This window comes from Phaseolus vulgaris, chromosome 1, assembly GCF_000499845.2.
Source record: "Phaseolus vulgaris cultivar G19833 chromosome 1, P. vulgaris v2.0, whole genome shotgun sequence".
Lineage (NCBI taxonomy): Eukaryota > Viridiplantae > Streptophyta > Magnoliopsida > Fabales > Fabaceae > Phaseolus > Phaseolus vulgaris.
In genome coordinates this window covers 18,547,226-18,599,461 of record NC_023759.2, presented here as the reverse complement: position 1 = coordinate 18,599,461, position 52,236 = coordinate 18,547,226, and the positions used below count along the sequence as shown (strand labels likewise).

The 52,236-nt window shown below is 34.6% G+C and overlaps 2 protein-coding genes and 1 pseudogene across 2 annotated transcripts; 1 reads left to right on the top strand and 2 right to left on the bottom strand.

Annotated features, from left to right (window-relative positions):
* The first annotated feature begins 13,117 nt into the window (after nt 1-13,117).
* LOC137813728 (protein VERNALIZATION 3-like) lies at nt 13,118-14,546 on the top strand. The gene is made up of 4 exons (XM_068616136.1): nt 13,118-13,453; nt 13,558-13,619; nt 13,810-13,850; nt 14,035-14,546. Exons 1-4 carry the CDS (start codon nt 13,259-13,261, stop codon nt 14,253-14,255), a joined length of 519 nt encoding a protein of 172 aa, XP_068472237.1. The 5' UTR covers nt 13,118-13,258; the 3' UTR covers nt 14,256-14,546.
* A 16,015-nt stretch (nt 14,547-30,561) lies between these two features.
* On the bottom strand, nt 30,562-33,453 carry LOC137813727 (uncharacterized). The gene is made up of 2 exons (XM_068616135.1): nt 33,312-33,453; nt 30,562-31,463 (listed from the first exon to the last, which is right to left on the bottom strand). The coding sequence occupies exon 2, from the start codon at nt 31,381-31,383 to the stop codon at nt 30,814-30,816; it is 570 nt and encodes a 189-aa protein (XP_068472236.1). The 5' UTR covers nt 31,384-31,463; nt 33,312-33,453; the 3' UTR covers nt 30,562-30,813.
* A 15,864-nt stretch (nt 33,454-49,317) lies between these two features.
* On the bottom strand, nt 49,318-49,423 carry LOC137816795 (small nucleolar RNA R71; annotated as a pseudogene).
* Nucleotides 49,424-52,236: the final 2,813 nt, after the last annotated feature.

Genomic DNA, 52,236 nt, shown 5'->3' with positions numbered 1-52,236 from the left:
ATTGCTTTCAAAGACTGGTCAAAGCATATAAAACTGGAGCGTAATCAGTTATAAAATCATTTAATGCTCAGTCAAAGCACAAAACAGTTTTCTGTTATGGTCCCAAAACAAACAATCGGTTGAATGTTCGAATCAATCGGTTGTTTTGGTTTGACAGCAAGTCAACCATCAAAAACAGTTTTCAATCTTTCTCAAAACAACTAAGTATAAAACAATCAGTTGTTTCGACAGAACAACAGGTTGTTTTTCACTTAGTTTGAAAAACACTTTCAATTAAAAGGTTTAAGAATGCTTAAGCTTTGGATTCAATCAAGAGTGGATTTACACAGATAATCTACCCTAGATCCTATTCTAAAACATCTCAGCAACAACAAGCACATCCAGCCTTCCATCAAACTTCAAAGGATTTGGATTCTTCAAAGCTTGAACACACTTGATTCAACAATCTCCCCATATTTGATGAAGACAAATCCCTGGTTGCTTGTGTTGGATTTGATTGAATCTGAAGCAGTTCCTGCAAGACAAAGTTTAAGCAAAGCACAATATCTCTAATAGAAGGTTAGAGCAAATCAGAAACAGTATATCAGCAACATTAAAACCAGTAGAAATAAGGCTTACTTAAACACTCATACACAACATAGAGTTTGCAGAAATATTAAACAATAATGAAAGACAACACAGCATAAAATCTCCCCCTATTTGTCTTCACAAATAGACAAAAAGAAGAGATAAAAAGATAATTGTTCCAGATAATGCAGAAATTTAAAACAAAAGCACTTAAATTGATACAAGACCAAAAACAATTGGTTGTTTCGTGAATTCAACCGGGTGTTTTTCCTTTAACCATCCTTGCCATACTGGAGTTCAAAAATCTGATTCTGAACAACTTCTATCTGTTCATCCAAGGTCATAAACCGTGTATCCATTCTGTTGAATCTGTTGTTTATACTCTGGAAGTTGCTTACACACAAATCATGAAGATTCCTTTGATCCTCGACAAAACCATCAAGCCTATTTACCATGTATCTCTCATAAGAAGACATGGATGGCATTTCATCTCCTTGATTCCCTGCATTGATTCCAACACCTAGATTGGTTTCAGGTTGTTCTTCATGGTGAAAATCCATGTCAGCAGCTTGATCTTCTTCATCAAAATCAGCAGCTGCAGCACTTGATGAAGCACCATGATCACCATCTTTGCTCACCCATTTCCCATTTATTTTGGTGAATCCCATCTTGCTAAGAGAGCCATTGTTCATCTCTTGTGTTGACTTAACCAACTCAGATGACTCATCCTCAAGATTCACTTCAAAATAGATCAAGAATTTAGAGATTAAAACAGCATAGGGATAGTGATAATCACTTAACCTCATGGCTTTTTGCATGTGTTCTTTAATGATGTGGATCCAGTTGATTTTGATCTTCTTCATGATGCAGTAGATGTATACAAGATCTTCTTCTGTTAGGACAGAATGGTTGCTCCCCCTTGGAGTAAGGATCCAAGTTACAATAAGAGCAAGCACCCTTTCATCTAGCTTTAAGCCTCCAACCGAACAAGTTCTCACTTGGGCATTTTGATTCTTCAAGCAACTCTTGTAGTATTGGACTTTGTTAAAATCCTCCACTACTCCAAGATTTCCCTTGTTGATTCTTAGACCAGCATATTTCACACCAGCAACAGCAGTCCACACATCATGAGTGATCTCCATGCCAATTCCCTTCACATGAGAAACAAGATTTTTTCCCTCAAACTTGAGATTGGTGTAGAATACCTGAATCAAATCAGGGTATATGTTTCCCTTCATCTAAAAGAACCTTATTAGCGATTGGTCCTTGAGCAGCTTCCTCACATTGTCTAGCTTTTGGCTTTTCAGCCAATCAAAGGAAACAACTTTGGGGTTGTTGATCACCTTTGTGCTAGTTTCAAAGTGATACCTTTCAATGAGCTCATTGTCTCCAGAAAACCAGCCCTCTAATCTCCCTCCAGACCTCACAGCTCTTGTTTTGACCCTCTTTAATGTAGGAGGAGTTGATTCCCTGACAGCAGAAAAAGAGGCAAAGAAGACTCACACAAGGGGAGCAAGAGATGTTACAAGAGATGACTCAATTGATTGTTCTTGTGAGAGACAACAGCTGCAAAAAAATTTAAAGAAACATAGAACCAAACTGCATTCAATGATGTGAGTGGGTTTCAATCTTCAGAGAGAAAAGACTTGACCAAGACCTACACAGAAAACGTCAGGGAAAGCAGAAAATCACATGGTCATCACATGTGATCTTTGACTAGTCATAAAGGCTCTTAAATTTTCAAGATTTTGGAATATATTCCTTTATGACATGTTGTAAGTTCCTCCAAAACGTGATCAGCTTTCAACACTACTTTATTGACTAAGGATTCTTTCAAAATTGAGATATGCAACAGACAAAATTCAAAAAAGAATTAAATCCATTCTTTCACAATACTGTCAGAGAGGAAACAATCGGTTGTTTCGAGAAAACAATCGGGTTTTTTTCTGTAGCGGCAAAACAAATTTTGATTTTTTAAGAATGAGCAGATAAGATTCAATGTAGATAAAATTGAGCATTTAACCAGAGATATTAAGCATGAATATGAATTTAAAAAGAATTAAAGATAGAGAAAAGGAAGGTCTTATCCTTTATGATGTTCCTTCAATGAGTCATATGTCTTTGATCAAGAAGCCTCTTTTGACTATTGCGAACCTTGGACTGATACATATCATTGATTCAGCTTCAATGTTAATCTTTTCCTTCCAAGAACCTGATCAGATGACTCAATTCCTCATATTCTTCTAGATTCCCTGCATGAACATGAATTCAAGCAACAAGATTTGGTCCCCTTACAAATGTGGGTCCATTTGGTTTATTTTTATCATTTGAAACCTCACAACCTTTGGGAATCCATTTCATAAAGCCTCTAGGAACAAAAAATTTTCTTATTTTGCAGAATCTAACAGAAGGCCTTTCTTCATGCAATAAAAGCATGTAACAACCAATTGTTTCGACTTAACAATCGGTTGTTTTACTGACTGTTTTAAAAAATTCTTTGAAAACTTATCTTGTTTGTTTTGTGGATTAAACCCTAATCCAGCTCTTCCAAAAACACAGTTTTGAGATTCCAAGACATTCTCAAAGTTGGATTTTCCTTTTGAAAGCTTATCCACAGTACTCACAAGATAATGCATTTTCCTTTCAAGATTTTCACAATTTTCACAAATGAGAGTGTCACACTTGCAAGAAGAGTTTTTGCAATGAGTTTCCAAATTTTCAAAATTAATTTTTGATTTTTCCAGCTCTTCTTTAAGTGCCTTAACTCTCTTTTCAAGCCAGTTATTAAGCTTTTTCAATTGGTTGTTTGAAAGAACCAATCTATTAGCTTCATCTTGTGTTTCTTGAAAAGCTTCAAGCAATTCACTATAATTTTCAACATTTAGAGAAGCACATGAACTTACATCACTTGAGCTGCATGACTCATCATCCCCTTCTGCAATCAAGCATATGTTTGCCTTTTCTTCTTCACTTGATGATGAGCTTGATGAGGAGACTTCATTCTCATCCCAAGCTATATAGGCCCTTTTTTACTTTCCCTTCTTTTCTTTGTAGCTTGACTTCTTCTCCTTGCTTTCTTTATTTGGGCAATCTGCCTTTATGTGCCCTTGCTCACCACAACCAAAACAAGTATAGTTATTGGAATTAAAATCATTGGATTTTTTGTTTCCATACCTTTCTTTGTTGGTGTCTTTGTTGCGGTTCCTTTTCAAGAATTTGCTAAACTTTCTAGATAGCTAACTAAGGTTCTCTTCATCACTTTCATCGCTGGATTCTTGTTTGTTTTTGTGCTTGACAGCTTTTAAGGCAATACTCCTTACATGTTTGTCTTCACTTTCTTAAACATTGAGTCTATTCATCTCCAACTCATGTTCCCTAAGCTTGCCAAACAAAGAAGCCATACTCAATGATGTTAGATCTTTTGATTCAGATATAGCAGTTACCTTAGGTTGCCAAGACCTATCAAGACATTTGAGGATCTTGATGTTTAGCTCTTCTTTTTCAAAGGTTTTCTCAAGGCTCATGAGGTGATTGATGATGTGAGTGAACCTCTTCTGAACTTCAGCAATAATCTCACCCTTGAGCATTTTGAACATTTCATACTCTTGGATTAGAGTATGCTTTCTGACTTTTTTCACCTCATTAGTACCTTCATGAGTTACCTCCAAGGTGTCCCACATTTCCTTTGCTGATTTGCATTGAGAGACCCTGAAATATTCATCTGAATTCAAGGCAGAAGTTATTATGTTTTTAGAAATGCAATCAAATTTGGCCTTCTTGCTTTCAGAATCAGTCCATTGAGACCAAGGTTTTTCACCATCTTTTTCAAATTTTGGAACAAAGGGGTCATTTTCAATTGCATCCCAAATACCTTTGTCAAGTGATTCCACAAAGATTTTCATTCTGACTTTCCAAAATTGATAGTTCAAACCACAAAACAGAGGTGGTCTGTTGATTGAAGCACCTTCCCCAAAAGGTAATCTATCAGCCATATAAAAACAGTTTTAGGATCACACTTGAATATATTTCAAGAACCAAGCTCTTGACGCCAATTGTTACAATGTATGGCTTTAAACTAGAGGGGGGTGAATGGTTTAAAGAGGGTTTTCGCAAACTTTTTAGTCTAGAATGAAATTCCTTTAAGAAAAATTGATTCAGAATTCAGTTTGCCAAAAACACAAAGCAATTTAGCATAGCACCAGAAAAACAATCGGTTGTTTCGCAGAAACAATCGGTTGTTTATACCAGTTCACAAATATAAACTGAAATTAAAGAGTTCAAGGGATAGAGAGATTGCACACACAGGTTTATACTGGTTCACTCTTAAACTAAGAGCTACATCCAATCTTCCCAAAAACCACTAGGGAATCCACTAAGCAATCAACCCTAGATTACTTACAACACCACCAAAGTAGTGACCTTGATCCCCTCAAGACACACACTTCCTTTGCCTCAACACACACACCACTAAGAATGTTGATCTTGACAACCTCAAGAGCTCACAACCCTTCTCAGCCTCACACACAGAGTTTTCTCAAAGTACAAAAGGATTACACTTGTTACCGAAATATCTGAAATCAATACAAGATGAAAATCATATTCCACACTCTCTTGATCAAAGCAATCTCAAAGCAAACTTCAATTCTTCAAAAGCAAAATCAGTGAAAAACTCAAATTTATTTTTCTTTGATTAAATCCCAGTTCTTGTTTGTTACATAATCTGAACAAACTATTTATTGCTTTCAAAGACTGGTCAAAGCATTTAAAACTGAAGCGTATTCAGTTATAAAATCATTTAAAGCTCAGTCAAAGCACAAAACAGTTTTCTGTTATGGTTCCAAAACAAACAATCGGTTGAATGTTCGAATCAATTGGTTGTTTTGGTTTGACAGCAAGTCAACCATCAAAAACAGTTTTCAACCTTTCTCAAAACACCTAAGTATAAAACAATTGGTTGTTTCGACAAAACAACAGGTTGTTTTTCACTTAGTTTGAAAAACACTTTCAATTAAAAGGTTTAAGAATGCTTAAGCTTTGGATTCAATCAAGAGTGGATTTACACAGATAATCTACCCTATATCCTATTCTAAAACACCTCAGCAACAACAAGCACATTCAGCCTTCCATCAAACTTCAAAGGGTTTGGATTCTTCAAAGCTTGAACACACTTGATTCAACAAGATGAAGCGTATAAGGCGACGAGAATAACTCTTAGCAACAAGCTAGGTCAATTCTGGGCTGCCCCATTCTGGGTCAACTGATTCGCTCGTTGCATCGGCATTACTTAACTTGTACCATTGGTTAGCTTGACATGTATTTGATTCTGTTGAGACGATATGTTGATGTCGATACCATCGGGATAGTCCAAACTCATGTTCGGCTAATCGGGGTAACTGTAACTGTTTCGAGTTAGGCTGACCTTAGGGTGCGGCTAATCGGGGTAACTTTAATTCTTCCAAGTTAGGCTGACCTTAGGGTGCGACTAATCAGTGTACCTGTAACTGTTTTGAGTTAGGTCGACCTTAGGTTGTGGCTAATCGGTGTAACTGTAACTGTTACGAGTTAGGCCGACTTATGGGTGTGGCTAGTCGGAGTAACCGTATCTGTTCCGAGTTAGGTCGACTTATGGGTGCGGCTAATCGGAGTAACTGTAACTGTTCCGAGTTAGGCCGTCTTATGGGTTCAACTAATTGAAGTAACCGTCTCTGTTCCGAGTTAGGCCGACTTATGGGTGTGGTTAATCGGAGTAACTGTAACTGTTCCGAGTTAGGTCGTCTTATGGGTGCGACTAATCGGAATAACTGTATATGTTAAGAGTTAGGCCTTCTTATGGGTGCGACTAATTGGAGTAACTATATCTGTTTCGAGTTAGGTCGTCTTATGGGAATGGCTAATCGGAGTAACTGTAACCATTCCGAGGTAGGCTGTTTTATGGGTGCGGCTAATCAAAGTAACGATATTTGTTCCAAGTTAAGTCGTCTTGTGGGTGTAGCTAATCGGAGTAATTGTTTTTGTTCCGAGTTAGGCTGTCTTATGGGTGAGACTAATCGAAATAATTGTATCTGTTCCAAGTTAGACCGTCTTATTGGTGTGGCTAATCAAAATAATTGTATATGTTCCGAGTTAGGTCATCTTATGGGTGCGACTAATCGGAGTAACTATAATTGTTTCGAGTTACGTTGTCTTTTGGGTGCGGCTAATCGGAGTAATTGTAACTCTTCCAAGTTATGTCATCTTATGGGTACGACTAATCAGAGTAATTTTATATGTTCTGAGTTAGACCGTCTTATGGGTGCGACTAATCGAAGTAACTGTAATTGTTACGATTTAGGTCGCGTCTTATGGGTGCGGCTAATCGGAGTAAATGTAACTATTCCGAGTTAGACCATCTTATGGGTGCGGCTAATCAGTGTATATGTATCTGATCCGATTTAGGCGATCTTATGGTTGCAACTAATCGAAGTAACTGTAATTGTTCCAAGTTAGGTTTTCTTATGGGTGCAGCTAATCAGAGTAATTGTATTTGTTCTGAGATAGGTCGTCTTATGGGTGCGGCTAATCGGAGTACTTGTACCTGTTCCGAGTTAGCCTCATTCCATGTTTGCAGGATGGTTCCCATGTCTGGAGTTTCCAGCCGATAAGCTTCATCGCCCAACACTTTTATGATCCTACACAGTATAAAAGTTTGGTGTTGTACTGCCTTTTATTGGCGAGGTATGATAAGATATCAACATAATCATTCATCATTCTTGACGCATGAGTTATGGTAAATTTGTCAAAGTGTTTGATCTTTGTTGTATATATCTCCTTTTTTCTCTTTTGCCATAGAGTTAAAATCGAATTATACACTATGAATTATAGACTTTATTGGAACAATGATTATATACTGTGAACTAGTACACCAAGTAAGTTCCCAGGAAAGAGAGGTGGGTCACCAATGGACATGCTTAAATACCAAGTCTTTTCTTGCTAGAACTTTCCTAAACGTGTACTTTTACACTACTACAATATGAAAAGCAATGATGACTAGGAAAGGATGCACATGTGGTGCCAACTAAGGAGTTCCAATAGTCATAAATGTGAATAGTCAAATGAAAGACTCCAACTATCTCATGTGCTCATGTGAGTATCATGTGATAGTTTGGAAGCTCAAAAAGACACTTTTAACTTTGTTACAATTGGACAATGGTTCCTCAAGTTTTAACCATCAAGTTCTAAAACCACTCAAGTTCCCCTAAAAACCAAGAACTACTTAAGAGCAATCATCTAATCTCATCTTTTAAGGCCTCAAGTCTTCCTTTAATCTCCTTTGAAATCTTTCTTATTTTTTCTTATTTATCTTCCTTTTCCATGCTTCTTGTTTAAACTCTTTTAAGCCCTTCTTTTGTTTCCTCAACTTCAACCTCATTAATATCAATACCGCAACCCCTAAAGAAAGAACTCTCCAAGGACCCAATAATTAGAATGAACATAATTCAAAGTTTCATCTATGTTATTCACAACTTTTGAAAATGACTTTCTATATTGTTTCTTGTAGACAAAGTGTTCACAAAATTGTAGAGTCTCCATCTGATTATTGTCTAATAATCAACTCTTGCACAATACTTCCATTCCTACCTAACTAATGTATTCTCAAAACTAGTGGCACACAAATGCAAAATTGATAATAGAAATAAGATAACCATTCACAATAGCAAAATGCAAAACCAAAATCACAAGAAGAGGTGAAGTTATCAAAGAGGAACAAGGAGACTACCTTTAGAAAACAACTTCTCTCAAGCTTCCAATTCTAACTTTTATTTGCTTTCCACGACAACAAATGGCATTCGCGTAGTCTCGTGTATTTCTGATGATGATTTTTCTGAGAATGAATCGACAAGACTCTCATCTAAATTGCTCTAAAATCAATTTTTCATTAATTCAACAGTGATTTCAGTTGTTTTCGTGATTAATGTACCACATATGTGTCCAAAAACTATAATTCACCATTTTATGAATGCACCAAAAAAATTTCAAGCAAAAACAAAGCAAACAAACAACAAAAACAACATCCGAGTAGTGTAAACAAAAAAAAAACACTAGTTTTCTAATTGCACTACCACAAAATTTTTAAAAATGTTACGAAATTTTTTGAACTAGTTACAAAAACATCGGGTGTAAGCTCTGATTACCAAATGATAGAAAATTAAACTCATGTAGCATTGTTCTTGACAATTTCCACTAAACAATTGACAAAATAGAAACACGAAAGGGATCAAAGATGAAGAAACTTCAATCAACTTTGACTGAATCCACAATCAAGAGAAATTGATGAGTATAGGAAGATCCACCAATTTGAATTGGAAAAACTCAAAGATAAAGACCAAAAATTCTAATGATGAACTAAGTGATAATTCTCACTTCTAGAAAATGATTCAGAATTCAAAAATGAACATTTTTAAGTACAATACTCTAGAAAAAAGACTTAAATACTAGTAAAATTGTATTCATGGGTCAAAACACTATTAAGGCTCATCCAACAAGCCTTTAAAAACTTTTAAAAAACTAGAGTGTAAAAAATCTCTAATTACAAAAAAAAAACATACACAAGGCCCAATAAAAACTCATTACAAACGGACTGCTTCTTCCTGCACCTGCATAGGTTCTTCTGCCGCCCCCATACAAAACTTGAAAAGACTTTTTTATCCTTCTTGTGTCACCTCCATTTCCGGATTACATAATCCGGAAGTAATTCTTGGATTTGAAAATAGCTTATGGATTATGTAATCCGGAATATATTTTTAAAAAATTGTATTCCGGATTATATAATTCGGAAGTCTGAATTTGAAAGTAGCTTCAAGATTATGTAATCCGGAGACGCATTTGAAAAAAGACTTCCAGATTACAAAATTCGGAAGCTAATTTAGACTTCCGAATTATATAATCCAGAAAATAATCATACACCTGAAAAAAGACTTCTGGATTACATAATCCAAAAGTTAATTACGAATTTGTAAAATGACTTATAGATTACGTAATCCAAAATATTACAGAAGGACATTTTCATAATATCAAAAGTTTATGGAGGTAGGAGAAGAAGATATGGAGGTGCAGGAAGAAAAGTCTTACAAACGAATAGAAAAAAAAAACATATATAAGACCCAATGAAAGCTCAAAGCCAAAAAAATACAAAAAAAACTAAAATACAAATATTTTATTCTAGCTCCAAGGTGACTCCTCAATTCTTAAAAAGGTCTCATCATGATGTTATCACACCTTGACGTGCCAAAGGTTAAAATCGTTATTTTTTTTTTGTTAACTTATCAATCTTGATTATGTCAGCCATATATTCTTGAAAACTTTCTTCATGATAAAAAGAACAAATAAGGGGATTGATCTTGATCAGATATAAACTACCTATGGATGCAGAAGTAATCGGATTGAATCTCTGGTACTAGTTTGTTGATATCAAAACCAATAAATTAACGCACAAAATCTAACGAAAAAAAAAAAAACACTAACGCGTAATGAAAAACACTAAAGCACAGAATGTAATTTAAGACAATGATATATGTATTAATAAGTTCTTTATGAACACATACAATAACTAGATGCAATAGCTTACAAAGATATAGAAATCACTCGCTAAAAAAGAAAGAGCGAATTACAAATATCATAATATAAAAATTAATTTCTCCAAAATCTTGAACTTGTAAGCCCACATTATATAGAAGCTAATTACTACATAATTAACGTTGTAATAAATAATAGAAAAATCTTAACTAACTAACTATAACTAACAAAATAATCATCTATTAGCAACCAGATGCTTGATCTTTAAAGAATCTACTACTTGTTTTATAATGATTCATCGCATCACTCTTCATGAGAGTTACCTTCCTAATCACCTTCTATCGATTTGTAGAAAAAAGTGACAACAACTGAATTTCTTTACTAATTCTTCAATTGAAACTAAATTATAATTATATAAGATACAAATTAAAAATTAAAAAAATGTATTTATAAATTGATAGCTTCTCTCTCTCATATATGTATATATAGATATGTATATACATATATATGAGATATATGAGATATATACCCATCGCGATCAAAATTGCGACATATAACAAGAGAATAGAAACAAATTGGTCATCTTGAGCGTTTAAGCTATAGGAGTCTTCCTTGACATAAAATCATACATATATTCTAGTATATAATAAAGCTAGGGCATTATATATGAGTGGGCATATTACAAATATTCATTTTCATGAAGTCCCACCTTTCTTCCACTTTACATAATTCTTCATTAACTTCAGATTCATATCAATTGTAGGGGCCACATTTTGAAGGATATTAATGTATATACCAAGAAATAGAACTTACATATTAGGATTAGAAGGTTTGCTTAAGGATAAAGAGGAGAATAAGATTCTATCAAATAACTCTCAAAAATTCACATTTGAAAAGGTATTCTAAAGGAGGCAGAGACGTGCGAAATTCATAAATTCTTTCTTTTCCGAGGAATATATGACTCAGCCAATGTTTAAGGAGAACATGTTGCTATTTTTTATTTTATTTATTTAAAAAGAATATTATATAATTTGTACTTTTTTTTATCAGTAAATAACAATAAAATTAAATAGGTTCATTTTAGGAGAGATTCAACCCTTACACAGCACAATAATGTTCAAAGAGTACCTTTCCATCTACATATCAACCAAAAAGATATCCTACTATTTATCTCATCTCTATCAATAATAAAAAAGAAATAACAAGAATCAACTCTTATAAAAATATTAAATTGAATGCATAAATATCAAGGATTCTAGACACAATCAGAAAATGAAAAATTAGTTGACCGTATATTTAATGAGATTCAAGACCAAACCTTAACTTGTAACAGAGATATATGAGTTTTGAAAGTCACCATTAATTAAATATTGTAATTCCATTACTATAATAAACAGAATTTTTAACCTGTGAAGTATTTTAAGGGAAGGTCCCAAAAATGATGATAGAGAATTAATAATAAACTAGTAATACCAATATTGTGAAATGCACTTAGGCGCCACAGAGAGAACTATTAGCCACATATTTCTTCTCCTTCTTTATACTCTTTATTATATATATTTTTTTTCATTTGCATCATTTCTTGCTTAATACTTTGTGCCCTAGTTGTGAAAAAGTGAGATCCCTAAAACATTGAAAATGAATAAGACTTGTGCTATTAGCATAAAGGTGATAGGTAAGTATAAAAGGTTATCAAATGGAAATGACAATATTTGATTGTTCGTTGTAAAATGACCACACAAAAATATTTAGTAGAAGCAGTTTTTTTTATTTCTGAATAAAGAAACACTTTTCGAACAATCCAATGAAGACCACAATAAATTTTAATTAAAAATAAGGTATATATATATATCGCTAGAATTTTACATACCTTAGTATATGAGCCAGGTCGAAAATAAAGTGTTTTTCTTCCATGACCTTTAAACTTTAACTTGAAAACATATTTGTTTCTAAGTTACAATAGTGCAATTTGAAATCAACTGATGGAAAATATAAATTATGTGATTCAATTCAAGTTTAAATCTTTTCAACTGAAAAACAAAGACAAAAAATATGTTAACAAGACATTAACCGTCTTTTTTAATCAGTCAAAACATTACAAGAAGTATTAAATATCAATTAATTTAGATAGACAAAAGATAATTAGTTTTAACTAAATCCTATCTTATTAACTAAATAATTATTGGTATTTAAATTAGTTTTTATTAATAATAAAAGTTTATCAAATAATTTATAAATTAATATTCGTTATTAATTATCAATATTTTAGTAATAAATATTTTATACTTATATTATGAATTATTTATTTATCTCATTCTAGACAAATTTAAAATCTAAATATTTTAATAACCAAAATCTTAGTAGTTAAAATTTGGAAGCTAAAACTTATCCAATACTATATATTAATTTAAAAATTATTTTATATTTTTTTTATTAATAATAGAAGTAATTTTAGATATAATAATTTTTTAGTTTATAAAAAATATTAAATTAAACAATATAATGATTAATTATTTTTTATTTTTAAATTAATTGTTATTTAAAAATATTTTTTTAGTGAAAATTTTAAAATCATAAATTCTTTTAAAAATAAATACATACATACTGTGGTCCATATAGTTTCATAATTAAAATAAATTGCATCTGACAATAAACAATATATTTCAAAATGTTAGAAACTATACTAATACCGTATTTGAAATATTTTTCAATTCTCTCTCTTAAACTTCAATTAACTAAAGAAAAATGATGCTTTTGATAATTTTTAGAGTTTTATATAATTCCTGATAAGATGGATTTAAAAATAAATATATATAATAAAAATAGATTAATAATTATATTATATGAAAAAAATATTAAAAAAAGTTGTAATGTAATTATATAAAAATAATGAATTTTGAATGTATCATTGTCTTTAGCTAAAAACTGGAAAGAAAAAGTGGAAGAGCACCTGTTGAGTTTCTGAGAGGAAACATTATCGTACAAGCTAGAGAATCCATGGGGAGAAGTGATGAAAAAAATGAAGAATCTATTGATGGGAACAGCACCAAAAGCAGATGCCAAGAGGGAAATATATATAGGGTATGATCATGTATGCATTATTAAGCACAACACCAAACAAGCATATATCTTCTAAATCATGGCACGAGAGGATCCTCTTGCTATTGGGGGTGTGATAGGGGATGTTCTGAACCCTTTTACAAGCTCAGTTTCTCTCACAGTTTCCATCAACAACAGAGCCATTAGCAATGGCTATGAACTCAGGCCCTCTCTAGTTGTTAACCGCCCTAGAGTTACTGTAGGTGGTGATGACCTAAGGATCTTCTACACTCTGGTAAGAACTGCTAATTAACTACCTAAACACCACAAACCCTTAATTAATTATGTTATTAACAACTATAGCTGCATGTTTTCTGCATAAATTTATCGTTGAATCAGGTTATGGTAGATGCAGATGCACCTAGCCCTAGTAACCCCGTCTTGAGGGAATACATGCACTGGTTAGTTAGTTATCTGTGCTTCTTTATCCCGATTTCTATCAGGTTTTACTGTCAGAACCGGTGAAATGCAGAAAAATTTGGTGACATATTGATGTAATAAAGTCTATGCTCAACTGATTTATAAAAACAATTATGACATATATAATATATTGTACTTTTGTTTGTAATATTCTCTGTTGAACAATGGCAGGATGGTGACAGATATTCCAGCAACCACAAATGCAAGCTTTGGTAAGTCCAAATTCTATGAGTTGTTCATGGCACAATAACCGTTGGATGAATTTGAATTTATTTGAATTTCATCAATCGAGGAAGAAGCTAGGGTTGTTAGTTAAAGTTATTGATTATTATGCATTCTTTATTAAGCAAATATTGCATGTTGGTGGTTTAGACATTATTTGTATGCATTATGCAGGTAAGGAGGTTGTGGTTTATGAGAGTCCACAACCTTCAGCAGGAATTCATCGACTTGTGTTTGTATTGTTCCAGCAATTGGGCAGAGACACTGTCATCACCCCAGATTTGCGTCATAATTTCAATTCCAGAGACTTTGCTGAAAATAATAACCTCACACCTGTTGCAGCAGCTTACGTCAACTGCCAAAGAGAGCGTGGTTGCGGTGGAAGGAGATATTAACGATAAAGACAAAATAATATATATCTATATATATATATATATATATAATGTGAAATAAAGAAAAAATAATAGGTGTTTTGAGTCACCACTATAATGAGAGAAAAATAATAAGTTATAAGAGTTAGAATTAAATAAATAAAATCTCTCTTTTTTTTTATATAATTACAGAATGCTACCATATCAACAGATTATGGCTGCAACGGAAAAAACCAAAAAGAGTTTATGCATGGCTCATACCTACTCAGACCTGATCCAGTAATATTATAATGTATGAACAATATTCGTTTTGAATGAGGCTTGCTACACATTATTACTACCATTTTACCTTTCAATTTTATGATATATTTTCGTTTCTAGTTATCCTTGTTTTATGCATGAAAAAATATTAATTATTTTCTAAAATATATAACAAAAACATTTCGCTTTATTTTGTACAATTTTCAGGTGAGGTGTTTCACATTTGGATGTTTGCTTATTTAAACAAAATAATAATAATAATAATAAAAAAAAAAAAATATATATATATATATATATATATATATATATATATTTAACAATTGTATACGCAATTTTCAGTTGGGTAGTTTATGAGGTAAAACTTCTCTTCAAAATTTTAAGAATTCAATTAACTTCTATTAACGTAATAAAATAGGGACATATGTGGGTTTAATTTCCATTAATAAAATGGGGCATAGAAGTAAATCAAAGTAAAACTGAGTAAGCTACTTTTTAACCATAAAAGATTAGTTGTTAAGACTGCAAACAAAAGTTAAATAAGTTTCTCAACACTTGAATAAAATAATTAAAATCGTATTAGTTAATTTTAGACACTTGAAAATAATTAAATTTTTTAATATTTATTAAAATTTTATCTAGTTTCAAGGGCTACTGCTATGTACTTATAGGATCAATTTTTTTTTTTGAAGTACAATAATAGTAAGTTATCTTATAGGACTTCAAAAATAAATTTTTCTTATGAAAATACAATTTGATTATTATAAGAGTTAAAAGTTACGAGTGAAGATTTATTGACAGGAGATCTATTAATATTTTAAAATAGATATTTGTAATTATTTTGAAAAGAAGAAAAAATGTAAGACTTTTATTGAAATATGACACTCTTTCAGCCTTAAATCAAATCACCTTAGATTAGGTACCGTAGGAGTACTTGATTATTCTTTTTTGAATTGGAAATGTAAACTTAACACGCGCTACATCCCTTCTGAACAAATTCTGAAGACATTGGAATTAAACTGTATTAAACACGCGCTGCAGCTATCCTGAAAAAATTCTGAAAATTCCAACTGCAGTTGCAGTATTAATTCAGGAACAATGTATTTGATTTTGAATTTTTTATTTTTATTTAATTTATATTTTTAATTTTAATTTAATATAATTTATTATTTAATTATATAGTACTTTTTATTTTTATATAATTTAAATATTATATTCTTATTTTATTTTATTTTTTAATTACAAACATAAAATAATGTTTTTATTATTTAAATCTATTTTAAATAGTAAATCAAAGTTTTATTAAAGATTCATATTTTAAAAAGATAAACTAAAATTTTACTTAAGAAAAAAATTAAATATTAAAAATAATTTTTTTTTATAATAGTCATACTTTAAAAATATAAAATAACCTTAAATAAATAACATAATAATTGAATATTATTTTAAAAATATATAATATATTATAATTATTTTTAATTTATTATATGTTTTATTTTTTTATATTTATAAATTAGTTTCTATTAAATGAATTTCTTTAACTTTTATATTTAAGTTAACTTTTTATATTTATTTTTTTATTAAAAAATTAAAATAATACCTAATCAAATTATCATAATCTTTTTTATAATAATCATATTGAAATTAAAAGTATATTTATTGTTCTCATCAGTTGACCTCGGGTTGACTGGATGGACAATCTCCGCTTGTAGTCTGTCTCCTCTTAGTGCACTGGAACAAGGCTCCGTTGAGACAGATAAAGTTATACCTATTTATCACATTCTGACGATCAAGTCAGTGAGAGCATACAAAATAATAATCAGTTTTAGTCTCTAGTATTCAGAAACAGCGTACCTTTACCGGGTGTCTCAAATCCCTTTTATAGTTATCCCTTTAACAACTTTCACCCACAAGAATATAATCTTAACTGAAAGCATTTAATCATAACAAAAAAACCACATATTTACGTGCACCTCATATCTTCGAGTGCTAACAACAGGAAAATATTTTGTTTTATTTGTGCACCATCACTCTCGGGTGCTAACTATTTTATTTCCAACAACTTTGACTTATATTTAATTAAAAAATTATATATTCGTTAATATATATTCAAACAACTTTTATATTAATGTATGACCAAACTTAATATTTTCTCTACTTTAATTACTCTTCACCGTGCTTCCCATTAAAACTGGGTTGAGCTCATGACCCGCCTTTTGGGCCCAAATGCTTGGACTGAGACCCCAAGCACTTCTGTGCAATACATAAGCCCCACAGGCTCAAGCTGAGCTTTGACTTGGCGAAGAGACTTCCTAGCGTTTTGGCGGCTGACTTATATTTAATTAAAAAATTATATATTCGTTAATATATATTCAAACAACTTTTATATTAATGTATGACCAAACTTAATATTTTCTCTACTTTAATTACTCTTCACCGTGTTTCCCATTAAAACTGGGTTGAGCTCATGACCCGCCTTTTGGGCCCAAATGCTTGGACTGAGACCCCAAGCACTTCTGTGCAATACATAAGCCCCACAGGCTCAAGCTGAGCTTTGACTTGGCGAAGAGACTTCCTAGCGTTTTGGCGGCTGATGCGACATTTTCCTTAGCGGGTAGGTGAGGCGCAGCTACTGAATCGTCCCTAATGAGACATCTCACCACACTGAATCTGAGACGTCCACGTGGCACACGCATCTATGACCAGGAAGAGTTGCCGCTTCATTTTCCCTTTCAAATGTTAAAAATCCACTTCTCTTCTTACTCTTCACGCAACCTTCATTCTCAGTACTTGTGCATTTTTTAAACCTCCCCTTCACCAAAAAGCTCTCTCTTCGCACCTCTTCTTTCCAATCATCCATCACACCAGGTATTTTCCTTCCACCAATCTTTATCGTCGAATACTTACTCATCTTACCGATTGCATCGTCTGAACTAGAATTTTCTTTTGAACCATTTTCTTTTCCTTGAATTGTGCTCGTATTTGGTTTGTGTTTGTGTTGTGTTCTAGATATAACTGCAATGAATTACAATGCCATGTACCTTTGGGCCAAAAAAGACTTTTTAAATGAAACCTCTTTCTAAAATACCCGTGAACGTATTAGGAATTTAAGACAGAGTGGTTGCTCCTTTGGTAAAAGGCACGATAGGTTCGTAAGAATAGCAAAGTGTAGGGAAGATGAGCTTGTATGTTGTGATGAATCCTTGGACCCCAAAGGTCCATTCTGTTTCTTTTATGCAACCCTTTTTAAGAAATTCCTTTTGCATCTTCCTTTGTCGATTTTTGAAAAGGAATTGTTAACCGAGCTCAATGTAGCTCTTGCCCAGCTACACCCGAATAACTGGGCATTCATTCGTGCCTTTACTATTTTGTGCTCATAGCTCGACATTTCGCCGACTGTGGAAGTTTTCCTTTACTTCTTTGAGGCAAAGCATTCGGGCCACCAATTATGAGTATCCTTAAATAGTGCCCATGGAAGAGCTTTACTCACACTCTTCCAGTCTTCTTACAAAAATTTCAAGGACAAGCTCCTAAAATTCGAGTTAACAAAGGAGATCCAACCCTTCTGGACGGGCTTCCTTTATACTGGACCCCTGAACCAAGATTCCAGAGTGCTCGACGCCTAGATAACTTGTCCCCACAAAACCAGGGAGTATGCGAATTCTTAAGGAATCTGAAAGTTATTTTTGACACTTCTTTCCTCCTAAACAAATAGTAACTTCCTGGTGTTTTGAAAGCCTATACTGGTACTCCTCGTTTCCTACCTTTGGTAACATAAACTCCAGTACTTTGCTTTTTTTAATATAATTTAAATATTATATTCTTATTTTATTTTATTTTTAAATTACAAACATAAAATAATATTTTTATTATTTAAATCTATTTTAAATAGTAAATCAAATTTTTATTAAATATTCATATTTTAAAAAGATAAAATAAAATTTTACTTAAGAAAAAATTAAATATTAAAAATAATATTTTTATAATAGTCATACTAAAAATAATATAAAATGACCTTAAATAAATAACATAATAATTGAATATTATTTTAAAAATATATAATATATTATAACTATTTTTAATTTATTATATGTTTTATTTTTTATATTTATAAATTAGTTTCTATTAAATGAATTTCTTTATTTTTATATTTAAGTTAATTTTTTATATTTAATTTTTTTATCAAAAAAAATAAAATAATACCTAATCAAATTATCATAATATTTTTTATAATAATCATATTAAAATTAAAAATATAAAATAGCCTTAAATAACATAATAGCATAATAGTTAACAACAGAAAACATTATGTTTTACATGTGCACCATCACTCTCAGGTGTTAACTATTTTATTTCCAACAACTTTGACTTATTTAATTAACAAGTTATATATTCATTAATATATATTAACGTATGACCAAACTTAATATTTTCTCTACTTTAATTACCTTTCACAGTGCTTCCCATTAAAATTGGGCTGAGCTCATGAGCCGTCTTTTGGACCTAAAGTCAAGCCGACCATACCCAAATGCTTGGACCGAGGTCCCGAGCACTCCTGTCCAGTACATAAGCCCCCTAGGCTCAAGCTGAGCTTTGACTTGTCGAAAAGGCTTCATAGCATTTTGGTGGCTGACGCTACGTTTTCCCTAGCGAGTAGGTGAGGCACAACTACCGAAGCGTCCCTGACAAGACATCTCACAACAATGAATCTGATATGTCCACGTGGCACGCACATCTATGACCAGGAAGAGTTCCCGCTTCATTTCCCCTTTTAAACGTTAAAAATCCATTTCTCTTCTTACTCTTAACGCAACCTTCATTTCTCAATACTTGTGCATTTTTCAAACCTCCCCTTCTTCAAAAAGCTCTCTCTTCGCACGTCTTCTTTCCAATCAGTCATTACACCAGGTAATTTCCTTCCACCAATCTTTATCGTCGAATACTTACTCCTTTTACCGATTGCATCGTCTGAACTAGAATTTTCTTATGATCCATTTTCTTTTCCCTAAACTGTGCTCGTATCTTGTTTGTGTTTGTGTTGTGTTCTAGATATAACTGCAATGAATTACAATGCCATGTACCCTTGGGCCAAAACTGACCTTTTAAACGAAACCTCTTTTTATACTACTCGTGAACGTATTAGGAATTTAAGACAGAGTGGTTGCTTCTTTGGTAAGAGGCACGATAGGTTCGTAAGAATAGCAGAGTGTAGGGAAGATAGCTTGTATTTTGTGATGAATCCTCGGACCTCGAAGGTCCATTATGTTTCTTTTATGCCACCCTTTTCAAAAAGTTCCTTTTGCGTCATCCTTTGTGGATATTTGAAAAGGATTTATTAACCATGCTCAATGTAGCTCCTGCCCAGCTACACCCGAATAACTGGGCATTCATTCGTGCCTTTACTATTTTGTGTTCACAGCTCGACATTTCGCCGACTGTGAAAGTTTTCCTTTACTTCTTTGAGGCCAAGCATTCGGGCCGCCAATTGTGGGTATCCTTAAATAGTGTCCCTGGAAGAGCTTTACTCACACTCTTCTAGTCTTCTTACAAAAATTTCAAGGGAAAGTTCCTAAAAATCCAAGTTAACAAAAGAGATCCGACCCTTATGGACGAGTTTCCTTTATACTGGACCCCTGAACCAAGATTCCAAAGTGCTCGACGCCTAGACGACTTGTCCCCACAAGACCAGGGAGTATGTGAATTCTTGGCGAATCTGAAAGGTTTTTTTGACACTTCCTTCCTCCTAAATAAATAGTACCTTCCTGGTGTTTTCAAAGCCTATACTGATACTCCTCGTTTCCTACCTTTGGTAACATAAACTCCAGTATTGTGCTTAACCACTTCTTGTTTTCATTTCCATAAAGGATGTTGTCCAGCATCGACAAATCGGAAATGGCTGAACGTATCAGAAAGATGAGAGTTGCTACCAGCCTAATCAAGGATTCTCCAGCTCCAAAAAGGAAGGCCCCGATCGAGGTCGCTCCCACTCCATCTGATGAGGACGAGCACACCAATTCGAGCCTTGGTTTTAAGAGAAAAAGAAGAGAAGTCGCTCCCCCCACTGAACACTCCCACTCGGATGGTCGAACTCCACATCAGGAGGTAATCACCATCCAAGATGCTAAAGGCTTCCACAAGAAGAGCTTATCGGATGTTGGTTTCGACGCTTTCGCTCACAGCAAGGCCTCCTTTCTTACTCCCGAAGACAAAGCCAGACTATCTGTTCAAGGTGAAGACCTTCTTCGTCGCGACTCTTTGAAGTTGTTCAGTCAAGCATTTGCCTTGGTTGATGGCAAAGCGCAAGATTGCTAAGCGTTTGAATCACAAAAGTCCAAGGAGATGTTGGAACTCCGCGTAGGGATGGACAACTTCAAAATAGAGAATAGCCAACTCAAAGACTTGTGTCAGAAAACTTAACACCTCTACACCGAGAAGACCCAAGAAGCCCTGGCTCTGACTGAGGAGAGGAAGAAACTCTTGGCCGAGATAGAGAACTTGAAGAAGGAGATGGCACACAAGGAAGAAAATGCCACCAAGACAATCAAAACGCTCAAAGATGATGCTACTCGATCCTTCTTGGCAGGCTTTGAAACAACCTTGGAATAAGTAGATGTAGTACACCCAACCCTTGACTTCTCCACCTTAGACTCGGGTAACCGTGGTCGATGGCCAATTAAGGGAGGAGTAATTTGAACATTTTAATGGTCTGTAATATGCTAGCTTTCCTTGTCATTTAAACAATTTGAACACTTTATAATTTTATCAGTACCTTACTTATTGCCTCTGCATCGCTTTAATATGTACAACTATTTTAAAACCTTTTACTAATGCATGCCACGATACTTAACTTATCATATAGCAAACTTTGACTAGCTTAAGTATAACAACTACTATCAACACACATGCAGATACTTTATTACTTATACTAATCCATCTCTACCTCTTGAGCATGAAGTAATAAAGATAACTAGAATCCAACATAGGTGAATCTAAGCATGAAAAATCGTGGAGTTCTCACTCAACAAAGAATTAACCTTTTGATGAACTATAAACCCATAACTAAGACAAACATATACTCAATCTCAAATTGCACAGGTGTATTTCACAAACTTGGCCAAGGGCCATATACCTTGATCTCACCAAGCTTTGCCTCGTAAAGCACCTACTTGGATAATCATATCTTCCCGAGCTTGGTTGCCTTATTCCGCGCTAAGAATGATTCATTCATCACTCAGGGTAACTGAACTCGGATAACCACTCGTACCCCGAGCTAACCCTTATTGTATAAGCGAATGATTCTATATCATATCATTTAATCATTTGAACTAGGGTGACCGTTCACACACCGTGTTAGCCTAACTTACCATGTACCAAAACAATTTATCTATAACATCTATTTGTAGAGCGCCTATACTCGGGTAGTCGTTCTTATGCCGAGTTAGGTCGTCTTACCTTGCGTCAAGTCAAACAAATTATTTTGCGGAGCGCCTGTACTCGGGTAGTCATTCTTACGCCGAGCGAGGTCATCTTACCTTGCCTAAATACTTCATTTACATCAATTTTACGCACAGGGCACCTATACTCGAGTAGTCGTACTGATACCGAGCTAAGTCGTCTTACCTGACACTAAATAACCGATTTACACACAGGGCGCCTGTACTCGGGTAGTCGTACTGACACCAAGTTAGTTCTTCTTACCTGACACTAAATAACCAATTTATACACAAGGCGCCTGTACTTGGGTAGTTGTACTGACACTGAGCCAGGTCGTCTTACCTGGCACTAGATAACCATTTCACACACAGGGCATCTATACTCGGATGGTCATACGGACATCGAACTAGGTCGACTCATCGTGTGCTAACTCAAATAAATCAGTTGAACTAATGCACCATCATTCAAGAACAAATTTATCACAAGATGACCTCATTAAAAAAAATCCTTCAAGGGAAAAAGAGCATCACCTTAATCAACACATTGTTAAAAAAGAAAGCATTAAAACAAAATATCTTAACTGAAATAAAACCTAAGATTTGCCACGTTCCACGTTTGAGGAATGGCTCCCCCCTCCAGGGTTTCCAGCCTATACGCTCCATTTCCGAGCACCTCGATTACGCGAAACGGGTCAATCCACTTTGGAGATAATTTGTTTTATAACTAGTAGGGATGTGCTTTCCGCATCACCAAGTCGGAAACCTTGAATGGCTAAGGTCTCGTCTTGGTCTTTTGCCTCAGCTCCACCCTTCTATTCAAAGCCTCCGAGTTAATATGGGCATGTTCATGCACCTCATCCAACAAGTCCAGGTTCACCTTCCTTCCTTCGTTGGATTCCAACAACGAAGCTTTGGAATCGCAGAGAGCTCTCTTGTATCTTTACTGGTATCATGACATCTAACCCACACACCAAACTGAAGGGCATCTTTTTAGTTGTTGACTGAGGGGTGGTGTGATAGGCCCACAAGAATTTTTGGAACTTCCTCTTACCAAGTTCCCTTTGCCTTCTCCAACCTCATTTTCAACCTTCTCAACAGGACTCTATTAGCTTATTCAAATTGATCATTCGTCTGAGGATGTTTTACGAGGCAAATATGTGCTTTATCCTGAGCAATGAACATTGCTTACCCAACTATTGACTAGCAAATTGGGTTCCATTGTCGGAAACTAGGTGCCTCGAAATCCCAAATAACACACAATGTTCTTCCACACAAAATGTTGCACCTCGTGAGTGGTTATCTGTGCAACTGGCACTTCTTCAACCCATGTAGTGAAGTATTCAATGGCCACAATGAGATATTTCATCTAACGTATCGCCAAAGGGAAAAGACCTAGAATGTTTATTCCCCATGTATGGAAGGGCCACAGGCTATAAATGGACCTCAGCTCTTCGGTTGGTGTGTGGCCCCAATCAGTGTGCTTTTGACATTGCTCGCAGCGCTAGGCATACTTCACACAATCATCCTCCATGGTCGACCAGTAATACCCCACTCAGATGACCTTCAACAAGAGAGCTTGTCCTCTGATATGGCTACCGCAAATGTTTTTGTGGAGCTAGACCATGATGCGGGTACACTGATCTCCATTTACACAAGTGATAATTGGATGGGTATAGCCGTGACGAAAAGTTTGCCATCTATCAGGGTATACCTCTCCGCATTCTCTTAACTATCTTAGCCTCCGTAGGCTCGGTAGGAAGTACCTTATCAGCTAGGTAACACTGTTAAGGTGTTATCCAAGTCTCTATGGTGTCGACTTGCAAAACCTCAAGAAACTCATCTCCCAACAACCCGTAGGTAGTTATCCTCTAGACTTTAAGGGTCTCCAGAGTCATCGACCGATGCCTTCTCTTTTTTCTTGAGTTGATCCCCAAGACCTCCACGTGGATGACCTTGGTTGGTCCTCCTTCAGTTGTCCTATGCGACTTCAATGTCTCCTGAATTACTAACATTTTTCGACCTCCCTTCCCTGAACAAGCCAACTTAGACAGCACGTATGCTCGAGAGTTTTGCTCTTTGGGAACGTGAACGAGGTCGAACGTAGATAAGGTTCTTTCAAGATCGTTACATACTTGAGATATGAGGCTAGTTGCAGATCCTTGGCTTGATACTCACCCGTGACTTGCCCAGTGACAAGCAACGAGTCACTCTTCACCAAAAAACATTGAGCTCTCAACGCCTTGGCTAGCAACATCCCCACTATCAATGCCTCATACTCAACTTGATTGTTACTCACCTTGAACACGAACCTCAGGGCTTGCTCGATCAACAACTCGCTTGGTCCCTCTAAAATGACCTCGACCCCACTTCCCTGCTGATTGGAGGATCCATCTACCGAAAGGACGTACTGGAAATCATTGGGATCAAGTTGGTGTCATCAGATGAAAGTTCTACCATGAAGTCAGCGTATACCTGACCCTTGATTGGCCCTCTAGGTTCATACTATATGTCAAACTCAGATAACTCCACCGCCCAACGCACCATCTGACCTGCTATATCGGGCTTTTGAAGGACGTTGCGAATGGGCAGATCGGTCATCACAATCACGATGAAGCTCTGAAAGTAGTGGTGAAGTCGTCGAGCTGTAAACACCACGGCTAAGGCGGCTTTCTCAATAGGCTGATACTAGGTTTCCAGTCCCTGCACTACCTTACTCACAAAGTAAACTGGCATTTGGACCATGTCTTCATCTTGCAAAATGACCGAGCTAATCGCCCGATCTGTAATCACAAAATAAAGACGAATAAGGGTACCTGGGACTGGCTTACCAAGAACAGGGGGACTTGCCAAGTACTCTTTCAACTTTGTGAAGGCTTCCTCGCATTCTTTGGTCCATACAAAACGGTTGTTCTTCTTGAGGCATTGGAAATAAGGATACCCCTTTTCGTCACTGCCTAACAAGAAGCGAGACAGGGCGGCCATGCGCCTAGTTAACTGCTGGACCTCTTTCACATTGGTCGGGCTCCTCATTCCTATGATTGCATCACATTTGTCGGGGTTCACCTCTATGCCCATTTCAGTTAGCAAAAAGCCAAGGAACTTCCTAGCTTCCACCCCAAATACGCACTTATCTGGATTAAGCTTCAAATTGTACATTGCTATTATTCTAAATAGCTTTTCTAGGTCGGCAATATGCCGGTCGTTCTCTTCTGACGTGACGACCGCATCATCTACATATGCCTATACATTTCACCCGAGCATTAGGGAGAGGATCTGATCCATCATCCTTTGATAGGTATCAACGTTTTTAAGACAAAAGGGCATGACCTTGTAACAGTAGCTGGCAAACACAACCATAAAGGTTGTCTTACTCTTGTCCTTCGGGTGCATACGAATCTGGTTGTATCCCGAGAACGCATCCAGTAAGCTTAACAATCGACAACCCGAGGCGTTGTCCACCAAGAATTCTATGCTTGGTAGGGGGTACGAATCCTTGGGACAAGCCTTGTTCAGGTCGGTGAAGTCGACACACATTCTCCACTTCCCATTGACCTTCTTTACCAACACAACATTTGTCAGCCACTCAAGATATTGAATCTTCCTTACGTGGCCAGCAACCAACAACTTCCGAGTCTCTTCTCAGATGACGAGGCACTTATCCTCGTTGAACTTCCTTCTCCTCTAGACCACGAACTTAACTCTCTTATCCATGGTAAGCTGATGACATAGGAAGTCTAGGTCTATCCCGGGCATGTCTGTGGATGACCATGCGAAAGCACTCATGTTCTCCGACATCACATCAACTATCTTATGTTCGAGCTCTTTTCCCAACGAGGGGCCGACCTTAAAGTTCTTCCCTTTTATCTCCCTTTCCTGAACCTCTTCAGCAGGTCCAGGTCATCTCTCATTGACGACTTCGACCTCCGTAATCCACTTTGACTCCCCTACCTGAACAAGGATTGCGTAAGTTCCTTTTCTATTCTTCAGGCTACTCTCATAGCATTCTCGCGTCATCTTCTGGTTGGACTTTATGGTAATCACTCCTCCCTCTGAAAAAGTCAGCTTCATCTTCATATGGGTCTTTGAGGCTACTGCACCCAATCTGTTCAGGGAAGGTCGCCCTAAAAGAAAATTGTAAGCAGAGGACGCGTTAACAGTGATGCACCTAATGGTAATAGTCCTGGTTGCGATGTTATCAGAGAAGGTCGTCTTTAGCTCAACGTACCCTCATATTTCCACCTGATCTCCCACGAAGCCGACCAAGCACCCATTGTATGGCCTCAGCTGGTCGGGGGACAACTGCAAACTAGTGAATGTTCCCCAGAACATCACATCAGCTGAGCTCCCTTGATCAATCAAGACTTTGTGCACTTTCCTTCCTACGGTGAGGATAGATATCTCCACCGGATCATCCTCGTGAGGAGCCATGTCTTCCAGGTCAGAGCTCATGAAGCAGAAAGTGGGCTTCGGTGGATGATCAGGTCTCCTTGCCTCCAGGAACATCACTCCTCACGCATAATGCTTTCATTTGGAAGCTGAGTTTCCTCCTACTGAAAATCCTTTCGAGATGGTGTTCAGCTCTCCATGGACCGGTGTCTCATGTGCTTGGTCCCTAAGAGAGACCTCTCCTTTTGGCTTTTCCTGGTCAGCCTCAAGATACTCCTTCAGGAACCCTTCCTTCACCAAGCTAGCCAGTTGGTGGCCCAAAGCTATGTGTTGCTCGACATTATGCCCAAATGCATTTGTGGAACTCACACCAGGCATCTCTTCTGTCTTCTGTCTTCTGGGGAAATTTCAGCTTGTCTGTTACCCCTGGCATGCTCAATAATTCTTTGTAGGACACTTAGAATTTGGGTTGAGTTGCTGACTCCTCCCTGGCCTTTGTCTTGGGCTCGTCTCTCTTGGCTACGTATGGAACGTACCTCAAGTTTGTTCTCTTCTCGGCCGAGGTTTCGTTGACTCGCAAGGGTCGAGCTTGGTCACTTTCCTTAGGCCTAGGTTGCCTTAAATGCGAGGTGTCGTTCTTTCTGATCACGACCTTCTCTACTTCGATTTGAGCGACAACTTGTTCTCGTACCTCGGAAAATGTCTCCGTTGGATTTCTGATTAACGAGTAGCTGAATGGTCCCGTCGCGATCCCTTGCTTGAAAGCGACAATCATCATATCTTCATCATGTGTTAGAAGTATTACCGTATGCACACTTAACCTATTCAAGTAATCCTTCAACCGCTCTACCTCCCTTTGCCTTACGCCAAAGAGGTCATACATCCTCGGGGGTTTGACCTTGTTGGCGGAGAACTTTTCTCTAAACATCATGGAAAACTAAGAGAAAGAGGTGATCTGACCATCAGGGATCCCACTGAACCATTATAGGGTTGTATCTGTAAAAGTGCCCATGAACATTTTATACCGGACGACATTTGTCCCTCTAGAGATAATCATTTGAGCATTGAATGTCGTGAGATGATTTTCGGGGTCCTCTATCCCCGTGAAAAAGGCGATGTTAGGTGTGATGTAATGAGCTGACACAGGCTCATCCACGATCTCCTTCGAGAATGGTTTGGGACTATTCCTCGCTGACAAGTTTAAAGATCGTCCCCTGGTGGAACGTTGAACATGTTGGTGCAGGCTCTTGCGTAATTCTTCATTGGTTTTGCACAACTCCTCATTGGCTTGCACGTGCCCCTCCATTGTTGCCTGAGATGCCTCAATTTCTGCAAACAAGCGATTTTGCATAAGCTATTGCTCAATTCGGGCTTCCGCTCGTAGTCTCTCTTGCTCAGCCTTGGTTTCTTCTTGGATCCATTATTGTTCTCGCCTTTGCTCCTTGTTGGCCTCCTGAAGGTCCCCCATGGCATCCATGAGTTGTTGTAAGATGGGGGCATCACTTCCTTCAGATCCCTACGGGCCTTGCCTTGTGTTTCTCATCTCGTCAAAAGGCTCATGACGAATGCGAATGGGATCAAGTTTTACCGGGTCCGACGGTGTGCGTCAAATGTTCTTGTCGGTTGACCTCGGGTTGACTGGATGAGCAAACTCTGCTTCTAGTCTGTCTCCTTTTGGTGCACTGGAACAACGCTCTGCTGTGACAGAAGGGGCTCTACCTATTGATCACACTTCGATGATCAAGTCAGTGAGAGCATACAAAATAATAATCAATTTCATTCTCTAGTATTCAGAAACAGCATACCTTTACCGGGGGTCTCAAGCCCCTTATAGTTATCCCTTTAACAGTTTTCACCCACGAGAATATAATCTTAACTTAAAGCATTTAATCATCACAGAAAAATCACTTGTTCACGTGCACCTCTTATCTTCGGGTGCTAACAACAGAAAAAACATTCTGTTTTACATGTGCACCATCACTCTCGGGTGCTAACTATTTTATTCTCAACAGCTTTGACTTATATTTAATTAACAACTTATATATTCATTAATATATATTCAACTAACAACTTTTATATGAACGTATGACCAAATTTAATATTTTCTTTACTTTAATTAACCTTCACCGTGCTTACCATTAAAACTGGACGGAGCTCATGACCCGCCTTTTGGGCCCAAAGCCGAGCCGACCATACCCAAATGCTTGGATTGAGGTCCCGAACACTCATGTCCAATACATTTACTATTTTATTTTTTATATTTATAAATTAATTTGTATTAGATGAATTTATTTTATTATTATATTTAAGTAATTTTATATTTAATTTATTTTTATTATAATAAACTACCAAAAATAATATTTTTATAATAATCATATTGATATTAAAAGTATAAAATAACTTTAAAGAACATAATATTTGAATAATATTTTGAAATATATATTATATTATACTATAATTAATTTTTAATTTGTTTACATATTTTATTTTTTTATATTCATAATTAGTTTCTATTAAATTATTAGATGAATTTATTTATAAAAAAATTATATTTAATTATTCTTATTATAGGAACTTTAGATGAATATATCTGATCTAAGCTACTGAACTAGAAGATGAAACAAAACATTTATGAAAATATGTTTCAAAGTTACGAAAATCTTCTAGCGGTGGAAATAAATTGATGAAATGAAATTTGTGTGATTTCTCATTAATGATCTTACACTCCTGAAATAGTTCATTTGTTAAAAATTACTGGAGGAGGAGTTAAAAGTTGTCTAAACGTGACTTTGTTAAAACAGGTGGAGTTTAAAAAATTAGAAAAGGAAGCAACATTGAAAATAAAAAATTCAAAGAAAAAAAAAGTCCATCTACTACCCATAAATCAGAAAAACAATAGTGTTAATCCAAAAGTCAAAGGTTTTTTAAAAGCTTCTTTCAATATTCAAGTGAGAGATACTCTTAATTGTGAAATTGTGAGGATATTTTATTCTTTAGGACTACCATTTCATTTAGCAAAAAGTTCTTATTATAGAAGTGTATTTTCTTATGTGGTTAATACTTCTAATTTTATCAATTAAAAAAAATATAATTTTAATAACACCCATCACATCACCCACAAACTTTTATAAATTTTCCCCACACTTTCCACTCTATTTAACTTAATCCAAACACTCTAACTCTTCAAATCATCTCAAATCCACTTCCTCATTTTCACTCCCTAATCCAAACAAAGCTTAAGGGTGTGTTTGGATTAGGGAGAATATGTGTGGGGATGACGGAGTGAATGTATGAGAATGTGAGAGAAAAATGTGAAAAAAGTTATGGTGTTTGAATTAGGGTATGTTAGAATAGATGTATGAGAAAAGTTTATACGAGTGTGAGTGATTTGATAGTTGAGAGAATTTTGAATAAAATGTTACTTTACAAATTTATCCTTACCTATTAAAAAATTTAATAATGAAATGAGCTATTTTTTTGTTTAAAACATATTCATGAATTTAAAAATTATAATTAAAATAAATAAATATGTATTAAATATAAATAGGTATAATTTAAAAATTATAATTAAAAAAAATATGTATTCAACAAATTAAATAAAAACAAGAACTTCATAAACTTCAGGTACTTTCTTAAAATATTAAACATGTATTATAAAATTCAAAAAATAAATAAAAAAATATAAATCATAAATAATAATAATTACACAAAATTATATTAATATAAACACAAAAACAAATTAAATAAAAACAAAAATTCAAATAATTTCTTAAAATGTTAAACATATATTATAAAATTAAAAAATAAATCACATCTTATATAAATAAATAAAATATTATTTTTAAATATTAAAAAACCTTATAATAATAAAAAAAATACTATAACATAGAATAAATGAGGATAAATTAAAAAATGTGTCTATAAATAAATAAAATACTATTTTTAAATATTAAAAAACCTTACAATAATAAAAAATAAAAAAATACTATAACATAGAATAAACGAGGATAAATTAAAAAATGACACAAACTGATATGATTATCCCTTTATATCTCTTTATTTTTATTTTGTAAAAATATGATATTTACGGTTCACATGACAATCGCATAAACAAACATTCCTACCTAAGAGGAATATCGATATGTGAAATAATAGATCAATACATATCACCATTTTTCAAACTTATTTTTTCTCTTCTCTTCACCAAACAACTTACATTAATGTCATCCTTTCAACCCAAACATATCCACTAATTGAAGAAAATCCCCTTTTTGTAGTAACATAGATGGGGAGAGTTTTATTGCACTTAAAATAAATCAAAACTTAACAAGAAACTCACATAGCAAAACAAAAGTTGACTGTTATAAGTATCAGTTATACCAATTAAAATCATGCTGGCACCCTAGGAGAAACAAATCAAATATAAATTACTCAAGTTATGTAGTTTTCATATCATCTTCAACCTAGAAACAACAGACAACAAGCTCGGATATTGTTAAGCCGAATCAACTGGTCTTTGGATCAGGCATGGGAAAGAGGCCAGCACTTGCACCTCTGGGCGGTGCAAAACCCAAGAACTTCTGCAAATTTGTTCTGATGCTAATGGAACACAAGAAGTATAGAAATGCCATGGAACAATCAGTGGGATCATTACCCTGCAACCCTCGATGGCTCATCTTCATAATAAGCCCAAAAGGCTTGAAGGGCAATTTGGCAACTACCTTGCCTTCGAAGAGTGAATTCAGCAATCCAAAGACTACAAAGAGAACCAGAGCCACCACACCCCCAGACTTGAACTTGAAGAGAGACAGGTCACGACTCGATTCTTTGAGGCTTGTCTCAACACGATCAATTTTTTTGGTCTTGGACTTCTTGATGTTGATTTTATTGCTGTCTGTCTTCATGGTCTCAAGCTTCTTGGAGGCTTTGTCAATGGAAGACCGAAGATTTTTGTAAGAATTGGTCCGATAGATAAGAATCCATGAGATAGCCTCACAAACAATAGCTGTGCAGAAGGAGATACCCACTACAGTGAGGCCATCAGAGTACTTGAAATCTGAGAAAGGATATGCCATGGGAAGACTTTAACTAAAAACCTACGCCAAAATGAGAAGGCCAACTCGGATCTTGATCAGAAATGTTTAAACGTCCAATCCTGTATAAATAAACCAAACATTTAATCACACCCCTATACTGACTCCTCAATAAAATAACAGAGAAATAAACAGGCAAATTACATTCACCTCTCAAAATAAATGCTTAAATTACACTCTCCCTCCTCTTTTGCAAATAACACTTCTCTATACTATGACATTATTTATATTATGCTTTAGTTTGTTTTAGTGTGAACAAACAAGCCACTTAAGAGATTTTCTCTATCTTGGTGACCCAGCATAAATAACAGGTGTAGTGTTGAAATTTGATAATCGGATATTTAAAATGATCTAGAGGTGGTGTTGTTAAATATCAAAGTTGTCCAACACCATGATGGATTGAGGTAGACAATGCCTATCAAAATAGGCAATTACTGAGATGAGTTATAGGTTTTGATACCATATCAGATTTCATCTTAGAAATTAATTGGCACTATGCTAACAGATATATAAATGACACTTAAAAAATTGAGACAGGCGATATAGGACTTCACAACACCCCCTCCACATATGTCTGCCAAATCAAACAAGCCTATAAAAATAGGCAATTACTGAGATGAGTTATACTCTGGTAGCATGTCAAACTTCATCTTAAAACCAATTAAGCTATGTTGTTCAACAGATATCACACTCCAAGAATTGAGGCCAACGTGACACCTCCAAACAAATTTCGTATATTGGTTTGAAATTGGAACAGCTATTGTCCATCAACACCACAAACCAACAAAAAACTCATGAATATATAGCATTTGACGAGAGAAGAGAAAGCAGGAGAAGAAAGACCACTTCCCTTCCCTACAGGTTTTTGACACTGTTGTACCAGAAGGGTAAAAATACTGGGAATAAAGATACAAAATATACCAATTTACTTGCAAATAAATAGGACAGAGCTATAGTGCATACTAAGCTAACACAAGGTTCCCTAGTATCACTGGCATTATCTGAAACACGGTGATTAGTCCTCAGTAGACATCTTATTTCGAAACATTTTCATCAGTTTGTTGGCTTCGACTCCTGATGCTCTGAAACTTCAGTAACATTTTCGTTATTTTATATCTTTCACCGAGACAAAGTAAACTAGATAGGAGCTTAGATTGATACTTAAATTATCAACATAAAATTGAGGGAGTGAAGCATGACATGATGTAATAACTGCTTGACCTAGAAAGTGTTAGGCAGTTAAATGATGATGAGAGCAAAAATCTAACACTAATAAATTGACATTGTACATATGTACCAACAGGGGGCCACTAGAATTTGACCGGCAGCAACGGATTTAAATAGCTTGCAGAAGATCGACATTCAAACCTATCTTCTTTTATTGCAAAAATTGACACTGAACAAGCCTCAAAATTACAGCAATAAACAAACAACGGAAACAGACCACACAAGATGGAAGGAACAAACAGACAAGTTAAGACTGCAAAACAACCCATCACGAGGACAGACAAATTGGGCTAACAAAGCTCAAAATCTCTATCTGACCTTCTAACTCAGTACCAGTAAAGGCCACAACAACACGTATCAAATGAGATGGAAAATTCCTCAATCTGAACTCTCAAACACGTAATCTATGTGGTAATAAGATTAGTAATACACACAAAAACACAATGAGATCCAAATTTGTAATACACAAAAAAACACAATTCGTTTCAGTCCTAAGAACACGAAGTAGAAAAGGAGCAGCGCTAATGAGCGGCGACTGAGGGAGAAGCCGCCGTAAAGGTTGCCGGCGGGAAGGTTCCTTAAATGGATCCAAATTAAACAGTTAAAGCACAATACATTTGATGAGTATTTTGTTGTTGGATCTGATATTTGCGTAGAAATTTTGAATTTAACTTCTCTTTTACCTGTCTATTGGCGGAGGTCTCGGTTTGGAAGACGCACACACGGTTGTAGGGTTCCCTGGTGGTGGCGTTTCGACTTCCCGTGTTCCTTCTCCACTACAAAATCAAATAAAGTTAATCATTCAGAGTAGAGGGTGTATATATTACAACTGTTTGGCCATTCAGCACAATATATCTTTATTTCACCAGTATATCTTTATTTTAAAAGTACAACTAATTTTTTAAATTTTGAATATACTTTATTCTTACTGATATTTAATTATTCTGTAAATAAAATTATATAAATATGTTTACTGTTTAAATAACTGAAAAGACTATACCGAACTTTTCAATAATTTAAAGTATATCTTATTAGAAAATTTTATTTGGTGTAAATATTTGAGTTGATTAAATAAGTGAAATTAAGAGCTTTATTAACTAATTTGTCAAAACTTATTTCAGTTGTAATAGTTATCTAAAAATTATAAATTTTTATAAAATTGCAAATGCCTTTTTGAATGTAAAGTTCATATCTTATGTGAAAAATTATTTATAATAAATGTTGATTGTAATTTAAAAAATATGTAATTAGATGATAATAAAAATGTAACTCTATTCCTCTGTAGTAAGTGTTATTATCTATAATTTTTAACAAATAATAAAGTAATATTTTGATATTCTATATATGAGTGCTCAAAAAATTACAATCATCGGGAAAACTACAATATGTTTGTGTTAGAGATTAAATCAATAAATCTAAGTTAGAGAAAGAAATCAACATACTTTAACTTTATTCGTATAATTTTGTTTAAGTGTTTTTATAAGGTATTGAGATTAAAGTATCTTTTAAGTAAAGGTGGTTATGGATTAAATTTAGTTCAAATTTAAATATTTGATTAGATTTATAATCTAAATTTATTATTTTTATAAAAATAATCTAAAATTTAAATTCAAATATTTGAATTGGATTTTAAATCTAAATTTGTAATAAATTGCATTTTAAAGTAAAATTTATGTTTTCTAAAACAAATTAGCATAATATTAATATAATAATAAGTAAAAAAAAGTAAAATATTATATAAATATTAAGGAAATATAGTAAAATTATAATTTAATAATTCTAAAAAAATAAAAATAACATAATACATAAATTATTAAGATTCAAAATATACGTATAATATTTTAATTAAATTTAAAAATATTATATCCATTTATTACGTTTGCAAAAACTTATAAAGAATGAGTAAATAAAATTTCAAAGAGAATGTATGAGAGGTGATGGAGAGAGGATGCAGATGAAATTGTATAAAAGGTGATTTTGGTAAAGGTGCGAGAGAGAGAGTGCTTCCAAAATTTTATATTAAAAATTTGGATTTTTTAATTTTTAAAATCTATATAAACAAAATAAAAATTTAATCTGGAAATATTATAAAATATGAATTAAAGTAAAAATTATATTTAAAATAAATGAATTTGTAATGGATAAGAGCCGAAAGAATAGAATAGTTTGACAAAACTATATATTTTGTTCACACTTATCTTTGAGTATAAGATCTAGACATATATAAGTATTTTGTTATCTTAATCTTATTTTCCTTTGATAAGCTGGTACTTAAGACATACAATAAGATAATATCTTTAGCATTTTATAGTATTATTATTATTTACTATTAATTATTGTTTTTGTCGGTTGACCTGTTCGTCAGTTGACTCTGATGACAAGCTCTAGTTCCGTCTGTCTCTTCACGAATCCGTCCTATTTCTTGTTGTTCTTGAACATTGCTCCGTTGAAACAGAGGGGGTCCTACCTGTTGATTTCACTCGGACGATCAAGTCAGTACATGGCTTATAAGAATTTAAGAAGTAGTAAGTTTCAGTCTTAGAAACAACGTACCTTTACATAGGGTCTCAAGCCCGTTTATAACTTACCTCTTGTAATAACTTTCTATCACGAGAATCTAATCTCAACTGAAAGCATACTCAACAGGAAAATATTTTGTTCAGGGGCACACTCTCACGGTGCTGCAATAGAATGAAATCTTTCCTCCAGGGAGTGCATAAAATAATAACAAAATAACCACCAGGGTACAAACTCATGTACCAGCATCAGGGGTCCAGTTTGTTTACATAGGCACCCTCAACATGGCGCTACGCTATCTTTCATTATACTTGCAGCCTAACTACTACGTGTCCTAAGACACATGAGCTTAAGTTTAAAAAGAAAACATTTACTTGACCTAGACTCCATACGCACTAAGCACACCCCTAGGTCCACAATTACCATCCGCCAGCCGCCTAGGCCTTATGCATGAAGGATTACCTTAAATATACAAAAATTGACTTATACATACATTTGGGGGCCAATTACATGGCCCGCTATTCTGGCCCAAGAGCCGAGTTGACCTGTTTGTGACATGTGCCGAGGTCCGACCACCGAGTGTTGAGTTATGAGCTCTTTAGTCTAGTACAATTATTATTATTATTTAATATTATTAATACTTTCAAATATTATTATTTATTATTATTAAAGTTATACTTAATATTAACATTTTTGTTGCACGAGGGAATCGATTCCTAAGTATATTATGTTTTATAGAGAATGTTCCTTCATTTGACCATCAAGAGGATCAGAAAAAGAAACGTCAACATCAGAAGATCTCTTGAAGAGTGTGTTAAAGTTGTTTTAGGCCAACAACTTCTCTAAATGGATAGTTTATCACATTTGCATAATCCATCAATCTCGCACGATCCTGACTTTTGTTGGACTTAAAGAGTAGAGTCAAGCCTCAAGAGAAACTATTTTGTTGATGATGTTTGAAGATGTTGACGTTGAAGAGGTAGATGTTGAAGATGTATTATATGTCATAACTTTCATTGCATGAGTTTGAGAGTTTTATACCAAAGTAATTAATCACAAGAGGTTCAGTTTAACACACAATCAATATTAAAATTAACTAAAAGAATTGTTTTTAAATGATTAAAACATGTGAAAAAAGGTTTTAAGTATGCTTTAATCGATTAAAAATTTATGTAATTGATTAAACCATTCTCGATATGCTACAGTATTGCTTTGTTAATCATTTAATATAGAGATAAGAAAAAGATGTCTAAAATATAATCGATTCACTTCTTTAATTATCGATTCACTTCTTTAATGATAATTAACTTTGTTTTAAGTTATTTTCTAAAATAAATGAAAAGCTGAAATAATTGATTAAAACATAAAATAACCTATTAAATCAAAAAGCTTTTTAACTTATTCTCAAATTTTACTAGAAATAATCTATTAACAACTTAAGATAATCGATTGAATGCGTCTCAACCAGTCTTTAATAAACATTTTCATAACTATAAATAAAACCTTTAATTTACTCTTTTATACATATGATAATACTTTGAAAGCGAATTCACAAACATTTATAGAGATCATTTGAGTTTTTTCCATTTTCTAAAAGAGTGCTTTCAAGATTATTTAAAGAATTCCTTTAAAGAGGTTGTGTGGTACGCTACTAAATTACTTTTGTGTTAGTTTTGTTGTGTTTTCTGGTAACATCTTTATTTATCTAAGTTGTTGAAGTGTTTCCAGTTTATTTCCTCTTGAGTATTCGAGAGTTGAATTGGTTGGTTTCCTCTTGGTGTGATCCAATGGTAGGACGTATCCTCTTGATTGCATTCAAAAGTTGATCTTGTGTTATTTTCTGTCTTGTACATGTTTTGTATGTGTTAAGTGCTTCTATAAAATATATAATGAATTCCAATTATTCTAAAGTTGAATAGTAGAGAATGAATGTAAAATCATTTGTGATTTGAACCAATATAAATTTATAATGTGATTTATCTCTTTCTCTATCTCTTTTATGAGAAAACAAGGAAAAAAAACACAAAAAGGGAAAGTTGGATTGTGTTTTCATCAAGTATAATTTCAAATACTCAAACGATAATGTAGTTCATTAAGTGATCAGATTTAACTCTTTCATCTCATGGATCTTATTAGATTGAACTCAGCAACTTAAATGAACCACTTTCTTAGAAAAAGAGGTCGAATTCAAGAGGTTGGGTGAATTGAACTTTGAAAACTTTTTCGAAAACTAATGAAGAATTAGAATGAATTGCTTATAGAATTAATTGATTCAAGCGAATTTGGTACAAAAATCAATAGATTAAAAAATCAATTACAACAAGAACAAGTTATATTCAAACTCGAAAATAAAGAGAGAAAGAAAAAGAAGATTACACAATAATTTTTATACTAGTCCCCTCTTAAACAAAAGCTACATCTAGATATCTAGTCACTTAGCTAATCAAGCCGAGCCAAATACTAAAACAATTGTTTAAAAGTACAAAAAAAACATCAAGAAGTTTGAACCTTACAAGGGTGTTTTTTAACCCCCTATAACACCATGTTAAAAAACTACAACTTCAAACCCAATCTAATCAAGGTCAAACACAAAAATATACAAAAAAAAAAAACAATATCACCTAATTACAACAAGTTCAAATTGGATTTGAAAAACTCGAGGATATTGATCTCAAGAACACAAAAAGAAAGCTCTAAGAAAACACTTTCAGACTCGGAAGAATAACACTTTTAAATGCAAGGTGTTTTAAAATCTCACACTTAAAAAAGTGCACTAGCAAAAGTCCGAAAAAGAGAGTTATATAGAATTTATCCTATCAATTCTAATGGATTAACATTGCGTCTTAATTTGTTGATTTCACTTACTAGTAAACAAAATGGATTAAATGGTCATTTTAATATGTTAAAATAGATTGATAAAGATCCTTCTAAAAACATAGGAAATTTTAGTCTATTAAAAACTCATTTTAACATATTAAAATATTCTCGCAAAACTAAGGGTGGACGAAAAATCCAAATTGCCAAATCCAATTCATAATTATCCAAATTCATATTACTTTTAAGTCCATTTAAATGGATTTATCTCCAATCCAAATCCATATTTTTGGATTTTAAGTCCAATCCATTTAATTGGATTTAGATAAGATATAGATTTGATACATTTTTGCATTATCCAAAATGGATTTTCGGTTGAATTTTAAGTCGGCCCGAACCCAGGTTGAGCCAAGTCAACCCAGGCCCAGGTCGAGCTAAGTCAGGCTGAGCCCTGGTCTAACTGAGTCAACACAAGCCTAAGTCGAGTCAAATCGACTCGGCCCAAGTCAAGCCAAGATGACACGGGACCAAGTCCAACTGAGTCAACCCGGGCCCAAGTCGATTTGAGTCGACCTGGCCCAAATCGAGTTGAGTCAACCGGGCCTAGATCGAGCTGAGTCAACCCGTGCCCTTGTCAAGCCAATTTGGCCTGGACCCAGGTCGAGCTGTGTCAGCTCAAACCCAGATAGATACAAGTTGGTTCGTGCCCAGTTTGAGCCGAATCAAACCGGCCCAGGTGAAGTCGAATTAGCGTGTGCTGAGGTCAAGCCTAGTCGATTGAGGCCCAAAACCCGAGTCGGCTTAAATCTCAATCAAAATGAGTCGGTCCAGGACCATAAGTCGAATCGGTCCAAACCTAGGTCGAGCCATCTCAGTTTGGGCCCAACTCGAGCCACGTAGGCCTGGGCCCAACTCAAGCCACGTAGGCTCGGGCCAAGGTTGAGTCACATAAGCTCGGCCTCAAGTCCAACTCAGTCAGCCCAGGTCTAAGTGGATCTGAGTCAGCCCAAGTCCATGTCGAGCTAAGTTGGCCCAAGCCCATATCGAGCTGAGTCAACCCTAGTCCAGTCGAGCCATGTAATCCCGAGATCAGCTCAAGCCAAGTAGGCCCAAACCGAGGCCGAATCACGTAGGCTCGGGCCTAGGTCCAGTCACGTAGGCTCGACACCATGTTGAGCCGAGTCGGCACGAGCCCAAATCCAACTGAGTCAACTCAAGCCTAGGTCCAAGTGGAGTTGAGTCGAGTGGGCCCGTGTCGAAATGAGTTGGCCGAAGCCCAAGTCAAGCTGAGTCAGCAGGAGCCCAGGTTGAGTCGAGTCGACCAAAGTTCATGTCGAGCTGAGTAGGCCCGGGCCCAGGTCAAGTCTGGTCAGCTTGCGCCCAAGTGGAGTTGTGTTGGTCTTGGTCTAGGTCGAGCTGAGTCGGCCCGAGCCAAGGTCAAGTTGAGTCGGCTCGGGTCGAGGTCGAGCAAAGTCAGCTTGAGCACATGCTGAGCCGAGTCTACCCAGGCCCAAGCCGAGCTGAGTCAGCCTGGGCCCAAGTTGAGATGAGTCAGCTCGGGCATAAGTCGAACCGAGTCAACCTGATCCAAAGTCGAGCTTAGTTGGCTTGGGTCAGGCTAAGCCTAGTCAATCTCGCGAGGTCGAGTTGAGTCGGGTTGGGTGAGGTCCAACTGATTTGGTTTGAGCTAAGATGAGTCAAGTCGATGGAGGATGAGTTGAGTTGATCCTACGTCAGATTGATCCCACATTGGATTTAATCTAGTTGACAAAGTGTATTTAATCTAGATTTAATCTAGTTGAGCCTTCATTATTCTATGTTCGCAGCTAGGCATTTCGCCGACTATGGAAGTCTTCTTATACTTCTTTGAAGGCAAACACTCAGGCCGCCAATTGTGGGTTTTCCTAAATTTTTCCCTTGGGAGAGGTTTACTTACCCTCTTGCAATCGTCTTACAAGAATTATAAAGGTTTATTTCTCAAGATCCGAGCTTCAACAGGAGATTTGTCCCTACTAGAAGACTTTCCCTTGTATTGGACACCCAACCCTAGATTCCAGAGTGCTCGACACTTGGAAGATCTGTCTCCAAAGGACCAAGGGATTTGCGAGTTTTTGACGACTTTGAAAGTCGTATTTGATACCTCAATGTTATTGACCAAAGAATACCTTCCCGGTGCCCTCAAAGCTTACATCAGTACTCCTCCTTTTTTACCCTTGAAGAAAAAAGCTTATGTTATAGCCACTAATCTTTTTTCTTTTTCACTTTTCCAGATAACATGTTATTCAACATCAGCAAAGCTAAGCTTGTCGAGCTCACTAGGAAAATGAGGACAGCCGTAAGCCTACCCAAGGAGTCTTTGGCACAAAAGAGGAAAGCTCCTGTTGTGGTTACCCAGACTCCAACTATCCCAAACAAGCAGACTACTTCAGGGCTCGTCTTCAAAAGGAAAAGGCCAACTACCACTCCCCCTACCGAGCATTCACATTCAGATGGTTGAGCTCCACACCAAGAGGTCATCACCATTCAAGAGTGCGAGGTCGAGAGCTCGATGGGAAAGAGCTTATGGGAATCATTTTTCTTGCACAACGAGGACAAAGCTAGGCTCATGGTTCATGACGAAGATCACCTTTGCCATGATACCTTGAAACTACTTGGACAGGCATTTGCCATGGCTTGCCTGATGGATGCTAAGGAAAAAGATCAAAAATCTGCTAAGGACCAAAGGATTAAGGAGAACATGGAGCTCCACAAGGAGGTAGAACGCCTCCAGGCTGAGATCAACTGCTTGAGTGGTTTGCACGAAGAAGCCGAGCGACTCCGAACAGAGAAGACCCAAGAGGCATCGAGCTTAGCAGAAGAGAAAAGCAAGCTTTTGACTAAAGTTGAAGAGCTGAAGAAGGAGGTGACCCGCAAAGGGGAAGACCTCATCAAGCAGCGCTCGTTCATCCCACCATGGATCTTTCAAAACTTGACCCAGGTAAAACCGTGGTTGATGGCCAACTAATGAGGGATTAATCCAAACTCTTTACGGATTGTAATATTTATTTGCTTGCCAAACTTATTTGACACTTTGAACCATTTGCCTATATCTATTTAGTGCTTTTAAGTTCTTGGATGCATACTGTTTTTTGAATTTAAAAGGGTTTATTTACATCACTACAAACACATACACCAATGCTTTTCCAATTAACTCATCCTTTCTGTTAGAATCGTAGGCCTAAAACAAGAGGGGGTGAATTGTTTTTAAACGTTTTTTGCAAACTTTGAAGGTGTGGAGAAAGCCAAGGAAGAATCAAAGTCAAAGGAATGAAAATGCCCAAGTTACAAAACTGTTTTAGTTGATTTCTAGATAATCAACCGGTTATTTTTGTGATTCAACCAATTGTTTTTATCAGTATTTAATAAAAACAACTTTAAAACGGGTATAACAGGGATTAGAGAAAGAGAGAATCACACAACCAAATTTATACTGGTTCACACTTACGCCAAGAGCTTCATCCAATCCCTGAAAACCACTAGGTATTCCACTATGTAACCAAACCTAGAATCCAAAACACAAACACCAAAGAGGTGATCTTGAGCCCTTCAAGAACACTCACCCTCTTTGATACACAGTTTAATACAAGTCAGAACACCCTCTAACTGTAGACACCACTACCTTACAAGTTTTACAAATATGAAACAAATACAAGTAAGAACAGGAAGCATCACACCTGATACAAAAGGATTACAACATTTCTTTATTCCACTCTTAATCAAAGCAAAGCCTTAAGTAATCTTGCAATCTTGAAAAACTTTAATCTTTGTGGTAATCTTATATTTCTTATTTTCAGAGATGTAAACACCAGTTATATATTCTCAAAAATAGTTGTTTAAGACTTTTAATCAAAGGCCAAAACAATTTAAAATCATGGAAAACATATTTACCAGACTTAACAAATTCTGTTAAGATTTTTCAAAAATCAATTGATTGAAAATTCAATTCAATCGACTGAATTGGCCTTGATTGTTAGGTCAGCCACTTTCAACTTTTTCAAATCCTTTCAAAACCACTGAGTGTAAAACAACCGATTGAAACGGTAAATCAACAGGTTATTTTTCACTACTTTGAAAAACACTTTTCTTTTGAAAGAACTTGATTGATCCAGTTTTAGATTAAGCTAAGAGTGGATTGACAAACTCTAATCTACCCAGAACCCATGCCCACAACAGCAACCCAACCTTCAAACAATCTTCATGGGTTTGGAGACATCAGCTTTAAGTTCAATAATCTTGTTTTTCCATCTTTGCCTTTGTGAAGTGAACCTTCACACTTACTTAACCATTTGGTTAAGTTCGTGTCCAGTGGGAATCTTCCTTAGGTCCTCACCATTAATTGCTAATATCTCAATCTTAAGTAAAGTGTCACATCTAAAAATGGCTAAATCTAAAATCAACTCACATCACTTACCCACCTTCCACCAATTTTGGTGAAACCCATCTAGCTAAGTGAACCACTGTTCACCTCATGTGATGACTTCACCACTTCGGTATACTCTTCATCAAGATCCACTTCAAAATAATGCAAAAACTTAGAAATCAAAATAGCATAAGTATAATGATAATCACTCAACCTCATAGATTTTTGCATATGTTCCTTGATGACGTGAATCCAATTGATTTTGGTCTTGTTCATGATGCAAGAGATGAAGACAAGATCCTCTTCGATCAGCACAAAATGGTTACTCCCCCTTGGTTTTAGCATCCAAGTTACAATGAAGGCAATGAGTCTTTCATTCAGCTTCAATCCTCCCACAGAAAAGTTTCTTACTTTTGATTGAGGATTCTTTAGGCAGATCCTATATAACTAAATTTTATTAAACTCTTCCACAACTCCAATGTTGCCTTTGTTAATCCTTAAACCTGCATACTTCAAGCCAGTAACCGCAGACCAAACATCATGAGTAAATTCCATATCTACTCCTTTTACGTGTGAGGCAAGATTATTACCAACAAATTGGAGGTTGGTGTAGAAAACTCTTACAAGGACAGGATAAATGTTTACTGACATCTTCAAGAACCTTTTCAACAACTGTTCTTTGAGAATAACCCTCACTTCAGTAAGATTTTTCTCTTTCAACCAATTGAAAAAGATAAGCTTTGGATTATTGACAACTTTTCTACTAGTCTCATGAAGATACTTCTCAAGCTTCTCATCCTCTCCCGAGAACCATCCTTCTAAGTGCTCACCCCTCTTTATACCACGAGTTTTCATCCTTTTAGAGGAAGGGGTGTGGAATCCATGGAGGAAGAAAGAGATTTCTGAAACAAGAAGAAGAATGTAGCAGATTTGAGAAGAAACAAGAGATATGGGCAATGGGTTGATTTCGTGACAAAAAAAAAACTGCATAAAGCATTGTTATATAGGCACCAAAAGCAACTTTATATTTTGGCTTTTAGTGGGTTGTTTTCTTCAAGAAAAAAAGTATGTTCAGAGGCACACAGTCCCACCCTAGTCAGCATCAGAAATCACATGTAGACTTTGACTGGTCATAAAGGCTCTTAATTTTCCAAGAAGGTATGAAATATATTCCATTTATGACCAATGTAACTTCCATTCAAAGCGAAATCAGACCCATAATAAATGCAACTTGACTCGTAACAGCTTGGAGAAAGAATGTGCAACTGAAACAATGCATAGAGAAATGAATCCAATTTAATGCAATGATGTCATAGGGCAAACAATCGGTTGTTTCGTGAAAACAATTGATTATTTTTTTGTAACTGCAATTAAGACATTTCACAAACCAAGGATTATTGGCAAAGAGAAACCAGAATATAAATACTTACGCTCGCTTGCATAAATGAGTGATTTCATACTTAGAGACATCAAATGAGATTATTCATTATTCAAGAAAATAACATTTATCTCAAAGATAAAAGCTTTTATTCATTAGGCAAAATTTTACTATCAAATAGTTATGATATATGTTTAAAGAGTTCCATTTGACTAACAGGTAGACAAAATACAATTAAGATATTCCACAAGAAGTCTAGTTCAATTCTTCTCTTTCACACATGATTCTCTAGCTTAAAGATTCTGAATTTTTAGATAACCTGCAAAAGAATAAGATCAAGCACCAAGATTTGGTCCCCTTACAAATTTGGATCCATGAGCATCAATTGGATCCTTTGAACTCTTAGGATTCTTGGGAATCCACTTCATAACACCATTAGGAGCATAAAATTTCCTAATTTTATAAAACCTAACAGAATGACCTCTTTGCATGCAGTAAAAGCATGTAACAATCAGTTGTTTCGATTTTTCAGTTGATTGTTTTACAATTACAGTGGAGTAAGGCTTTGAAATTCCATTTTTCTTACTCTGTGGATAGAAACCTAAACCAGACTTTCCAAAAAACACAATTTTGAGATGCTAGAACAATCTCAAAGTTTAATTTTCCTTTTGAAAGCTTATCCACAGTTTTTACAAGGCAGTGAACCTTTTTTTTCAAAAGATTCACAGTTTTCACAAAAAACTAGAATTGCACTTGCAAGAAGAATTTTTATAAATCAATTATAGATTTTTAAAACCATTATTCGAATTTTCTAGCTCTTCTTCGAGTGCCTTAACTCTATTTTCCAACCAATTATTTAAACCTTTCAATCGATTGTTCAAGAGAGCCAATTTATTAGCTTCCTCATATGTTTCCTTGAAAGTTTCAAGAATCTGACTATAATTTTCAACATTAATAGAGGAACAGGAACTTACATTGCTTGTGTCATTTTCACCCTTGGCCATTAGACATAAATTTGCTTCTTCTTCTTCTCTTGAAGAGTCACTTGATGATGATACATCATTGTCATCCCAAACAATGTAGGCTTTTTTTGATTTGCCCTTCTTTTCAAACTGCTTGATGAACTTTTTCTCTTTACTTTCTTTGTTGGGACATTCAGCTTTTATGTGCCCTTGCTCACCACATCCAAAACATGTTTTTTTGTTTAGTATTGAATTCATTAGGTTTCTTGCTAACATACATGTCATTGGTGTGACTTGTGTTGTTCTTCTTCTTTAAGAACTTGCTGAATTTCTTTGACAACAAGCTAAGATTCTCTTCTTCACGGTCATCACTTGAATGCTGACAACTTTTGTTCCCAACAGCCTTCAATGCAATTGTCCTCACATGTTTGTTTTCATTCTCTTGAACACTTAGCTTGTTCATCTCTAACTCGTGCTCTCTCAACTTTCCAAATAATGAGGCAGTGGTCATGGAGATTAGATCCTTTGATTCAGATATGGCAGTAACCTTGGGCTACCACGATCCATCAAGACACTTGAGAATTTCGATATTTAACTCTCTTTATCAAATGTTTTTCCAAGACTCAAAAGATGATTTACATTGTGAATAAACCGTTTTTTCACATCTACAATTGTTTCTTCCTTCTGCATTCTGAACATCTCATACTCTTGTATGAGAGTGTGCTTCCTTGCTCTTTTCACATCACGGGTGCCTTCATGAGTCACTTCAAGAGTATCCCACATATCCTTTGTTGTTTCACATTAGACACCCTGAAAAACTCGTCAGAACTTAGTGCAGATGTGATAATGTTCTTAGCAATACAATCATATTGTGCCTTTTTACTTTCTTACTCAATCCATTGGGACCAAGGTTTTTCAAAAATTTCTTTTTCATTTTCAATCATAGGGATAAAAGGATCATTCTTGATTGCATCCCAAATAGCTTTGTTAATTGATTCAACAAAGATTTTCATCCTTACCTTCCAGAATTGGTAATTTACACCACAAAACAGTGGTGGTCTATTTATAGAAACACCTTCCCCAAAAGATAGTTTGTCTGCCATAAAAACAAATTTTAGATCAACCTTGACTAACTTTCAAGAATCTTGCTCTGATGCCAATTGTTAGAATTCCAAGCCTAAAACAAGAGGGGTGAATTGTTTTTAAACGTTTTTCGCAAACTTTGAAGGTGTGGAGAAAGCCAATGAAGAAACAAAGCCAAAGGAATGAAAATGTCCAAGTTACTAAACTGTTTTAGTTGATTTCCAGAAAATCAACCGATTGTTTTTGTGATTCAACTGGTTGTTTTTATCAGTAGTTAATAAAAACAACTTTAAAACAGATATAACAGAGATTAGGGAAAAAGAGAATCACACGACCAAATTTATATTGGTTCACTCTTACAGCAAGAGCTTCATCCAATCCCCAAAAACCACTGGGTATTCCACTATGTAATCAAACCTAGATTACAAAACACAAACACCAAAGAGGTGATCTTGAGCCCTTCAAGAACACTCACCCTCATTGATACACAATTTAATACAAGTCAGAACACCCTCTAACTTTAGACACCACTACCTTACAAGTTTTACAAATATGAAACAAATACAAGTAAGAACAGGAAGGATCACACCTGATACAAAAGGATTACAGCAGTTCCCTATTCCACTCTTAACTAAAGCAAAGCCTCAAACAATCTTGTAATCTTGAAAAACTTTAATCTTTTTGGTAATCTTATATCTCTTATTTTCATAGATGTAAACACCAGTTATATATTCTCAAAAGTAGTTGTTTAAGACTTTTAATCAAAGGCCAAAACAGTTTAGAATCATTGAAAACATATTTACCAGACTTAACAAATTATGTTAAGATTTTTCAAAAAACAATCGATTGAATACTCGTTTCAGCCGATTGAATTGGCCTTGACTGTTAGGTCAGCCAATTTTAGCTTTTTCAAAACCACTGAGTGTAAAACAACCGATTGAAACGATAAATCAACAGGTTGTTTTTTACTACTTTGAAAACCACTTTTCTTTTGAAAGAACTTGATTGATCTAGTTTTGGATTAAGCTAAGAGTGTATTGACAAATTCTAATCTACCCAGAACCCATGCCCACAAGAAGCAACCCAACCTTCAAGCAATCTTCATGGATTTGGAGACATCAAAGCTTTAAGTTCAATACTTTCCATTGTAACATAGCATAGTTAATATAATAGGGTCTTACTAACTTAGGTGAAACTAAGTGTAGAGAATAATAAAATATTTCTCTTCATAGATAGTCTAACTTTTGATGAACGACATCTTTGTGGTTAAAACAAAATTTCACTTCAACTTGATTTCACGAGCAACCATGGCCTCCGTGTTGGGCTGTCTTACAATATGAATATTGCATCTATTCCATGATGTCTTACCTCGCAAGACGCTTACTCGGATAGTTGCACCTACTTCGAGCTCGATTGTCTTATCATGCGCTATCTGATAAATGTCTAATTTCAGTAATAATTTATATTAAAATATAGACACTTATGAGTATTTATTGCTAATTTACATATAAAATAATCCTTAATTTATGAATTTATACCTTTTTAAATTTTTTATGATCATTATTTGAATAAGAGTATTTTATTCCCAAATTTGGTGTTAATTGCAGATCTTTAGGAATGATTGAAGATTTAGAGTAAATGAGAATAATTTGAGCTAAAAAGAAAAAGTTGGAAGGTCCCTGAATGGAAAAAGATGCAAAGAAAGATTGAGCATTTTTTTTATGTTTTATCACTTAGCCCATTAGCGCGACACGGCAAGCCACCTAACCTTAGAAAAGTAGGATAAATAGGGGGCTAGAGGTTCAACCCTAGTGTGCCAGATTGAGAGGAAAACACCATAGAGTGAATTGTAACCCAATTGGGAGAATGGAAGGTGCTAGAAGTATGCGTGGCTAATTCTATCCTTTGGGATTGGGAGTAATCTCCTCAAACTCTTATGTATTGAGGTGATATCTTATACGGGCATCAATTTCAATAAAAGAACTTAATATTGGCATGTTAATCAAAATACATGAGAGTGAGAGAGATGAAACCTAATCCCTATTTTTTCAATTGAAACAACTAACTAATTCTTTGTGTGTTTTCTTATTGATCATCGCCCACACAACCACTTTCAATACACTTTTAAATGTTTTGTTCTATATTTAACGATTATTAAACTTGATAATTCACGGTTCCTTGTGGGATCGATATCCGTCCTTAGGGACAATTATTACTTCTGACAAAACGGTGCACTTGCCGTACAAAGTCATCAAGTTTTTGGTGCCGTCGGGAAAGAGGTTTGAGTTGTTGAGTATAATTTCATAAATATTGTAAATATTTTAATTGTTTTGATTTGTTTTGATTTTTGTTTATTTTATTTTATAACAGATTTGATTTTATTTTAATTTATAGATTTGCTGTTTTAAAAAGAAAGTTGTTTTTTTTCTTTTCTTTACGTTATTTATTTTAGTTTGTTTTTGTTTTTATTTTTATTTTGTTTTGTTTTCTTATATTTCTATTAGTTGTTTTTTTACGTTGAACTTACGTAGTTTATTTAGAGTTTTACGTAGTTTTTATTTATTTATTATTATTAGTCTCTGTTTCATTTTTGTTTCAGTTTTATTTTTTTTTTCTTAGCAGTATTTTTTATTTTATTTATTTTATGTTATTCTATCTTTCTTTTTTAGTTTTATTATTTTCTTTTATTTCATTCTTAGTTTTTATTTTACGTAAGTTTGCATTATCTTTAAATGATTTTAGTTAATTATAATTTTCTGTTTTGGTTTGTTTTAATTTTATTTTATTTTGTTTTTATTTTACTTAAAGTATTTTTTTTGTTATTTTAAGTTAGTTATTTTATTGTATTTTTTAAGTTTTTATTTATTTTTATTTTATATTTATTCATTTTTTTATTGTTTTCTTTTATCTTGCTTTAAGTTTCTATTTTACGGAAGTTATTATTTTATTTATATTTTTTTCTGAATATTTTTGTTATTTTTCTCTTAACGTCATTTTAGTGTTTTATTTTGTTTTTGTTTTATTTTTATTTTATTTTGCAGATTTGTTTTTATTTGTTTTTATTTTTATCTTCAAATTTATTTTGAATTTTTTTACTTTTTTTAAAAATAGAAAAAATATACTTTGTTGTTTTTTTCTCCACTAATATGATAGAAGAACAAGCAGCACCTCCTAAGAAGACACTTGGGATTATGTCATGTACCAAGGACCAAGGCATTTTTCTAGTATTGCAATTCCTCCTACCGCCAAGGCTTTGGAAATAAATCCCGATTTTCTCACTCTCATCGGTGCCTATCAATTTACAGCAATGGAACATGAGGATATATATTCACATTTGGATGCATTTTATGAACTGGTAGGAACAATGGGTTTTCAATCAAGTGATCTTGAAAATGTTTATATGCGCTTGTTTTCTTTTTCATTGGCAGGAAAGGCTAAGGAATGACTCAAATCACTTCCAAATCAGAGCCTCACTAGCTGGAAGGATGTAAAGGAAACATTTTGGCAAATATTTTTTCCAATTTCTCGCTACATCAAAGCAAAGTCTGAAATCTCTATGTTCAGACAAGGAGCAAATGAAGTCTTCTCTGAGACATGGGAAAGATTTAAGATGATATTGAGAAAATGCCCAAATCATGGGTTTGAAGATATTGCTCAACTGAGCATATTCCTGAATGGTCTCAGATTTGACATAAAGATGCTCCTTGATGCTGCAGCTGGTGGCATAATGATGACCCTTGATGTAGAACAAGCGACAATAATTATTGATGCATTGACATCAACTGATTATAAAGCCCAACATGATGGACAAGCTCTTCAGAATAAAGGGTCGTTAGAAGATGCACTCTTGGCTAAATATAAGATTCTCACACAGCAGATTGAGCAACTAACTGCACAAATGGCTAAATTGCCCCAACAATTATATGTTGTTCATTCATCTCAAAGCCAAAGTCAGTCAATCAGGTGTGATTTTTGTGGAGGTGATCATCCTAATGGTCACTATTTTTATCAAAACAATTCACCTGAAGTTGAAGATCCATCCATGCTTGAAAGAATGAGTAAAGTTGAAGACGTCCTAACAAAGATTGTGAGCGTGCAGGACAATATTGTGAGAGCGCAGGACAATAGCACGGCCATGATTAGGAGTATAGAGATCCAGATGGGACAACCGGCCAAACAAATTGCACAAATTGCGGAGGGACAAAGTGGCCAGTTTTCAGTCAATAGTCAAACCAATCCAATAGAGCATTGCAATAATGTAGTGGCTGAAAAAGAAGAAAAAGATGAGACTGAGGAGTTAGAGAGAGAAATGAAAAGAAGTGAGGAAGAAAAAATTAAAAATAAGGAGAGAAGTGTTCTTGAAAAAGATTTATCATATCCTCATCCTCCTTCAAAAAAAAGAGAAGGAAAGATAATTCTTTGATAAATTGCTCCCTAAAAATTATTTTACAGGAAATTTGAAGCAAGATTCAACATTTGAAAGATTTCGAAAGAATAGGAGCTATATCGAAGAAAGAAATATCGAGTTGGAGGATACAATGTCATTATTCGAAAAGGCTTGCCTCAAAAATTCAAGTACCCAGGGAGTTTTAACCTTCCCGTGTCTATAGATGCTTTATTTGTAGACAATGCTTTATTGGATTTGGGAGCAAGCGTAAATATAATACCTTTGGCAATGTTGAAGAAAATAGGTGATTTGGAGATTAAACCCACCAAGATGACTTTAAAGTTAGTTGATCAAGTAACCAAGTATCCATATGGTGTGGTTGAAGATGTTCTCGTCAAGGTGGATAAATTCACATTCCTTGTGGCTTTTGTTGTGATGGACATGAAAGAAGATGAGGAGGTTCTCTTGATACTTGGAAGACCCTTTATGAAGACTGCTAGAATCATAGTTGATGTTGACAAAGAAGAACTTCAAGTTAGAACCCAAGATGAGGAGGTAACTTTAAATCATTTTTATGGTCTTAAAAATTTTAATGTAGGGGAAGAATGTGTACAGAAGGATGGATCAAAGAGATATTCCACCTTGAAATAAACAGGCATCAAGCTAGATGACTAGATGACGTTAAACGAGCGCTTACTGGGAGGCAACCCAGTCCACATCTTAGTTTTATGTTGTTACCTTTGTTGATTTTATTTTTCAAAAAAAAAAAATCTTGTATGCCTCATAATCATTTTGCAGGTTATGTATTTTGACCTGGGACAGGTTCTATTATTCAGGGGGACAGATCCAACAAATGAAGCAAGACTATAGATAAAGATTTAAAAAAAGCTGGATGATTTCTTAAGAGATGATTGAAAAAAAAAATATGGTTTTATCTTTCTAATTCTCTTTTATTTTCAGTTATTTGAATTTTATTTTCTGTTTCGTTTCTATTTTATTTTTCGGTTATTTTGTTTCCTATTTATTTTCTTATTTGGTATTTTGAATAAATTTGGTTTTGTTACTTTTATGTCTTGAATTAATTTTCTTGAATAAATTTCAGTTTTAATTTGTTTGTTTTCTAGTTTATTTTTCTCAAATAAAAAAGAACTAGAATATTAATTTTGAATTGTGGGAAAAAAGAATTTGTGTTTAAATATTAGATAGTGAGATGAATTAGATACATGTTAGAAAAGAAAATATGATTGAATCCCTATTCAAATGTAGTTGAAATTATGATACATGAAAATTTAATAGGATGATTGATTAAGACAGAGAATGACAAGACAAAAAGGAATGAGGCCAATTAAACCAAGTGAGTGTGTGAACATTAAACAGTTTTGAGAGTTTTGTTGATGAATTGACAGTTGTGGTTGCTTAATTTTTATTTTTTTTACATCCTAAAAGAACATGAAGATGATTGAGGCATTTGTTTGTGTTAATTAGGACCCTAGGGCCAAATAGCCAACCTTTATCTTATTAGAATTCTAATTTTTTTATGTATCCCCTTTGGGCCAAGATTTTTGTTATTATTGCACCTTAACCTTTGATGATATATTTTTCTACCCTTTAGCATGTTTAAGGAAGGAGAACATAGATGCAATACATATACAAAAGGGAATAGTTGGTTATGTGAAATCTCAAAAAGTTCAAATATAGGAAGAATATTTTCCTATTATTGAAAAAAAAAGAAAAAAAAGAAAGAGAAACAAAAGAGGAAAAACAAATAGAAAAGAAAAAAAATCATCATGAAAATCATGAAAAGTCAGAAAGAAAAAGAGGAAAAAGGTGACATCAAAAGAAAGTGGTAATTAGATAACATATATGTTCTCTATAATTGAATTGTAGGTATGTTCTTCTTCTTTAAGATGTGTATTTTGTTATCTAAGAAAAACCAATCTTTTTTGGAAGCCCAACCTCATTACAACCCTGGAAAAGACCTCAAGATTCATGTTTCTAATATGTTTATGATTTGAAGATGAAATGAAAAACAAATGTTATTTGTTATGATTCAGTGAAAATAGAGAGA

Coding starts and splice junctions, on each gene's coding strand:
- LOC137813727 (XM_068616135.1), bottom strand. CDS start 31,383: ATGGCATATCCTTTCTCAGATTTCAAGTACTCTGATGGCCTCACTGTA.
- LOC137813728 (XM_068616136.1), top strand. CDS start 13,259: ATGGCACGAGAGGATCCTCTTGCTATTGGGGGTGTGATAGGGGATGTT. Junction 13,454..13,557: donor TAAGGATCTTCTACACTCTG/GTAAGAACTGCT, acceptor TCGTTGAATCAG/GTTATGGTAGATGCAGATGC. Junction 13,620..13,809: donor TTGAGGGAATACATGCACTG/GTTAGTTAGTTA, acceptor GAACAATGGCAG/GATGGTGACAGATATTCCAG.